This window comes from Cryptomeria japonica, chromosome 2 (assembly GCF_030272615.1).
Source record: "Cryptomeria japonica chromosome 2, Sugi_1.0, whole genome shotgun sequence".
Taxonomy (NCBI): Eukaryota; Viridiplantae; Streptophyta; class Pinopsida; order Cupressales; family Cupressaceae; genus Cryptomeria; species Cryptomeria japonica.
In genome coordinates this window covers 570,351,175-570,423,263 of record NC_081406.1, presented here as the reverse complement: position 1 = coordinate 570,423,263, position 72,089 = coordinate 570,351,175, and the positions used below count along the sequence as shown (strand labels likewise).

The 72,089-nt window shown below is 36.5% G+C and overlaps 2 protein-coding genes across 2 annotated transcripts; both read left to right on the top strand.

Annotated features, from left to right (window-relative positions):
* The first annotated feature begins 13,415 nt into the window (after nucleotides 1-13,415).
* LOC131043530 (uncharacterized) lies at nucleotides 13,416-57,580 on the top strand. The gene is made up of 4 exons (XM_057976739.2): nucleotides 13,416-13,676; nucleotides 14,679-14,799; nucleotides 15,058-15,130; nucleotides 57,080-57,580. Exons 1-4 carry the CDS (start codon nucleotides 13,637-13,639, stop codon nucleotides 57,347-57,349), a joined length of 504 nt encoding a protein of 167 aa, XP_057832722.1. The 5' UTR covers nucleotides 13,416-13,636; the 3' UTR covers nucleotides 57,350-57,580.
* On the top strand, nucleotides 18,213-21,313 carry LOC131043529 (uncharacterized). The gene is made up of 3 exons (XM_057976738.2): nucleotides 18,213-18,720; nucleotides 18,844-19,965; nucleotides 20,110-21,313. Exons 2-3 carry the CDS (start codon nucleotides 19,171-19,173, stop codon nucleotides 20,452-20,454), a joined length of 1,140 nt encoding a protein of 379 aa, XP_057832721.2. The 5' UTR covers nucleotides 18,213-18,720; nucleotides 18,844-19,170; the 3' UTR covers nucleotides 20,455-21,313.
* Nucleotides 57,581-72,089: the final 14,509 nt, after the last annotated feature.

Sequence of the window (72,089 nt, the reverse complement as noted above, 5' to 3'; positions counted from 1 at the left end):
GAAGAAGATGAGGTTATTGCTAAAATGCTAAGATCTTTTCCTCCTACTTACAAGCCTAAAGTAGTTGGTATTGATGAGATTCGAAGTGTGACTACCATGACAAGGGACATGCTGGTTGGTAAGCTTGATGCTTTTGAGTTGAGAGAGTTTGGAGAATCACATGGTAAATTTGATACTGAATTTAAAGCCTATGTATTCAAGAAGTAGAAGTATGATCTGAGAGAGAGTTCATTTTGGGTTTCCAGATATGAAAGAGAAAAGAGAGAGATGGAAGAGAAAGAAAGAGAGTTGGATGAGCTTGAAGCCCTTATTGCTAGAAGATTGCCTAAGGGAGCCGGTAAGTATGATGGAAAGTTGCCTTTGAAATGTTTCTCTTGTAATAAGATAGAACATTTTGCCTCTAGGTGTCCTGAAAGAATGTCTAAGTATGATAAGCATGACAAATTTGAAAATCATGATAGATATGAGAAGCATGATAAGTATGATAAGCTCTATAAGCCTAACCGAAAGTTCAGATATCATAAGATTTTTATTATGCTTCTAATGAAGGTGTGACATATGAAGAATTCGAGAATGGGAATTCAGAAGATGAATTTGTATTTATTGCTATCAAGGAAGATGATCTGGTACCAATTAATTCTACAAGCTGCATTGTTGAGGAGAAAGATTTGGCTGCTAAGATTGAAGAGAAAGATGAATGGGTAACTAACAATGGTTGTTCACATTATATGATAGGTGATAAAAGCAGGTTTGTGAAAATGGAGAGGTATGATGGTTGTATAGTGATATTTGGAGATGACAAAGCTTGTGTGATTCGTGGTAGAGGTTCAATTTATTTTGATGATAAGCATAATACTGATGATGTTATATATGTTGAAAGTTTGAAGCATAATCTTTCGAGTGTTGGACAGATGGTTGACAAAGGATATGATTTGCAATTCAAGAATGGTAAATGCAAGATTCTAAATGCCTCTGGTATAGAGATTGCATCAGGGACTAAGACTAAAGGTAATATCTTCCATTTGAATGTTGATGAGAAAAGTTGTTTGATTTCTCAGATAGATGAAAGTTGGTTGTGGCATAGAAGGATGTGTCATGTTAATTTTGACTACATGATAAGGATAAGCTCTACTCAAGTTGTTAGAGATTTGCCTAAGATTGTGAAGCCATCTAATCTAGTATGTAAAGTGTCAGTTGGGAAATCTTGTTGGCATTCTACACTCACATGAGAATGGTTGATGTTGTCATTGATGGAAACCAACTGGTAACAGGATTCTATAGGTTCATTGGCAACACAGACATCATCTACTGGCACCGGCAAGCACAACAAGTTCATTCATCGGCATCTAGTTTACACCGGAAATAAAGCATACAGGCACTCAGGCCGACATGAGATAAAGTTTTGTTTATATGAATTGTATTGTAACGTAATTAATTATCTGTAAGCCGACATGATGTATTGTAAAGACACATATATGTATGAGATCTTATAGGTCATTTTGATATGAGAAAATATACATAATAAAAGAGAGGCGATTATCTAATAGATCATAGAAGATAGGTTATGTGAGTGAATATCATTCGCCGACAAGGTTTTTGGTTAAGGTTTCTGACTGAGCTTAAACCGGTACTGAATCAAGCATTGCAGATGCTATTTTGAGCAGTACATTGTCTTAGATTTAATTATCCATTTTGTAGTCAGTGAGACTCTTTCATTGAGCAGTGAGCTCTAGGTTGTTGGCCTTCCTGCATGTGTGGGACCCTATTGTAAGTAATATTTATTCATATTGGCCAGTGAGTAAATATTGTGGGTCACAAATCCCACCGAGGTTTTTCCCTTACCGGGTTTCCTCGCCAAATATCTTGTGTTATGGTGTGCATTTATGTTGTCTCTGTTATTTCTCTTTGCTGCATTATTACTTGTTTACCGATACATTAATTTGGGTTGCAAAGTTATAAATAAGTTCAAATATTCCATTAACCGGTTAGACACTGATTCACCCCCCCTCTCAGTGTCTTTGGGATTGTCATTACATCTAACAAAGCTAACAAGAACTACATTCAAGAGTAAGTTGTATTCATCTAATGGATTGTTAGATCTTGTGTATACTGACTTGTGTGGTCCTACAAGAGTGAGAAGCATGTAGGGTGACAAATATTTCATGTTGTTGATTGATGATTATTCTAGGATGATGTGGGTTACCTTTCTAACGGAGAAATCAGAAGCACTGGAGAAATTCAAGATATTCAAAGCTAAGGTGGAGACAGAGGTATGATTGAAGTTGAAGTGCCTGAGATTTGACAGAGGAAAAGAATTCACATCTTGTAAGTTTGACTCATTTTGTGAGAGGAATGGAATTAGAAGATAGTTATCTGCTCCTAGAACCCCTCAAAAGAATGGAGTTGTTGAAAGGAAGCACATAACCATTTTGGATGCTGCTAGGAGTATGTTGATTAAAGGAAATGTTGCACAAAGCTTTTGGAGAGAACTTGTTAGCACTACTGTTTACACATTTAACCGAGTGCATATAAAAGGTGATTCCGGTAAGATTCCTTATGAGCTATGGTTTGGTCATATTCCTACGGTTAGATATTTCAGAATCTTTGAAAGTAAATGTTATATCAAGAGAGATGAGGATATATGAAAGTTTGATGCAAGATGTGATGAGGGAATCTTCTTGGTTTATTCTATTAAGAGCAAGGCCTGCTTTTGTTAAAATAAGAGATTGAAGAAGATAGTGGAAAGTGCAAATGTGAAGGTTGATGAATATCATGGAAAGAAAAATAGAGTGTGTGGGTATGAGTTTGATGATCAAGATGTAATTTCAAAGCCAGTGCAGATTGAGATTTTAAAGTAGAATGCTCTGGTAGAGATAGTTAATCCAGATATTGTTGCTATCGGTGAAGAAGTTCAAGAGACAAACAAGAATGAGAACAATCAGAAGACTCTAAGGTATGTAAGATTGAATCATTTAGAAAATCAAATTATTGGTGATAAAAATAAAGGTGTAATGACTAGAAGAAGGATTGTTACTGAAGAGATATGTTTGATTTCTAAAGTTGAACCTAAAGATGTTGTCGAAGCATGTAAAGATGAGAATTGGATAAAATCTATGGAAGAAGAGCCGAATCAGATTCAGAAGAATAACACTTGGGAGCTTGTTTCAAGACCTAAAGACCAGAATGTGATTGGCACTAAATGGGTGTTGCGGATCAAACTGAATGAAGTCGATGAAGTGGTTAGAAACAAAGCAAGATTAGTATGTAAGGGATGTTCTCAGATGGAAGGAATTGATTATGAGGAGACTTTTTCTTCGATAGCTAGAATTGAAGTTATTAGATTACTGCTTGCATATGTTGCTTACAAGAATTTCAAGGTATATCAGATGGATGTTAAGTCGACCTTTTTGAATGATGATTTGGAAGAGGAAGTCTACATTGAGCAACCAGATGGGTTTTCATTATCAGAGAAAGGAGACATGGTATGAAAATTGAAGAAAGCACTCTATGGACTTAAGCAAGCCCCTAGAGCCTTGTATGCTAGATTGTATAGGTATTTGATGAAGTTGGGATTTTGTAAAGGGACTGTTGATAGTAATTTATACTTCAAGGTTGATAATGATAACATTTTGATTGTTGAAGTTTTTGTTGATGACATTATTTTTGGAGGAGATGATGATTTGAGTATGAAGTTTGTTGATGATATGTAAAAAGAGTTTGAGATGTCTATGATAGGTGAGATGAATTTTTTCTTAGGATTACAGATTATACAAATTGACAAAGGCATTTTCATTTATCAATCTAAGTATGTGAAGGAACTGTTGAAATTTTTTGGGTTAGACGACTCCAAACCTGTTAGAACCCCTATGGTGTCTAGATGCAAGTTGTCTAAGGATGATGAATCTTATAAAGTTAATCAAACTTTGTATAGATCTATGGTTGGTGGACTGTTGTACCTGACTTAGACTAGGCCAGATATTATGCATGTTGTTTGTCTTTGTGCTAGATTTCAAGTTGATCTGAAAGAGAGTTATGTTATTGTCGTGAAGAGGATTTTCAAATACTTGAAGGGGATCGTTGACTATGGCTTATGGTATCCAAAGAATGATGATTTCATGTTATCTTCTTATACTGATGTTGATTGGGCAGGTGATGTTGAGGACTAGAAGAGCACTACCAGTGGAGATTTCTTTCTAGGAAAGAAGTTGGTTTTCTGGTCCAGTAAGAAACAAGATGTTATATCTCTATCTACTGCAGAAGCTTAATACATTGTCGATGCTAGCAACTGTACTCAAGTAGTTTGGATGAAGCAGATGTTGAAGGATATTAGAGTTATGTATGTTGACCCTACTGTTATATATTGTGATAATTCAAGTGCTATCAATATTTCCAAGAATCTGGTACTGTATTCTAAAATAAAGCATATATCAATTAAGTATCATTTCTTGAGGGAAAAAGTTAGTGATGAAGAAGTCAGATTGGAGTATGTATCTACAAAGGATCAGATTGCAGATATCTTTCACCAAGCCTTTTCCTATAGATACATTTGTGTATTTGAGAGACGAGTTAGGGGTATATGCCCCTCCTGCTGAGAACTAGATGCATTGAGATGCATCGATCCGGTGGACTTCAGAGTCTTATCTTCTTATCCAGATTGATGATTTGGTGTTGCTACTCTGCCAGAATAGTCAGTGTATGGTTCAGATTTGTGAGTTTATCCTAAGAGGGAGAGATTATCTGGTAAGGGGGAGAGAATAATGATTTGTATTTTATCTTTGGCATTGTTGTCAAAGGGGGAGAGAAGCATGTGAAAAATTGCCTTATCTTTGAAGTTTTGTGTGCATGATCTTAGGGTGAGCTTGTTGGAGATTGTTGGTGTTGACTTATTCCTTTGCATTGATTGTGTTTTCACATTCATATGTTGTCATCAATGTTAAAGGGAGAGATTGTAGGATATTGTTGCTGCTAGGATATGTTGTTGTCATTGATGTCAACATATTCCTGTGTTTTGGTGCTCATGTGATTACAATGAGTTGATCTAGTTGGTTTATCGATTTGGGATGTTGCATCAACTAGAGATACTTCATTCTTTATTGGTTTTAGTGATCCAGAAGTTTACTTGATCATATCATTTGATTTGGATTGAGGTTTGGCTTTTTCTGTTCAGTGGTTGGCAGAGTCTAGTATTTGATCTGTTGTGCTCTGGTATGATCTGATCTTGTGTTGTAGATTTGGGAAAGTGTTTGGGATGCTCGTGTGTATTTTTCATTTCAGATGGTTCGTGATTTGGTGCTCCACAAGTTATCTTTCTAGTCCGAATTGTTGATGTTAGGTGTTCTTGAGTGTTAGTGTGTTGATCGATGAAGATTTGAATAAGTGGTGTTGGTGCAGCTATTGTGGACAGTTCTAACATTCTTGTTGGTGTTTCTTGATTGTGTCCTAATTTTCTTGGTGGTCTACATTAATCATTGTGTGCGGTATTGAAGATCATTTGGGTCCAGTGATATTCTTCGTGTTATGTGGTATTTTCGGTGGTGTAGCGTGTTGCAGTTGATCTTGACGAGATTTTTGGTGGTGTTGCGTGTTCGAGGATTTGATTTGCATCCATGCTATGTCATCTATGGAATTGTATTGGTCTGGTGGTTTATTTATGTATCGTGTGATGTAACTTTGTAATTAGGTGTTGAGGGTTTTGGTCGGCCTTGTAGTCAAGGTTGATGATTTGTATAAATAGGTGTTATATTCATGTAATTTGGGTATGGGTGTCGTGTCTGCATTATTAGAGAGTGGTGTATGTGCGAATAAGCGAATTCATATTTCGGCGTGGTGTATTAAGCAGAGATTGTTGCAGAATAGATAAATGAGCTAAACCGGAACTGTCATCAGGCATTAGGAGATGCTAATCTTTTAGTTCATCATAACCAGATTGTGGTCTGAATGTTATTGTATAGTGAACCTTCTCTGAGGGTTGTAGCCTTCTGGGTTATCATATTTTGAGCAATGAGCTCTAGGCAGTGTGCCTGAATGCATGTGCATTCCCCATTGTAATATTTACACATACTACTCCATAGTATTATCTCATTGTGAGTAGCTTAAATTGTTTAATCCAGTGAAAACGGATTCACCCCTCCAAACCTCACCCTCTCAGTTTTCCTTCATTGTTGTTGCCAACAAGATGAAGGTTTTCGCCACTATTATCAATCATTATTTGGTGGGTTCCTAATTATTTGTTAGGTTATTAATGTGGGGAGGAAATATAGTCATGGTATATAATAAACTCAATCCTAGGGATGTAAATAATGTTCAAGTCACTCTATTGTTATCAATTATGCATTCCACTTCATGATCCATGACATAATTTGCTAGGAAATCAACTTTAATATATATTTCTTAATAAGCATGGAGAGAGAGAGAGAGAGAGAGAGAGAGAGAGAGAGAGAGAGAGAGAGAGAGAGAGAGAGAGTCCAATATAGACCAAATATTGTGAAGAATTCTTATCACTTTCTAACTTAGATTATGGAAAAGGTGATCTAAATCAAAGATTTGTGTCTAATAAAATGCTTACACGTGGTTTGGAGACAAAATAGTATTGGATATAATGTTTATGTGATACATATAGATCAAAAATATCACGTATACATTGAACTTAATCCATTTTGCCTTATATCCCAAGAATAAGACATATAGTTTCACATAAATTATTAAATCAACATGTGACCCACAAATCATGCACTTTATAATACTAAAAAATCTCCACTAACAATAAAGATAAAAACACCTCCAAACTTCTAATTTAAAATAGAACCCCAAATACTAAATGATAACCTACAAAATCTCCTATAACTTTACATTTGCAAATCTTAAAATTGCCTTGAGTTTTTCCAAGAAGGCTTACACCTTACCTCATCATTAAATTTCAAGCCAAGAAAAAAGGAGATGACATTTATAAAATGTTCCTCGTCCCTCATAAGAAATTGTATAAGTCAAAATTCTACTTCATAAAACCTTTCTAAAATTTCATTTCAAATGATTAGATAACCCTCATTTTTTTTTTTATGAATAGGCCTTCTCTATTATATAAAAATATTAAAGTACATATTCACAAAAAAAGGTCGAGGAATACAACATCACCCCGCGAGAGTCACACAACAAGAAGCTGGAATCAAAAAACAAAGGTATTCATCAAAAAACTTCTTCAAGCAGCCAAAGCAGAGGCAGCCGAGGGGGGAGGATTTGGATCATCTTTCTTGCCCCATACATCAACGGGGCCAGGAGTCGGGTTTGACATAGACAAACCATCTTCAGGGTCTTTTTCTTCTTCTCCTTCCTCCCGCCCAGGAGACGAAATAGCTAGAGCCAGGAGAGGAAACTTGGAGGAGGTGGCAGTAGGCCACCTAGATCCATCACCAGCGGTAGGAGCCAAAGTAACAGGAACAACAGAAGGCCACCCGAGGCAAAGCCACGACGCAGAGGAGAAGCCGAGCAACGCCTCCACGCGTCATCTCTCCCACCAGAGGAGCGGCAAGGAGCCTGGGACTATGGGGTCTAAGAGCGTCGGGTAGAGGAACTTCGGCCATGGTGGTGGCCACGGGGCGGAGTGCAGTCGACAAAAACAGAACTTGTCGACACTCTGGCAACCACACAAGGGGCATTGCCCCAATGCTGAAGGAGCTCTTGTAAGTAGCCCACCTCCAGAGCCACTTTATTTGCTTGTACCTGAATCTGCATTAATATATTATTACAAATGCAAGCTTTAGCATAAAGTGAGACATTAATATCCAAAGAGTTGTGAGTAAAAAGAACTACATTTTTATCTTTCCAAAGAGTGAATAGGATCTCCATTCTGAAAGCATGCCATGTATGGGAAAACTTGAAGGGGATTCTAGGCCAATCTCCCAGAAGAGCCATATGCCAAGAAAAGGGCTCAGGTCAAAAGAAATCATGGATCCAGCTCCAATACTGTTGAGCTCTTCTACATAACCAAAAAATGTGCATAATAGTTTATGGGTGACCACAAAAAGGGCACCAGGGATCAAGAAACCCCAAATGCATGAGTATGGAACCCAAAGGTAACCCTTGAAAAAGCACGTGCCAAACAAAGTGTGCAATCTTGGGTTTAGTGGTGGCGGACCAGACAACAAGAAACCTGAGTCTCCAGGATTTATGAGAAGACTGCAAGTGCCACCACTGGTTAAGAATATGGACCATAGGCAAATGAGGAACCAACGAGAGATAAACCATTTTGGATTTGTAGTTGGTGAAAGGAGTCCAAGGATACCACTTCCAATCCTTCCACCAAGGTCTGACAGACTGAATGACAAGCTTATGTAAGAAATGTGAGGGTAAGGTCGAAACTAAGAGGTCATAAGTCATTCGATTAGGTTGAGACATACAAAACTAGACCTAGAGATCATCCCATGATTGAAAACTCATAGAAACTCTAGAAAACATATCCTTAGGTGTTCAAATGTCGCGTTTGTGAAAACGCAGAGCACTAACACCCTGGATTTTGGCCAATGGTAACCCTTGCACCTGAAAAAGAGGTGACCACCAGAGGTTGTGTTGATTCATGGAGATCCCATCATGAAAACCATCACCTGCCCACTAAATCCAAGGCTTAATAGCTTACCAAGCACGCTAGATGTTTTTAACAACAAAAGTACCCTGGATTTGAACATAGTCTTTCATAATGAGCAGGGTTTGAAAACCAATCCCCTTCCAAGTTGGCCTATTGGCAGGAAATCTCAAAGAAATGCAATGTCGAAGAAGGATTTTCTAAGCCTCGTCGCCAGATAAGGCTCTAATGATCCATTTAGTACATAAGGAAAGCCCTTGTTTCCGGGTAGAAATAAGGTCGAGCCCTCTGGACTCCTTGGGAAGGCAACAATACTCCCAAGCGACTCTGTGAAACCTTGATGGTCGGAACCAAAGGCCCAAAGAAAAGCCCACAGAAGTCTTTCCAACTTCATGTAAGAGGCCTTAGAAGGAGCCCAACATGAAGAGTAATAGACATGAGTGGCAACCAAAACCTTCGAACAAATTTGAAATTTACCATCCAGAGAGAGAGGCTTGGTTATCTAATAGGCCATCTTTTTCTCAATCCTGGCTAAAACAACATTCCAAAGATCCACATGCGAAGCTTGAAAGGCAAAAGGAATGCCTAGAAAGTGAAAAATTTCGCCATGATGCAGCCATTTCTAGCCATATTGAAGAATCCAAGGCGGGGGGGGAAGAAAAGACTGCCTATAACATTGTGTCTTGTGCCATTGAATGGCCAAGCTAGAAGCCAGGCAAAAGGTGTCTAGACATTGAAGAGCAACCTGAACATTATCTTCTTCCTCAATGAGAGTGAGAAAGGAGTCATCCACAAAATGACCATTGACAAGCTGAGAAGGTGACTCAGGCAGGGAGATACCACGGACACGCCCAGCAGAGATAGCGCTAGCAAGTAAGTACCCGAAACCCTTAGCCACAAGAACATATAAAGTAGGAGCCAGATGACAACCCTAGCGAATGGATTTGAAAAGACCAAAAGCCTCAAAGTAACGACCATTGATTATGATGCAGACCGAGGCATCTCCGAAAAACATCTGGACAGACTAAATGAATCTGGGGCTGAAGCCAAGAGCTTTGAGCATAACCAAAATAAATGGCCACTCAATGTGATCATATGCTTTAGCGAAGTCAATCTTAAGGAAGATTGCCCACTGTTTGGAGCGTCGGACCCAATCCATCCCTTCCCAAACAACAATGATATTATCTAGAATAAACCTGGACTTGATAAATCTAGTTTGCTCTAGGCGAACAATCAAGGGCAGGAGATGACGAATCTTGAGAGCCAAGGCTTTGGCAATGATCTTATACGAGACATTGAGCAAGGTAATAGGCCTCCAATTGCAAATATCCTCTGGATCCCTAGCCTTAGGGATAAATTTGATGTTACCCCGGTTAAGCATCTTTCCCAGGGACTAGGAGTGAAAAGCTTCAAGGTAGACCTTATGTAGGTCAGGACCAAAACAAGGCCAAAGGGCTTTGTAGAACTCGCAAGGGAAACCATTACACCCAGGGGCTTTATCATCCGCCATAGAAAAAATGACTTCCTTGAGATCATCAATGGTTAGTAAGAGATCACAAAAGGTCTGCTGAGACTCCGAAATCCTTTTGGGAACAACAGCTAAGCAATCTTGCAAAGCTTGGGCTCTAGTCAGAGAGTTTCCTTGCAATGTGAACACCTTCTCATAACGACGAACAAAGGCTTGCAGAATATCAGGTAGCTCGGTGAGAACAACATGCCCTTCTTTGATTTTCTTAATCCCTACAGAGGTATGACGGGCACACAAAGCCAAGAAAAAATCTTTGGAGGCCCTACCACCCACCTTGAGCCAATGTAATCTGACTTTGATTTGAGCTCCTTTGGCAGAGTAGTTATCTGCAACTCGTTTCTAATGACGGAGCTGGGCTAATCAAAGTTGCAGGTTAGAATCAAAAGGATTCAAGGCCAGAGCTTCTATGGTAGCACAGAGATCTTTGGTGGTTGCATCATATGAGCGCCTACAGTACATGGCAAGTTGTCTACCATAAATGCGCATAAACCTTGCAGAGTGGGAAATGACGTCATTCCACCATGCAATCCAACTAGTGTGGTGATGAGGCATGGGTTCCAAATTCCAAACCCTTTGAATGTGGGCCATCATGGCTTGATGATGCAAGAGAGACGTGTTGAGGTAAAACTGCGTCTTGGAAGGACGTGGCCTAGTTGGTTGCCATTCAATGCTAAACTTTATGGGGAAGTGATCAGACAACGTCACATCAACGAGAGGAGTGACGAGGAGATCTTGATCTTCAGAAAAAGAAAAAAAAGATTGTGTAGTTATAATAGCATGATCAAGCATTTTAAATATTTTGTCTGAGCCAACTTTGAAATAAGACCAAGTGTGCCAGACCCCACCTAGGTGGCGACGGTTGGTGTTGGGGTCGAAAAGACCCAACTTATTACGCATATAGTACCAGGATTCCCTCTCGCCAGTTGTCCATCGAAAAGGCAAAATTTTGTCCTTATCGGTCTCCACCTCAACCATATTGACGTCACCACACATGACCCAAGTTGCAGGTGGCAGATTGTCAACAACCCAGTGCCATAGGTGTGATCTATCAACCACATCATTGGGAGCATAAACATTAACAATCCCAACCGAATGATTATCAATTGACAACAAAATCCATACAATGTGCTTCATGGGATCAAAACCATGAGAAATAACCACAAAAAGCCAACGAGGTGAAATGAGAGTAGCAACTCCACCTTGACCAACTTCATGTTGGGAAGCAAAAACAAGGCTATCCGACCAAATAACACGACATGCCGCAATAAGCATGAAACCAACAATTTTAACTTCCTGGAGGCAGAGAACATCCAGGCCTAAAACATGTTGACGAACATCTCTAACAAAATACTTTCTAGTGAGTTCTGTGAGACCTCAAACATTCCATGAGATGTAATTCATGAAAAATCTTGCATGTCATCCTCGTCCCCAAGAGAGGAGAAGCTATTGCGCAAAAAAATTGAACTGAGATCGGGAAGAGAGTCTCCACCAGAAACAACTCATCTTTTTTTTTGAACCACCATTTGCAATCTCAACACGCCCAGAAGGGCTGCGAGAGCGACACAGAGAGTGTGGAGCAGAAATCACAGATGTAGCCTGAGGAGTGCGAATCCAAGGGGGTCGAGTGGCACCCTCAGAAGAATCTTTCCCCTGCTGGCCAGGGTTTGAAACCGAAGTGGACGACGTAGAGACCGCTTGGGCAGACAGTGTCTACGTAGGAGACTCCATCATTGGTCGAGAACTTGATCCGATGGGTGGCTTTTGGGCTGAAGCAACCGAGTTTTTGCCTTTACGAACTACAGTGGTCCATTCATACTTCTTAGCTCCCTCCACAGGTCGAGAGCCAGTCTCCTTAATAGGGGGTTTTATTTTCGGAATAGCCAAGAGACAATCCCTGATTTTGTGTTCCACCAACTGGCACCAATAGCAAGTGTTGGGAAGGTTCAAATAAAGCACCTTCTGGGTGAAGGTATTGTCTCCCACTTAAATATCAACAGTTTCTTTCAGGTCGCGAGAAAGGTCGACCTCAACGCAGACCCTCTTTTGAGGGCGAGCATTAAAAAAACAGTTTGGTTCAAGACAAATAACTTTGCCAATAGATTGCATGAAAGGCCAACAAGGCAAAGGAAGACCAAGGAACTCAACCTAGACCTAGACTCGCAACTTTTTGTCATCTGAGACAGAAAAGTCTCGAGACCAACGCTGGAAAACCAAAAGGGAAGACCGAACGGTCCATGGCCCATTAGAGATGATAGCCTCAACATGGGAAGGGTTCGAAAAACAAAACAAAAAGAAGCCCTTGGTGAGGCTTTGGATGCCATCAAGTCGGACTCCATGAGGAGACCAGGCTTTGGTGACCTAGTCACGAAGCATGCTTTTAGGAGGGATCCTACCCACAAAATAACCTACCAAAGTGCATTTTTCAAGCCACTCGCATGCATTATCAAAATCTTGAATAGGAAGCACAACATCAGGCAAGGACATACCTCGTGAAACACTTTTGGAGCAAATTTTCGAGGGCGCTTGTTCTGAAGCGCCATGAGGGTCCGTCGTAGCAACTCCAACACCAACATCAATTGCTGGGCTAAAGTTGGTCGGAGCCATAATAAACTCAAAAGTCCCGCAGTAAATGCGGTCTAAAGCAATACGCAACCTCAAACCCTAGCAGAGCAATCATACGCTTCTTTTTGGAATCACCTATGTAGATTTGAGATCTATAAAAAAAATTCAGAATATAACCCTCATTTTTAATCATCATAAGGATATAATTTTAATAAATATCAAATAATAGCTATAATTAATTAATCATCGTAAGGATATAATTTTAATAAATATCAAATAATAGCTATAATTAATTATTAATTATTAATAGTTTGTGGCCATTACTAAATTTCATATTGCTGACTCTTCCACCTTTGAAAGTCTGTTGGCCATAGCCGATTCTTTCACCTTCTTAAATTTCAGTGGTCCTTTGCATCAACCGAATACAATTTTATTCTGGATTTCACGCCTGCATTCATGAAAGACTCATGGCCCATGGGTATACCGCGAATGCTGGAGAGATTGTTGCCCTATTGTGTGGCTAAATATGAACGCACTTCCCTCACCACAAATGTAGAGGAGCCTTTAACAAAGAGCCAAGGGATTCCTTAAACACCCAGAAAGGTACACCGTAGATGTAGAAATATCCTACCCACTGAAATACTTAACAATGCTCGTCGAAGTCATTGTGGCTTAATTAGACAATTTACTCTATTTTTGGAGTGGGGTGATCGGTGACATTCCTAGAAAAGTAATTTAAAATATCCTGCAATCTCCATCATACATCTCGACGGCCCAAATCTACTTCAATCAAATAATTTTTTAATGATCTTCCTCCAATCAAAACTGAGCAAGTTGCAGATAAAGATTAGAAATCTGGCAATTAGAGCTTGACTTTTGTTGCATTGGTTTTGTTTATTGAAGAGCTATTTCTGTTCTGTCAGAGCTTGATCAGTAGTGGGGGGCGAGAAGCATATGCTTCTATTTTGATCATGGGCCAAGTTTGGGGGGCTATAGGAGACAAATTCCAAAGTAGGTACCACCTTTTTTGCATTTGGGTTTCCTTTTTATCGTCTTTTATGTATGTATTTTACTCTAAAAGAAATACATGCACTTGTGGGTCTGAAGTTTATAAACCAAATCAAGGTCTAGCCATGGAAGATCTTGGGATTTGCCAGGTTTGGGTTCCTTTGGGATGTCTTTATTAGAGCTTGTTATGAAATGGGTGTTTATCCTTAAGTGGAAATTGACTCAATACAAAATTTCTGTGTCTGGGATTCCACTTCTCCAATGGTCAAACCTTTTTGCTGGTTCCTATATCACAAATCAGAATGAATCAGCTCCAGATGTCCTTTAGCATACCACGCCTTTCTTTCCATGAGCTTCTCCTGGTAATATTTCCTTATAACACACTCTTCAAACACACCCTTGGGGGGAAGAAATAAATAGGAAGGCTTGAACGATACTCAATTAGCCGATAACCTGCATGCTTCTGAAATTCAAGTGCCCTTGATTTGCAGGGTTAGAGGGGTTCCTGGGATTAGATGCAATTCCCTCACTCACATTGCTTGACCTTCTGCCAACAGTATGAGTCTTAAGCTGTGGAGGATTTTTTCAAATAGGTAGCATGACTGATGCTTTAACATGATCTAACGGTTGGAAATTTTAAGCTAGCTATCTTAGCACATTCACAGATGTTGTGGGTAAACAGTTTCTACTTTCTTCTTTTTTCTATTGTAGCGAGCTCTTCAGGACTGGATTGAGCTCTTCTTTACTTTATGCTGAGCTAGCTGTAATTTTGCATTTTTATTGATATAATTTGGTTATTTGCGGACATCAATATTGTTTTACTCCTTTCTTTCTTCTTAACTAATCTTTGAACTCGGGTATCCTAATAAATGCTGGTTAGCATTTGAATCCTGAGCCTTAGTTGCTAAAATAAATGGAGTTAGCTCCTATTCTGAAATAGTGGATAATAGAGACTGTATGCCTTTTTTTTTCGTATCTTGTCAAATCTAAATCCATAAATTGCAGGGAAGGAGTTTCGGAGGCGACAACTCAGGAAGATCACGGATCGTGTTTTTGACCGTTTTGCTGCAGAAAATGACCATATAAATGCAGACCAACTTTATATTACCGTTCTTTTGGTTTTCAAGTAGGACCCCTTTATCCTATCTGAAAAGCTAGTTAAATGCTCTTCTCGGTGAATTGAGGGATATGTGCTATGTTGACCGAAAACTTTCTCTTGGGATAGTATAACTAATGCAAAGTGAAAAAAAGCAGATCTGTATAATTCCATTATATCTGTTTGTCACTCTTTGCAGTACTTCCCAAGTCAAAAGCTGTTTCTTGTTTAAATGTAACAATTGTTGTTGATGGGCTTGTGATTGCTTTTTGGTACTAATTCAAACAGTGACATCAACAAACATTTTCCTGGCCCTCACAATGATCCACCATCGAAGGAAGAAGTGGAAGAGATGATGCAGGTCAGTTCATCTTACTGTATTTTCTTTTAATTCCTTGAAAATATTATATACCGAACACTCTTGTCAAATCAAAATTATGAGGAACAGGATCCTCTCAGGCCAAGAAGATTGATGTTTTCCACAGTTTTGGTTGTGATTTTTTTTCTGCAGCGTCTGATATTTATGTTGAAATCTCAAACTTTTCTGTTATCTAACTAATTAATTAAATAGTCCCCCATTAATAATTCTGCCTTGACTATTGCAGTTCTTTTTCGGAAATGGTAACAAACAACATCCACATAAAAAACAACTACTACGATTGAATTCTTAAGGCAGAAAAGAGGACACTTTAAAATCAAGTCAACAACATTCAAGATATCCATTTGTTGATACGATTCAGTTAATGATAATTAAACCTACCTTGAATTGCTTCAAAGTGTGTAATTGTTTATCTTAGATACGAGATTAAATGTCCTCTTGCTGATGGTTAATATTATTGCCTAACATGTCTCTTATCTGCTGGCAAGACAGCTAATAGAAACTATGAAAGGACTATACCATTTCACGTGGTATGCAAATATATTATCTGAAATTTTTTTGAGCTGACTGTTGGTGCTCCAAACTGTATCTTTCAATTCTAGAGGACACAACTTTAAGACTACTCCCGAAGAACAAGGTTGGGTTGGACAATCAGGTGGGACTCATAATCAAATTGCAGCTAGTTTGGGCCAATCGACAACTCCTCTATACTTCAAGTTCTGCCAGGTTTGGGAGGGTGTTCCCTTCTGATCTTAGAGGACAATTAAAGAGAAATAACAGAAATATGATACAAATAAAGACTAAACTTTAATGGCATAGAACCATTTTAATTATTTGTCACTGACTACCTTCTATGCCAATCTTTGTGATTTTGCAACTAGATATCTTTCAAGCAGATTATAATTTACAACTTATAGGTGTGCTTAATAGTAAAATATTTCAAATAATGTCTTTAATACTGATTCTTTACACCTTTAGGCAACAGTTGTAGGATTGAATTACAATAAAATAAAATATTCTTGAAATAGCACTTTGATCAGTCTTTCTTCAAGACTGGTGTGCCCATCCATGGGTGATAGATCCAATATCAGAATCAATAATCAATAAAGTGTAAGTCTTTTTATCTCAGTGGCAAATATGTAGCAGAATTTCCTAAGAGCTTGCAATCTCAAAATGTGATAGCTAATGTGTTGCAAAAAGATTCTTAATTATCCATTAGTGATCCATAGCATCCCTTATATTGTTTCAAAAGTATTTTTTATTCAGCTTTAAACTGAAGACAAATTAATCAAACTACAAAACAACAAGTGTGAAGTCAGAGATATGTAAGTCTCTTGAAACATTTATGCTACTAATGGAGAATTCTTTGTGGAACAAGCTTTTTTCATATATTAATTTTTCAAAGATTTCTACAACTCTATTGAAAACAGGCTCCAGAATCAAATATACCAAGTTGACACCCTTAAACATGCTCTTGGACAGAAACAACATGTAAACCCTTAAGGACAACAAAAGGGTCATTCTACATGGAAAATAACCACATTATATAAGAAGGAGGCAATTCTCATTTGAACAGGATGATTCAATCTTGTCCATCTTGCCTTATATGTCAAGTATGTCTATTATTTTCTTGTTTACAGAGTTTGTTACAAAATTCTGCTTCAAGAACAGTTACAATAACCCAAGAGATCCCAATGCTCCTCAAAAGTAATGTTCAAGTGATGTGTCAATCGTCTCAATATGATCCTCGATGTTGAAAGATGTAGTCTCCTTGGCCGTATTCTGCTCCACGAACACTCCCTATTGTCTGGGTCCTCGTATGATTTTCAGATGAACAGTGCTTTCCATAACTATTAGTCTCTATTATTTTCATTTCTTCCAACATTCTCCTAAGAGCCATAGAATCAACTCCTCAAACTTTCCTTTAAAGAATCTACGTTATTTCTAATTTCCTTGAGGGGAGACTCCAAACTTACATAAGAACTTGAATTTCTAGATAAGAGGTCATTTTGCTTAGAATTTTTTTTGGTAAGAGCAAAGAGACGTATAAATATACAAGATTCCTCTAGCACAACTCTTGATTGCCTATTGCTGGATGATTCATTCCTGAAAGCCCATCTAATTTATTACATGGACGTGTGGCTCATTAGCCTTGATCAAGTGCCATATGTTTTGATTTGATATCCTTTTGGCAACCTCAAAATGCTCTAATGTTCTTTTGGAACACTACCATTGCCTTGCTACATACTCAACTAGTATTGCTTATTCAATATGAATGTAATCTAAATTGACAAAACTTGAAAAGGTACTTATTCTTGAAAGAATAAATGAATGAAAGAAATGGTGTCACATCATCATCATATAATCTTATTTTGGTAATCTCACTCTAATGTCATATTGTGTTTAATTAGCCTAGCTTAATTATTGGATTATTGTACTTATTGTTTAAATGAAAACAATTAGGTAGACAATTTGATTATGTTAAGTATTATTGAAGAATGATTATGTCAACACCTAATTGTGCAATTGTGATAGGAAACTTTAACATTCTCTTAGGTTGGAGAGAGAGCATCATTGGGAAAAAGTTCTAGCTAGAGAGGTAGCTTATTATGATGGAATCAGCACACACACTCAACTAGTCTCATGTAGGTAGGTTGCATGTGTGCAAATAAGATTAGGTATTTTGGGTCCCAATATTTGAATACTTATATCATTTGATGAATGGCGCTAAACATATATGTATAAGAATAAAATATTTTTGTATAAATCTTGATTAATTAAATTATGAGAGAGCTCATATTAACATGAGTCATGAATCTACAAGGTGCTACTTGGTTGATTTATAATTGCATTCAATATTTTGTCAAATGGACCCCCAAATAGATGGGAATTGACAAAAGAATGTAAATAACATTCTCTTCTATTATTATCATAAGGAAACAAATTTAATATAAAATAGATAACATTAAATTATAATATCAATTCTAGTATAGTAAAGGGATAGAATATTAATTATTACTATTTAAAAAAAATTGATATGTAAATATTCTTATTTTATTTTAGAAATAAAATCAGAAAAAGAAAAAGAAAAAATAAAATCAAATAGCCTCCACTTGTGCCTTGTTATAGCTTACCGGGTTGACCTCCACACCCCCCTGGTTCGGGTCCAGTACGGTCCGGGTCCGGTCTGTGCTTGGTTCGACCAAGGTTTGAATTTCCCAGAGGGGGTTCGACCTGGTTCGAACCCTGGTGGACCAAGATCGAACCAGGTCGAACCCGGACGGCTGGGCGGTCCAAAACAGGTTTTTTTGTGCAAAATTTAATTTTTTTAAAAAATCCGCCATGTTAAAAGTCAATTTTATACCCTAAAAGTGACTTCTAAAACATAATCTTGGCTCATTTCTCCTCATTTGTGTTGCAAACAAAAGTTTTTTGACAGCAGGTTGAAGAAAGGGTGAACAAAGTTTGGCTTCCAAGATCAAATAGGAGGAGTTGAAGACTGATTTTTGAAGCTTCAACAAGTGTTGCAGCATCATTTCCATACATTTGCAAGCTCCCATTGGCTACAAGAGGTAGGTTTTTTAACATTTTTTTCCAACTATTTTTGTTTCACAAATTGTCAAACATGAAAAATGAATTGTTTTTCATTATTTTGTTTTTGTTTTTGAATATGTTTATGTTATTTCTTGCCATAGGAACTAGAATGGCATCTACCTCTTCCTTCGTTGGCAATGAACAAACAATTATAAAACAAAGAAATGATCTGAATTCTCCCTTATGGAAGTATGTTGACATTTTAAACCAACTTCCAAGAGGTGGGGGATTCCGTTGGAGATGCCAAGGATGTGGTATTGAATGTAATAGTTCATATTATCGGGTGGTAGGCCATTTGTATGGAATAAAAGGAAAAGGCATCAAAAAATGCCCTGGAAAAGATGGTGAAATATTTTTAGGAGCATGAGGAGGCAAAAGAGAGAGAAGCCCGTAGATTGAATCAAACCGCAGCAAAGAAAACAAGGGGAATGCAAGCCCCATCTAATCCCAATGTTGTAGTACAAAGCCACCCCTTCTTTTCTACAAATGAACTTGAAAATGAACCACCCTTGACACGCAAAAGAACAAAGGGGCCTTTAGAAACCGCATTTCAAAATGAGAGTAGAGACATTGTTGACCAAGATATAGAAAGGTGCATTTGTGCAAATGGGTTGGCTTTCAATGTTGTGCACTCCCCATATTGGAAGCAAATGATAAAAAGTGTTAATGAAGCTCCAAGAGGGTATAAGGGCCCAGGTTATGAGAAGGTACATGGAACATTATTGGACAAAGAGGTGAACAGGGTTGAAGATGCATTGAAACCCATAAGGGATTCATGGACTGAGACAGGTGTAACAATTGTTTCAGATGGGTGGAAAGATGCTAAAAATCGTCCATTGATCAATGTCATAGCGGTGTCCCCTAAAGGGGCAATTTTTTTGAAAGTTGTGGATTGTGAAGGCCAAGTAAAAGATGGCCAATTTATTGCAGAAATTCTCATCTCCGCCATTGAGTCAGTGGGACCCCGCAATGTTGTCCAAGTCATAACAGACAATGCAAGAAATTGTAGAGCTGCTGGTTTGTTGGTCGAGGAACGCTATGATCACATCTTTTGGACACCTTGTGTAGTCCATTCACTCAATCTTATGCTACAAAGGATTGAGACTAAAATAAAATGGATCAGAGATGTGTATGCAGAGGCTGAGGACATCCAGATGTTCATCACAAACCACCACATGTCTCAAGGGATTTTTAGATCCTTTTCGAATTTGGAGATATTGAAGGTAAGTGAAATAGTAATTTAATTTTACATTTTTTGATTTTTTTAATTTCAATGTTCATAATATCATTGTGTAAGCTATATTGTGTATTCTTCTTTAAAGTTTGGCTTTATTTTTTAATCATTTTGGCATTAATTTGTGTTATAGGTTGTTGAGACCTGTTTTGCATCAAACACAATCGTCTTAAGACGACTTGTGAAAGTTAGAGTGGCACTATGCAATATGGTGATCAGCAACAATTGGATTGTATGGAAGCAGAGTAGCAGTGAGAAGGCAGAAAAAATTAGGGAGAGAATATTGAATGAGAAATTGTGGGATCTTGTTACATATCTCCTAAGTATCATTGAGCCCATTATGAGTATGATTCGCTATACCGACATGGATAGGCCTTTCATTGGTGAGATTTATGATGGCATTGACTCAATGCTTGAAAAAATAAAGTTCACTATAAATGCAAAAGAGAATGACCCCGAGGAGAAATTCTTCAAATAAGTGAAAGCAATTATTGTAGAAAGGTGGAATAAGATGACCACTCCTTTGCATCTTCTTGCCTATGCCTTGACACCAAAGTACTATAGCAATTAGTTTCTTGATAATACAGGAAGGATTCCACCATGGAGAGATCTAGAAGTATCTGATGGGTACAAGGCAACATTTCTTAGACTATATCCTGATGATGGTTTGCGAGATAATGTTACAAATGAGTTCATAGAATTCGCAAATGGGAATGGTCTAACTGTTGAGGCACCGTGTCATAGATCCAAGAAGGATGCTCATAGCTGGTGGTACTTCCATGGTGCATGCTTCCAACACCTACAACCCCTCGCTGTAAAAGTTTTATCACAAGTAAGTTTAATTAATTAAAATTTATCACAAGTTTATTTATAGTTTACTTTGTCTTCATAGGTTGCTAGTTCATCTGCTTCAGAAAGAAATTGGAGCACATACTCTTTCATCCACTCAGTAAAGCGCAATAGGTTGCTATCAAAAAGAGCGGAGAATTTAGTATATGTGCATTCCAACCTACGTCTTCTTTCACACAAACAATGTGACTACACACAAGGGGAAATGAAGATGTGGGATATAGAGCCAGAGCACACTGATTTGGATGCTCCCACTTCTCAGCTTCTTGCATTGACACTTGATGACTTGGAGGGCGAGCAAACTTTTAGTGCAAGTGCAAGTGGCGTTGGCTCATCTAATGTCAGTGTCAATGATGATGATGATGAGGAGGAGGAGGATGAATTAGCTGATCCATTTGATGATTAAACTTTATATTGTTGAAAGTTGAAACAATGGTACTTGAATATTTTGTCATTTTGATATTAAATTTGATGTATATGATACTATTACGGTATGATCATGATGCCATGATTACAAGTTTATGTTTGTTTTGTTGTTTATATGATGCTATGTGACGTGCTAATCTTAATTCATGCTTACAGGCTGCACAAATATTAAAAAAAAAATATATATATATATATATATATATATATATATATATAAAATTTACATGTTTTTGTACTAACGAACCCAAACGATCCCAAACCCCTTTTCAAAATTTTGCCGTACCGGCGTACTGGTTCTTCAAACCTAAACCGGCAAGCTAGGCCTTGTTGATGCTTGAAAAATTTGCATGAAGGTATAAATGTGGATGATGTTGGTAGAAGCTGGGAAAAGAGGCATTCACTTGGCAGTTGCTTTTTTTTTAAATATCAAAGGACTTTTCTTTGAAAGGAGGGGAAGAGTTCGAGGGAGAGGGCGTTTTAGCAAATTTTGACAAGATAAGATTTCTACATGCACATTTCCTTGGATTGAGAAATGATCACACTAAAATTGAAATAGGTGCAGTCTTCAACATGCTAGGCATTATGATAATGACTTCAAGAGTCAAGGCTATTGAAAATCATCTCAAAATGAATGAGGCACCATGCAGTATGATGCATAGGTGGAATAAGAATGACTCATGATATATTGTTGCAAATAAGAATGATGCTTAGGTCTTGGACGTGGATATTTGTTTCAAGAAACCCCTTTTCTAGCCTAGAGCAGCGGAACTTGGCTTCTTGAGGTAATTTTATGGTAAGTACAGAACTTTTAGCTCTTCTTATGCTGCTGTAACATAACTTGATTCTGTATGATGTAATACTTATGTGTTTATTTATAGTATGGTTGTCAGGTTGGTTCTCATGAGGATCAAATCCTTCCACAGGCTGAATTATGAAAGGGTTTTGATAAATATGTTTTCTCACTCAAAGTTGCATGATTTGGCAGTAGGAAGAGTTTAAATAATAAAACTACCCACATGTAATATCTCAAACTCAAGCCATGAGGCTTAATGGTGCATTGGTTGTCCTTTCCTTGGATTACCCAAGAGGAAGAGGATGTAGAGCATTATTGGATAAGTGTTGGAGTCTTTGGCTTGTATTTAATTCTATTCTTAAGTTGTTGGCGTGCCTTTTTATGCAACTTAAGTGACATTTAGCCTGAAGACTTAATTTTTCATCTATTATCTATCATAATAATCAGCTATATAAGGATAATATCTATTTTGTATCAGGAAGTAAGCTAAAACATAAGATTCTTATTGCTGTCCATAACAATCAGCTTGTTGTTTATCTGGGTTATCTGAAGACATACAAGTACATCCATCAAATATTTTCTTGGAAAGGTATGAAAGATGATGTTATCAAGTATGTGAGGGAATGCATAGTGTCAAAGGAACAAAGTTGAAGTTTCTTTTCCAGTAGGGCTGCTACATCCACTTCCTATTCCCAATGAAAAGTGGGAACAAATATTTGTGGATTTCATTACCGGGCTGTCAAAGATCAATGGTAAGGATTGTATCTTTGTTGTGGTGGATAGACTTGCTAAATATGCTTACTTTATGTCAATGCTTTTCAAGTTTAAAGCATGCCAAGTTGCTGATCTTTTTTTTGAACAAGTGTTCAGACTTTATGGTGTGCCAAAAAGAATTGTAAGTGATAGAGATTGCATATTCATCAACACTTTTTGGCAAGAGTTGATGAAGCTGACTGGAACAAAACTTGATCATAGCACTAGCTATCTCCTCAAACAAATGGTCAAATAGAGATTTTAAACAAATGGCTTGAAGGCTACTTGAGAAATTATGTTTCTTGGCAGCAAAAGGCATGGGCAAAGAGAATCAAGATATCCTTAAGATACTTAAGGATAATATTTAGGTTGCATAGGAACAACCATAATAAATATGTTGATCGTCATCGAGTTGAGAGATATTTTGAGGTGGGAAACATGGCATATTGTCTTCAACCTTGTAGGCAATCCTCATTGAAAGTAAGTGGGGCATAAAAGCTTAAACCAAAGATTTATGGGCCTTTCGAGGTGATTAACAGAATTGGTGAAGTAGCATATGAATTGGAGCTGCCATCTACAAGTAAAATCCACAATGTGTTCCATGTGTCAAGCCTCAATAAGGCTCTGGGACAGCAAGTGATTGCTTCTACAAAATTGCCCCATATGGATAAAGAAGGTAAGGTGATACTCATTTCAAAAACAATTTTGCAAGTAAGAAAGAAAAAGTGGAGGAATAAAGTAATTTCTGAATATCTCATCAAGTGGGAAAACTTACCTTTGGAGGATTCAACATGGGAAGGAGAGGAGATTAAGCATCCTAATCTACAAATACTTGAGGACAAGCATTCTTTGGGTGAGGAGGACTGTGACGTCCTCAACTCAAGCCATGAGGCTTAATGGTGTATTGGTTGTCCTTTCCTTGAATTATTGAAAAGGAAGAGGACTTAGAGCATTATTGGGTAATTATTGGAGTCTTTGGCTTGTATTCTATTCTTAAGTTGTGGGCACACCTTTTTATGCAACTTAAGCAACTTTTAGTCTAAAGACTTAACTTTTCCCCTTTATTAAGTTTAATGACTTAAGAGACGTGTACTTAAGTGATTTTATTAAGCATGTGACGAAAAGGTCAAGAGGGTGTGGGATTTCAAGGAGCCTATTGGCTCATTTTTTAGGGATTTATTTGGCGCATTGGATTGAGTTGATAATGGGTCAATGGCTGAAGTTTAATCATCCTTTTGACAATCATTATATGCCATTTTAGGGTTCTTTTGGAGCTCATTATGTTATCAGTATTTTCTTTGTTGTTGTTGCAATCTTGGCTTGAGGTGTGAAACCCTCGAGTATCCTTGATTTTAGAGAGACATATGGGCTCCCCCTATGCAAAAGGGTGTGTTACAGTGGAAGGGCTTTGGTCTATGATGCCCTAGAACATCATTTTCAAGGCTGAAATTCTTTATGAAGTTTGGAGGCCATTTTGTTAGAAATATGTATTTTCGGTCGAATGAATCCAACCGATCTGATTAATACAAATGTCTAATTGGCCTTTTCAGCCTTAGACATTTGTATATTAAACTTGTTAATTTCTATCCTTCATTTATATTTAACTGCATAATCAGTATATTATAATCATTATTGAATGATCTTATAATCATTTGAATAAGCAATCTGTTATGTGTTTATATGTATATAATCGATAATGTATAGTATTGAGCATATCATATAATCACCGATTGCTATATTGATCATTCCGATTAATATTGATTATATTATGATTGTTATCAGTTATGGGTTACCGATTGGGTTTTGTATATACATGCGATTTGATTAAGGTTCGGTTAGTGTTTGTTATGGATATGCGTGGCTCCACATAGGAGTCACGACTCTATGTGGAACCGCGATTTGATTAAGGTCTGGTTAGTGTTTGTTATGGATATTCATGGCTCCACATAGGAGTCACGACTCTATGTGGAAGCATGTCGGTTCCACATAGAGTCGTGACTCTATGTGGATCAATATGCTTTCATATATTATCGACTATAGTATTCAGTCGATAAAACGATTTTACAACACAGCGAACACTTATCATATATGCAATCGACCCTTACTGCAAGCAAATTACTTTGGGTGCTGTCGACGTTGAACAGTTGATAATAATATATGCAGAAATAATATATAGAGCATTACAATAAGGTTATGAAACTGCTGCAGCAGATTGTTTATTGTTGTTGATTAATATACATCATTTGAACTGAGGATAGTTCGAATTAGTTTATATATTCTGCATATTGAATCATAAAAGAATTTGTAGTATAACTATCAAATAAGTGACAATAAAATTTAAAATATTCCATATATAAATCTGGTCAAACTTTAACACATTTTGGACGTGAGATTCAAAGCATCCGAATCAGATCTGGATAATCTACAGCAAGGTGTCTTCATGTTACTAAGCATCATTGAAGATAGCAACAAAAGGACAAGTGGAATAGACCTAGCACTAGTTTTTTGGGAGTTTTGGCAAAGGCAACTAGGGTTTGAAGACACTTCTGAGGTATTTGTTTCTAAAACTGCATATTGTTAATCGTCTTCATCTCAGAAAAATAAAAGAAAATCAATTTAAATAATGTTTGAAATTTTTGGGCCAATTTAGAGTGTTTTTCTAAAACTTTTCTGTACTCAGAAATTTATTTAAATTAGCAAAGAAATAAGATCAATAATCTAAGTCTAAATCTGACTTTGTTGAAGGATATCTCATTTACAAAAAAAAAAATCAGAATTTTTTGTGCCATATTTTTGGAGATATTGTTGTTTTTCTATTATCCATATTTGGGGATATTACACCACATGGAAGAATAGAACAAAACCTTGACAAATCTGAAAAAAAAACTATGCAACCAAATGACAAAATATAGACACAGTTTATTTATGTTAGATATTTCATTACCATATGACACGCCATGTTGGATTATGGTCATTTAAATAGGCGTGAACTTCATATTCTACCATTCATTGTAAGGTAGTTTATAAGCCTTGAAGGCTGAGGTCTGCAACTGAATATTAGATAGTTTCTAACATTCTAATGGTTATGCCAAATGGCAAAAATGGCAAACTGAAATTATATATCTTGAGTAGTGGAAGAAAGTCAAGTTTTAGGATTTGATTTCTATTGATGATGATAATGAATCTTCTTTGGTGACTAATAGAGATACCCCACTGCTTACTCTTCCATTGATGTCTCCCATATACTTGTCTAAACATCTAAGCCTATATAAAAACGATGTCCTTGTTTGGCTGGGAGCATTGTTTTCCTCCGTTGATTTTATTTCCTTATGTAAACCTTCCAATGATATTTGATAGCGGTGCCCAATTTTGTAGGATAATGTTGGTTCCTTTTTATGGTATTTCTCCACATGGTCAATCTGATCCTTGTTGATACAGATTCTATTGCTCTCCAAATTTATTAAAAAAAAGACAATTTGGCCATTTGTATGAGCTCTCATGGGTTAATTATATTTGAAGGTGAAATGGACCCCATTGAATTAATTTTGTGGAAGTTTTTTTACGAGCTCTCAGAATATTTTGGAAGTTGTGTTCAACATCTTCTTAGAATGATAGGCCATTGATGACATGTGAGATAGATCTTTCAACTATATAAACCCTTTTTTCTTATGTAATGTCCTCAACCCAAAAATTTAATATTACTTTCAGATCTGGAAAATAGATTCACAAATATTATACCAAATTTCACCGAAAACACCAAAACTAGTTAGCTTGTCTTGCATAAAAGGACATTTAATTAAATGAAACTTCATGGGACACCACTGAAATGCATTTTATGATATCCAAAAGCATATTATCAGGTCTAAAACTTGATTTACAACAGCAGCAAAGTAAATATTTTCAAACTCCAATTTATAAGCAAAACCCATAAAAACTATTACAACTGAATACCATCAATGGCACTGTAAACACCACAAACTGATATTGTTTGATTTCCAAATGGAAAATATATACATATGATCTGATACAAGACTAATAACAGCAACAAACCCCTCAAAAGATATCTGGAATCACTGCAAGAACATCAATAAAGCCTTGAACACAAAAAATGGAAAACTGCTGAAACTGTTGAATCCTTGAAGCTCCAATGCAACCTCTAGATGAAGTTGCTCTATGAGAACAATGGGGTTTTGTCCACTATCCACCTGAAACTCATGGGTTTCTGTCCACAAGCCTCCAATCTTCAATGGGTTTTTGTCCACTAAAGAATTTTGCAGAACATGAAGTTCATATAATGAAAAATTGAGAAGTAGAAATGGCATAAAGATCAATCCCCCAACGTATGCTTTGTATTTATCTTGTCCTTGGCCAATTTGGTGGGAAAATAATTAATTAGAAACATCACAAATTCCCACTTCACTCTTGCTTTCCGAATTGCTCTTGGTGGGAAAATAATCAATTAGAAATATTTCAATTTCCCAGTCTGCTCTTGCCAAATATTCTCTTGATGGGAAAGTCATTAATTAGAAATATTTCAATTTCTCACTCCATTTTTACTTGCCAAATTTTCTCTTGGTGGGAAATTCATTAATTAGAAATATTTCAATTCCCACTCCATTCTTGGAGGAAAAGTCATTAATTAGAAATATTTCAAACTTCCCATGATGGCATAAAATCCAACGCCAAGTGTTTTCAAATATTTTAATTTAATATTTAGATGTCATTTTGATATTAAAAATATTTGGACATTCATAAATATTAAATTCATTATTTTCTCTAAGCTTGTCTGATTAACCCATAGAAGAATAAAATGGGTTAATATTGACCAAAATCCAATTTAACAAAAGGGGACATAACATCTTATAGAATACCATCCAAGGATTTCTCAAATATTAGTCCACTATGTTGATAGCCAACCAATTGGTTGCTTAATGAATGATTTAACTAACAGAAATTTAGAATCGTCATGCTGTTAAACTGCCATTCTGAGTAAACTAGTGGACCGAGTTGTAGAGATAATTGCTCACATGTGTTTAAGTTTTTGGCAAAACATTTTCTGGGTTTTGTTCTTTGTTGTTTCTCCTTTCCATAACATAAAGAAGTTTTAAATTTGGACAAGAGGAATAAAAGTTATGACCATTTGAACACTGTCCTTATGCTGCAGTTGGCAATTTGGATACTATTACTGATTTAGATTGCAATCACATGAGTTTAAATGATAAGTTATTATTATTTATAAAAGTATGATTAGAAATGAAAGAAAATTATTAATGGTTGCCATCCTTTGCTGGTTATCTTTCATGTATACCAAGTGATAACCTACTACCAATTGTGTAATGAGGGGAAAGAAGACCCTATGTTCCCTATATCATCTAATAGTGAATGGATATAGGGAGTTATATCATGTGGTGGATTAACTTCCTTTGGAAAATAATCAGAAAACATTACCTTGGAAACATATTTGAGTTAAATTAAAGGGTTGAATGTCAGATATGGACTTGCCTTCTGAATATGGTTTTATCCATTATGTGTTGGATGTCAAAGATATCATAGTGAGATGTTTGAGACATTTTATGTTGTAAACATTTAATAACATTGACTACTTTCATAAGTGTGTTTCTTGAGTCGATTTAACTCACTTCCATATGTTATCGAAGGATGAGTTCCCTAGATATATGTTGCATGAGCATATAGATATGCTAGCTTGACAGTGTTTGACATAGTGAGTTAGATTCCATCATGCATGTTGGCCACATCTTTCTAGATCCTTTGTGATGGGTTAGGCTTCTCTAGTGGAGTAGTATGGGGAAGCTAATGCTTTGTGGTAGGGTAGATATCACCTCAATGATGCTCACTCTTTTCTTCTTTAGGTTATGGAAAAGGAGATGAAAGAAGTTATATAATATGAGGGTTTACATGTCTTGTGACCTTCTGATTAAAGGAAAAATGACCCTTACTTATTTGCTTATATTGTCATATAAAATTTTGGATTTGATGTGTATGAACATAAAATAATTTGTTTAGTTATGGCAAGATATTTACGCCAAAGGTGTATTATACTCACATATGGATGCAAAAACGTTCATCAATAAAAACTAGAAGCATTTTATTTGACATGTTTGTGACACTTAAATGCATGAAAAAAAAAAAATATATATTTTATTTATTCTCTTCTCATGCAACCAATTAAATAATTTTTAATTGTTTAAAGCTAATTATATCTTCACTTCCACCTCTCAACTACCATTCACTCTGAGTTTAAGTGATCAATCAATTCTGTCTATCTTCATCATACAATCAGTTAACTTCATAATCATCTCAATCAAATATTATTGATTATGGGGGATTGAAAGTATCCTTACATAAAATCCACTTTTTTGTTAACAGAAATATAATAATATAATAATAATAATAATTTGGTACTAAAAGCTTTTTTCTTTTGTAAAGAGTTTGACAGAAATAAAAAAAATAAGAATATATTAAAATATAATAATATAATCATATCTTAATAATAATTTAATGTTAATTACGATATAATAATAACATAATTTTTTAAAGTGGAATAATGAACAAATATGATATTTTTTGGTGTACTTTAGCTATATTCCCTTAAAGATAGGTATGCTAGTATAGATAGGCTTGCATTAATTGTGGTGATGAAGATTCATGTATATGTTTGAAAAAATTTAGACTAAGTGTCTAACTCTTTGATTAACGATTATGTTTAATTTATTTATTAATTCCTATATTTTATTAAGTGATTATGAGTGGATGTGACATCATCAATTGGGAGGTTTGCACTAATCATTACATTCACATTTGCCAAGGTGCTGTCCTACTTGGCATGCAACAACTTTTTGCTTTCCTTGATATTGTTGATGGGTCTTGGTAGAAATTTACTCCATCTCTCTTGAAAGCTGATAAAATCTCTTTGAGGTTTATATCACTTGATCTTGGCACACTTGCGTAACCCAAAGGCTGATTTTTTATTTATTTTTGTTTCAATCAAGGGGCCTATAATGAAAACTGAATTAAAAGAAGAATTAAGTGTTGCCTTCCTATTATGTTTTGATTCACAGATTGAATTTTACCACTTAAGGTCACTTGATTTAGCTTTCATTTCATTGCATTCATCCTTCATATGCAAACAAACAATGATAATGACTTGCAATTAAATGAATAAAGAACTTTAAGTACAGAGTACAAATCTTAATCAATTGAAAAGAAAAATAATCTGAAGAAACTAAGCTATTCTTATTCTACCAATTAAAAAGAAAATGCAAAAGATGAGAAAGGGAGAGAGGCAAGAATGAGCCCTTGTTATCCAGATGTAGTATCTGATTTGGTGATGAAGGCCAATCAAGGAGGAACCAATCTTGGCTAGATAAGCTGCTGCACAATCAGGGGCCAAAGATGGTGGAATCTTCAAGGGATAAATGAACCAGCAAACCAAGCATACACAATCACTATATTGCTTGCACAGATTGAGCACATAGTCCATCACAAATTTTAAACACTAAAGATGTCACAAAAGCTCTCAATATATTGATTAGTCTCACATTAAATGAATTTAAATTACAATACACTCTCTCAAGATATGATAACCCAGTTTAGTAAAGATACTAGAAGAAAATAACTATATTTAAACTACCAAAGACTTCTTATTACAATAAAACTCTAATGCTCTGGTCTTTTTCCAACCTTTAAAAATGGGGCTGGTTTTACAATATATAGAAAGAGCCTTGGAGGGCATGAATAACCCAAGGAAAATCAGATTTAATTCCTATTGACATTCTATTCTTCTTAGAGAATAACCCCAATTCAACAAAATCCTGATAGCAATCAGCAGATTGGTGTTTGCAATCTTTCAACAAATTCTTCGAAAGAACTTCTCAGAGCCCCCATTGACTCAGGACTTGACTATAAAGCTGAATCAAATTAGATTTGGATTAATATTACAGCAGTCAAATAGGCCCAATGAATTATCAATGACCAATATACAGCCCAAGTAACTGTTTGCTCCAAGTTTCAAATAACTCACCTATGCACAGCTCCAGGAGGGTTCCAAGTCAACATGAAGCAGCTTACAGTTGTCCTATTAAGCACCGATTGCCAAGAGCATTATACCAAGGTGATTTGATGACATTAAAAGTCCTGTGTACAGAAGAGCAAAATTAAATCTAGAGGAAACAGTTAAAAATTTAAAATCATTAAATTGGTCATGTTCATGTTAAAAAGAGACCATTTAAAGTAATATCATTGAAAATTTTGCTTATTGATTATTGCTTTGCTTCTGGATTTTACTGTGTATAATTTTGTTTGCATTGATGTTTTGGATCACACTCTATGATCCATCGTCAAGATGAGAGAGTTGTAGGAGAAAAATGAATCAATTGAAAACTTCTTATTGATTCAATTGAAAAGATCAAATCTTATTAAAAACAGTTTCCTGCAGCCAAGAGCTTCCCTTTGTTGTTTTCTTGTTGTAGTGTTGCACCTATATATCCATTAGGCAAGTCTGGGTTAACGCTTCTATGCTTCAGAATTAATGTTTGGGCTCACATTTCATTGGAGCAGAGAGAAAATCTTCATTGTATTAGAGCAGAGTGTTTTTTACTTTGGGAAGGGCAATCAAAGCTAAACAGGCACTAATTTTACATAGCAGCTCTACAAAACTACAATGCAGTGCACAATAGGATGGGTGGTGGGCACAAGATTGCTTATTTGCTAAATGTGTGTAGGGGACGGGGCAACAAATCTTTAGATTTGATATCAACAGTGCTGGCAAAATGGTGGAAGCAAAAGTACATGCCATTCATTTTGCTGTGGGCTTAATAATTATCTTGTTAAATTATGCACTAATTTGACACAGTGTGGGATGAACAAGCAAGATCCAATGGTCAAGGGTCAAATGTCAGGTCAAGTTGCTCGGTATTTGATAAAGCCATTTGAGCCCTTAGCTGACATGTGACTCTCAATAAAGCCTTTCCTAGTCAATTACCAATGTGTTTGTGAACAGAACAAAAGGCTGTCCGAGTCAACATTTCAAATGCCCTGTAAAATCCTTTCACTGGTTCTTTATTATTCATATCCACATTAGAGGTGCACTTCTAGCCCCCTTGACCAACAAGATCAAAACATGTCAAGTTCACCGTTGTTCTTAACAAGACTATTGTGGGCACATGAATGAAATAATATTAAGGGCCTGAGCACAGATGGACTACCAAATAGTAATATGATCTAACAAATCAGGATAGACCGACTAAATCCAATGGTAAAAAATCAAACACATGAGATGAGATGCTTAGTTTTAATAAGGCCATTTGAGCCCTTGTTTGACATGTGGCTCCAAATATGAACTTTGTAAGTTAATATTCATTGTGCTTATGAACAAAATTAGAATCCATCTGAGTCAACTTTTCAAGGTACACATGGAATCCTTTCATTGGCCGCTTGTTACACTTTTCCAAGTCATAGTCATACTCTTACCTCTTCCAACCAATAGGATTAAAGTATATTAGGTATATACCTTTATTTTCATCAAGACTTGGGAGCATGAATAATATAAAATTAACAGCCAAATTTGTTTAGACTACTAAATAATAACTTGATACTTGTTGATGTGTATTTTGTACACGACCAAACACAGAATAAAATACCTAAAGGTACCTTATCCTCTCTTGAATAAAGCTCCCGAATGCTGAAGATATCACAGAAGGATCAATCGGAGAAGCTTCAAGGTTCATGTTATGTAGGATCTCTACTCGTGGATAAGCTCTTTGTGGTATGATGTGATTTTGCTGGAATCACAAGGGGACTTACACTTGACGACCTAAACGTCTGATTTGCTGGAATCACAGGATTTCACTAGCCTAGATTTTGAAAAAAAAGAAAAAAAAGATGAGGGCGAGGGAAGGATCGAATTCTGACACTAAGAATGTAGGAGCAATGATTGATCTTTGATGAAATTCTAACTAAGTCTTGTTTTGACATCCCAGGACCATCTCCACAAGATTAGTGCGATCTTCGGAGGAAAGCTTTATGATGTTCAGATCATTGCTATAGGCATAGACACCATCAGGCTGATGCATATCAATGAAGAAGCGACAATTGAAGTTAAGCTCAAGCTGAATGATTCCAGTTGACTACACAAGGCAAGTCTGCAATCAACAAACTGCTAGTAGTATGGATATACAAATTTCACCATCAATCAAACACATTTCTTCCACTCATCTAATAACATGAAATCAAATCTGAGAAGTATAAAGACCATGCAAATTGTTGAATCGACCCATAGATTTCACCATTTCTTCAATGAAGTTTTACAAGTCTTTTACAACAACATCTTGGCAACAATCTTTGCCTTATCTTTCTATTCTACTCTAATTTCTATTCTATCAACTGACTATTCACTATTAGCTAACTATTCACCTTCTAACTACTGACTAACTACCAGCCTTTACAAATGAGGAGCCAGGGCTTATATAGCGCCCTCAAGACAATTCAATGGCTCAGATCAATTTGAGATCAATGGCCGAGATTTTACAATGAAAACCCTAATTAGGGTTAGTTACAACAAACTTAATTATGACCAATGAAATAATTGCATTATTTGGACACATGTCTTCTCTGGAATATTCGACCAATGGATAGCCGGGGTAGGTACATCGAAGTTAGTGCCATCTTTGATGAGTCAGGTACATTGAATCTGGACATGCTGAAGTGGAACAACCCGACTGGAGGAGTGATGATTGGGATGCCACCTTGTCTTTCCTTCAAATGTTGGACTGGAAGAGGTCGTCCTTGATGAGGCTAGGCTGGAGAAGGTCGTCCTTGTTGATGCTGGGCTGGAGAAGGTCGTCCTTGTCCTGGCCTGGTCTTCTTTCATCTGCCAAAACAAACCAAAAGATGATTAAGGACACATGATAAATTCATTTCAACATAGCATTTTCAACTTAAATCATCAACAAAAAGATATTAACATGAAACTTGCCCAAGATTTTCTCCAGGAACAGACCCTATAAGAATTTCGCCCTGGACCCTTTGGAAGGGTTAGGATCGAAATTCCAACTTTAGCTCAAAATTCACATTTTTGAAGGTCAAACATCTTTCCAAGGCATTCCAAATAGCTTTTCTCACCCTAGTCCAGGCCTGACTTCGCACAAAATTTGGAGAAAAGGATGGTTTTAGTGTTTTTCGCTCTGGACCCTTTGGAAGGGTCAGGAGCGAATTTCTTGTCTGTAGCTCATTTTTTTCATCATTTCAACTTCAATCCACCTCACAAGGCAAGGAAACACTTTTCTTCTCTCATCCAACCCAAGTTTATGTTGATTTTGCAAGGCAAAATAGGTGATTGAAGGATTTTTGCCCTGGACCCTTTGGAAGGGTCAGGAGCGAATTTCCTCTTCTGGCCTAAAATCATCACTTCTGGAGACAACCATCGACTTAAGGGCAATCACAAGGGCATCTTTTACCTTGGTCTAGGCATAGCTTAGCATAAATTTGAAAGGAATAGGTAGATTTTAGGATTTTCGCTCTGGACCCTTTGGAAGGGTCAAGAGCGAAATTCTCGTTTGGCTTCAAAACTTGCATTCTTGGCGACCAAAATTCACTCTAAGGCAATCCAAATGACTTCTCTCACCCTTGTCCAGGTTTGAATTTACTCAAATTTTGGAAGAAAAGATGGTTTTTAGGATTTTCGCTTTGGACCCTTTGGAAGGGTCAGGAGCGAAAATCATTTCTAGGCTCAATTCCTTCATCTTTCATGGTTTCTAGCAACTCAAAGTCACTCTTAGGGGCAACTTCCTCTTGATTTTACCTTATCCCACACTTGACCTAGCAAAAACTTGACTGCAAAAAGAGGTCTTGAGAAAATTCGCTCTGGACCCTTTGGAAGGGTCAGGAGCAAAAATCTCATTCCTGACCCAAAATCATTATTCTTTCAACTTGAAACTTCTTTGCAAGGTAGAATCCTTCATTGCTCTAGGAACAAGGTTTCATGTCCAAGAAAGGTTAAAAAGTAGGCTTATAAGGAATTTCGCTCTGGACCCTTTGGAAGGGTCAGGAGCGAAATTTCCTTTCCTGGCTAAAATCCTTCATTTTCACAACTTCCAAACACTCTCAAAGGCAAGATCATGTCCATTTCCCCTTTCAACAAGCTTTGGACATCACAATTTGGTCAAATAGGGAAGGAAATGAGGTCTAGGAGGATTTTCGCTTTGGACCCTTTGGAAGGGTCAGGAGCGAAAATCATGATTTGGGCTTGATTCTTCCTTTTTCCAACTCAAAATCACCTCAAGAAGTAACTAAACATCATCCTTCACCCAAGGGATAAGGTCTTAAGCCAAAACAAGGTCAAAAGAATAGGCTTGCAAGGAATTTCGCTCTGGACCCTTTGGAAGGGTCATGAGCGAAATTCACCTTCTTGGCTAGAATCCTTCATTTTTTCAAAGCTTTCAAACATTTCCAACATCCAAACATGTCTACTCTTCCCTTCAAAATGCCTTGCAAATCAAAATTTGGTCAAATAAGGCCAGAAATGAGTCTTAGGTTGATTTTCACTCTGGACCCTTTGGAAGGGTCAGGAGCGAAAATCTTGATTTAGGCTTTAATTGCTCATTTTTCAAACTTCAATCTTCTCCTGGAGGCAAATATAGATTGTTTTCCACTTGAGGAACCAGGTTTTAAGCCCATTGAAGGTAGCAAATGAGGATTATAGTGAATTTCGCTCTGGACCCTTTGGAAGGGTCAGGAGCGAAATTCCTATTTTTGGACAAGATCCTCACTTTTCAAAACACTTCTCAAGGCAAGAACACATCAAGACTCACACACAAAGCCTAATAAACCAACGCCCATCCAAAACAAGGAAGGAAAATGAGAGTTATAAGAATTTTCGCTCTGGACCCTTTGGAAGGGTCAGGAGCGAAATTCCTCTCCCAAGCTAGAATCCATCATCCCAAGGTCTAAAATCTCCTCTCCAAGGCAAAGTTGCATCAAACCTTCTCAATTATGCCTCAAAAGTCTACAAACTTGGTCAAGCTAAGGAGAAAAATAGAGGAAATAAGAATTTCGCTCTGGACCCTTTTGAAGGGCCAGGAGCGAAATTCACCTTAGGCCATGATCTTGACTTCATTTTTTTGCATTTCTTCATTCAAACAAGTGCTTTTGCCTTCATTCAAGCCTGGGAATGCATTAGTTCTAGGTTTTGGTCAAAGTAGAATGTCTTATGGAGAATTTCGCTCTGGACCCTTTGGAAGGGTCAGGAGTGAATTCGCTTTGGACCCTTTGGAAGGGTCAGGAGCGAAATTTGACATTTTGGACTCTCCGTCAGGATCATTTTATGTTATATAACATTTAAGTATAAGAAACTTATACTTTAAGTTATATTCCATATATACTTTCAGGATGTTTGAGAGTGGTTTCGAACCTCCAGGAGTTATATTGCAAAATCTAGTTTTTGGAGGATTCTTCAGTTTTCCAGACTTAGTCAAATTTCAGGATCAGGACATTCCAGACTTAGCCAAATTTCAAGATCAGGACATTCCAGACTTAGCCAAATTTTAGGGCATTTGAAGATCAGGATGACATTTCAGACTTCATCACTCGCCAACTCGACCTAACTCAGACCTTCAAGAATGATACCCATTCACAAATCAAGACACAATTAGCAACGAGAGCAAAACCAGGCCCTAAGGAAGACTCTCAAAGAAACCCTAATTCTGGGGCCCCGTGGACTCACCCTGGCTCAAGCAAAGCCTGCCATCCTATTGATCCCCTGGCGACACTCATAATGCAAAGGCTAACAGACAAACCCTAAACACCTAGAAAGCAAAAAAAGTAGGGGTCCCCATTTGCAATGGGGCGATGTGTGAATATGTCACAACAATACTGCAGCCTCAGTTAAGTAGGCCAAATTGGATGGTCAAATATCAAACACACTAGATAATCTACACGGGGTTTGATAAGACTGTTTAAGCCTTGGAGTGACATGTAGCAGACTCACATAATACTATGAGTGACAAGGCTATCGGGGCATCAATGAGGATAAGGGAACCAACTATTCTAGTGTTTGTGGCTTTGAGGAACAATTGGAAATTACACGTACATTGTAGTAACTAACTTGAGTGCTACAAAGATGTTTAATCATAAGTGAATAAAAAAAAAGTGCAAGGGTTTTTATGAGGATAAAGGTGGACACCAAGCATATTACAGGATTGTTTTGAATGATGATCTTAGCCCCATGGAAAGTCATAGGTGACTAATTGATTTGGCTGTCTGTGGTCTCAAGGACCAGCAAGTGGTCATCCTTGTGTTATAAAGTGATCACTTAAGAGTTTAGAGATCGTTTGTTGTAAGTCAATGACAAAATAGAATAAAAGTGCTTTCTTATAAATTCAAGCCCACTTAAGTGTAACCTAATCCAATGGTGGCGGAAAAGCATTTGTAGGTCTATGGACATGGACTAAATTCACATGATAAGCTGTGCACTACATTGGTTAGTCTTTTCTCCTCAATGATGACACGTGTACGCCAGCCAAATTTTGGAAATGCATAGGGACTAAACTAAAGTGCTTGACATTGAAAGAAAACTTAAGTGCATAGGACTTCAAACATGAAATAAATTAAAGCCAAGAGACTTGAACAAAAAGTAGATTCAAGAAATTTGAAGAGAACATCTCACTATACCACAAGGAACCTTCCATGAATAGAGCAAGGTGGCCAAAAACAAGATTTATGAATAGGAAGTTTGAAACCAAGTCCAAGCATTTATTAACAAATAGCCGAAACCAAACCAAACATATGAGTATTCATAGGCATAATCAAAGTTAAACAAATACATTGTCAACACAGATAATGAAAATCATGAACTACACTTAAAATGCAAAGAGGCCACAAACAAAAGAACAAAATCAAAGGACAGATCATGTGAATTCAAAAAAAGTGGGCCCATGGCTTGACAGAACTAAGGCGTGTTTTGCAAGAAACTACAAATATGTGTATTAATACATGCCTCCAATGCTAGGATATCCGTAAGGGCCTTATGAAATTTTATTGAATTCAATTGATCATCATGAAATAAGCATTCAAAAAGGAAAAAAAACGATATGGCTATGCCATAAACTCACCCTTTCAGATTCCGAACTCCTTGAGATTTCCTTTTGCATCTCTAGGTTCAGGTACTTTAGATTCTATCAACTGTGTAAGATTGCCAACCTTTTTTCTCAAATCAGCTCCTATATGCTGAATATATGCTACAGTATATACAACAGGATTGCATATATTATTCATTAATTATTAAACTATAATTTTAGGGAATCCTGCTGGTTTAGCATACTTTTTTTTAGGAATATATTCTTCATTTGAGGGATTCAAGAAATAAAATTGTCTCTTATAATAAATACCTCCTATTCTACATCAGCATGTGTATTTAATATTTATTCCTTTTTTAATACTTGCAAGAGACATCCATAAATTTGCACATGATTTAGAAATTATTTGGGTTCTATGGTAAAAATTTCCTTGAATCAAATTTATTAAATTGGATTTGTAATTTCAACCTCTGATCTTGCTTTGTTTTCCTCCTTCCTGGTTCTATGCAGAAAATCTTTTAATTCCTTTATCTTCTGATCCATTTCCTCTCTCCTTCTAGTAGATGTAGATGGTAACAGGAAGCTAGGGACAGGTGGCAAAGCGTTTTGCATGGGACTTTTAATTTTATCCTTCATTTTAAGCTGCCCTCAAGACAATCAATTCATTTCTTAACCTCATATTCTCTTCTTCTAGTTTTATTGCAGTCCTCTCCTAGCTTCAGGGTAGCGACTTGATTGAATTGGGCAGTCTGGATTGCCAATTTCGCTGCATCCACTGCTGATACATCTCCAACTCTTTTGATCATAAGTTGTTTGGCTAGCTATTGAGGGATGTAGTCAACTCAAGGCTTGCCATGCAAAGGGGCCAATGCCCAAACACATAAGTTTGTAAATCAGGGTTTCAGGTTTAAATGCTGACCTTGAGAAAAACTGAGAGCAGTTTCCCCCTGGTATTTGGAAATGCCATCAACACCTTCTCGTCTCATCATGGTGTCAAAGTTTCAAACACCATGGCTTCTGCGATATTCGAGCCAAGTAGTAATAAACATCCATTGGCCTTAACTATCCCTTTTCCTCCCTCTGGAGTAATATTTCTACATCAAAATCAAAGCTGGGAGGAGGTCCATTGCTCTGTGCAGTATCTTATTTTTTGGCTGGATGTCCTTGTCTTTTTGTGCAAGCCGGGGTTACTTCTCCCTGCATTTGATCATCCAAGCAAACCTTTTGAATTCAGGGACCCTGACAAACTAGTCATCTCCCAAGGATTCCTTTCGAGTCTTCATTTAGACATCTTCAATGTCTTCAAAATTTACATGTCTTTCCAATGATGCTTCAGTGTTTGGGATGATAAGTTCATGCCCTCCTGGATGTTGGGGAGACTTTCTGGAGTCAAATTTATATGCTTGTGGGGGCATAAACTCTCCATTCGCCTCAGTCATACTGTAGTCCACAAAAGAGTAAGGATCAACTTGTATTGTTACTTTGTCACTCCTTTGGGGTGGTTCCTCAGCTAGTGATGCTGCAGGAGATGGAATTCTGTCGGGCCTTGCCTCTCCTAATATTTGCACAGATCCATCCTCAGCAAACTCATCAACTTCTTGTGCTTCATCATGTGTTGGCTTTGTTCCAGGCTTAGGTTCATTTGGCATGACTACATAAATATGAATACGTTTTAGGAGTATCTATTCTTTCAATTTTGTTGGAAATGAATAAGAAAGCTCTTGGATACTTAGAATTAATCATCTGCATTTTTTTCTCTGCTAAATTAATCCTTAGCCAAGCATCCCTTTTCAAGTCCGCTACATCATTTATGCAACTCCTGATTAAATCTTCAGCTATATTGTGTTTACACTATAGTCTTATCTGTTTTGGGATCATTTCAATCCATCGGTGAACTTCTCAGAATTATGAATTCTCTATGAATAAGTCTCATTCCCAATTTGTCAATATATGCAGCGGCTGTATTAAATGCATTTTCCCCAAAATTTTGAAATCCCCAATCTCCATAGCAAGAGGAGGAAGGAAGAAAACCACCCTTATTGTGATCTTTAAAGTGGGACTTGTCAACAGAATGTGTTTGTCTTATTGCTTTTAAGAAAACAATTCCAGGGAACACAGTATGAGCCAATATGTAAGGCTTGGCTATGGCTCCAAAAAATCTGATCAAAGTATATTCTTTGAAAAAGAACCAATCTCCCCAATTATTCTTCAATACGCTAGTGACTTCCCTCTAGCATTGAGTTCTTTGATAGTAAATTCACTAAATAATATTATAATTCACAAAAATGCAATATGATGAATGGCTACAATGCGTGTTCATATGAATGGACCATAATTGCACTGGTTTGATCTGGCCTCTGAGGATTGTCGAAGATATCAATTTTAAACCCAACTCGTCATCCCATTCATCCACTGAGATGTGCAAGAAAATGTAATAGAGAACTGAATATCTTCTGATTCTTTTGGGATGATTCATTCATTTGAATTCAACAATTTAATTGTGAATCTCTCTTGCAAGCTAATCCCCAAAAATCATACAATGTGTTCTGATGTTGCGTTCTGATTATTGGAGAGAGACACTAATGATGACGTAGTTATCTTCTTTCCAGCATCCTGTTCTATAACCTGGTTGAAGACTTGGAAAGCATCTTGAAAACAAGGCATGAATTGTCTGTCTCATGGTTCAACTTCCTTAGCAGGGATGATTGTCTCAGCTAGCACCTCACCTCCAATAGGTTTCATATGATGGAGCAACCTCAATCCCCTATATGTGTTTCTATCCTTTTTGGTGGTGAGTGCCAAATTTTCAACTTCCATTCAACTCTAGCATTTGGTGTCATACCAACCACCTTTTGAATAACCTATTTATTTAATGCAAATATGAGTTTTCCATTTGCATCTTACATCTCCCTACATTTCTCATTGTGACATTTGCATTCACATTCTACAACCTCTGCTGGAGGGAAACAGTTTGTAATGGAATCAGCTCAACCCCCTTTTCATATAACCCCCAAAACAATATTCTTCCACGCATCTCACTTATGGGTCTCTGATGTCAATCTTTGTATCCTCACAAAGGTTTATAGATTATTCCTCTTTCCATTGGACTTCTTATAACTTTTGGCCATTGATATAATCCAAAGATACAAAAGAGTTTCTAGGGTTTTACATAGAAGAGCTTAATCTCCAAGTGCAAGCAATTCACACAGATAACCACATAAGCAAAATTCAGAACTTCAAAAATGGTGAATTACCCTGATTTTTCCTTTTCCAAATCCTAACAGCCACCTAGGGTAACAAAGCACTCAATTCTTTTAGAATAAATGATAAAAAAAAGCACTTGAATGCACTTGGAATGTAATCTTGAAATTCATTAGTTGCAAGCATGAAAATTTGATTGCAATAACTCTTGGTTTGACAGGGCACATTCTTTCTTTAGATAATGGTTCAAAGAATGGTCACATCGGCATAACAAGTTTGAAATTCAAGTAAGATGAACAGCTCACATTCACCCCTTTTTGGAACCAATGGTTGTGGAAGATCTCAAGATTAGAAAGTGCTTGCCTTTTCAGTCCGCCAATACATAGAAGTTTACCAAATAAAGCCACATGGTGCAATTTGCCTTGAAAGAAAGATCCATGGCTGAGGTAGATCGACAAACCTTATAAAGGGCTTGAGCAACCTGTTGTGACATTTTTCGCACATTGCCCTATTGCAAATGGGGACCCCCACTTTTTTCTACTTTCTAGGTTAGTTGTAGTGTATTTAGCTATTAACCTTTCACACTTAGTATCTTAGTTGGCCAAGAGGGAATCAAGTCAAGTCTCTCTGAGTTGGAGTGAGGTCAATTAGCTCTCAAGGTTTAGGAAATGAACAACATATGATGATAATTTCATTTGATCATCATCATCTGAGATAGAGTCAATGAATGCAAGCATGAGGATCATCGTGAGATTGAGATGATCCCCCAAAACCCTCGCCTGGCCTTAGCTGTCAGTCAATGATCGCCAAAAAGTCCGAACTTTCTCAGTCAATGACCTCTCTCTCCAAAGTCCTATCTATGATAAGAATCCCATTTGCTAAACAAGATAAACATTTCCAAGGGTCAATGCTTGATGTTTGATGAAATTGAAGTGATTGAGCAGGCATAGCTAACATCCTTGCTAACAGTCAATGACCCCCTGAAACCCCATCGTGCCTTAGTTGATAGTCAGTGCTCTATCAAATCCACAACCTCCCAAAGGTGATTGTCAATGCATGCTAAGAACTCCGCCTAAGGCAATGATTATGTCAAAGATGAAGGAAAATGAGTTTAATATGTTAAGTGAGACGAATTCAATGAAAAAGGGAGATCAAGATGGTTTACTAAAGAAGTTTGAAGGCATGAACATAATGGAAGCTAGAAGCTTTATCAAGGGCTGAACTACTTCTGGTCAATGACCTATCAAAAGCCCTACCACTTCCAGTGAGTGCTCATCCAAACCTTCGACCAACACATGCTGATTGCCAGTGGGTGCTCAAAACCCAATCACCCTCCAATTCTCCCTCACTTTCATCCTTCTCCTTCCTTTCATCCTTGCTTCCTTCCTTCCACTCCCACTTCCATCTCCCCTCACTTCCATCTCCTACCATTTCCATCTCCTTCCACTTCCTTCCTTACATCCCTTATGCCTTCACCACATTCTTCATCTATCCATCCTTCACCTTTACCTTTCTTCTTCACCTTCTTCCATCCTTCATCACCTCCTAATCGTGGCCTTCATCCCTTATACCTCATAACTTCCCTTCCCTACATCCTCCATCCTCCATCCTTTACCTTCTCTTCCACCCTTCCATCCTTCACCTTTACCTTCAACTTCTTTACCACTTTCCAAACCCCAATACTTCCCTTGCATCTTCTTCCCCACAACATAGTCTTCCTTAAATCCCTTCTCCTAGTGGCATGTCCTAATCCATACCCCCTTATACCTCCCTTCCACCACGACATCCCTCACTTCCTATGCCTTCCTAAAACCACGAACTTCCTTATTGCATTGTCAATGCCCCTTAAAAAACCCGACCATTTTCGGTCAATGGGGTCCCAAAAGCCCAATCTCTTCCTTGCCATAGTTGATGACCTTGTAAAACCCCAATCATTTCTGGTCATTGCCCATTCTAAAGTCCGATCTCCCTTATGCTATAGTTGTTGCCCTTGCGAAAATCCGAACTTCTTGTGCTTGCCAAAATCTATGTTGGAGAAGTCATGTTTAAGCGCTTAGAATTAAGAGTGGGTAGGAAAGTAGAAGTTATTCAAAATTTAAAAGCAAAACAAGTTGGCTGAAAGAAAGATATAAGGGTGCGATGATTGATTGCAAGCCATATAAGATGGAGAGGATAGAGCATTTCACATCAAATTAAATCCAAACCTCCAAGTTCGTATCTGCTAAAACAGAATCATTGTAAAATTTGCATTAAGTCCAAAGAAGAAAGACTCAGCAAATCACAGCATAAAGAATTGTTTCAGAATCATAGCAAGGAAGAATTGAACAAATTCTCATACAAAGGGAAGAAGATAGACCACCATCGGCATAAAAGAAAAAAATTCGGCTTTGACAAGGGCAAATTTTAGGAATGAAATCGTTACAAGCAAAGAGTCAAGTGGGCTGGTCCCTGACCAAAGCCCTTACCGCTTTCGAGCTCTGATTTCTGAATTGTAATCAGACCTCATTCACCCTTGATTCAAAGGCCAAAAAATCAAAGAATTCAATCAATCATTCTTAAAAAATTTTGATATGGAAGGCAATTTCCAGTTTTTTGGTGGATTAATATTTCTGAGTTTGAATCATAATCAGACATAAGTGAAACATATAAAGGATTATTTCACACTTGGAGATGTGATTAATGTTTATGATGTTTTAGTTCAAATTATGTCTCTTTGCAGGTATGATTGCAATCAAATGAGTGGAGCACAAGGATGTGAGATAAGAGTATCAAGATCACCAGCTTAAAGATGTCTAAGTTCGTTACATAACCTGAAATGCATGCGAGGGGATGCAAGATAAATCAAAGGATTCAAGCATCATAACGAGGCAGGTCTAAAGATCAAGTATTCAAGGAAGAAATTTTGCACAATCTTGAATTTCCTCTGAAGATCCAAGAATCAATGCCTGTACATCAAAAGATTTTCCAATGCGTGAAGAAGAAGAGGATGCAAAGATGATCAAGACAAGAGATAGTTCCAAAAGAGTTAATCAAAGTTAGAAGATGATGCAATTTGGAAATATCTACTACGTTTATCTCATTCATGAATGAGCTTGGAAATGTTGAGTATCAAGAGATATGTCTCATTCATTTACAACTTGTGATGAGTTACAATGAGCTAGCTAAGGTGGCATCCAGTCATCACTTAGCCAATCATATTATTCCAAGATAAGGCATCTAGGTTCAATGCACTTGACGCATCCAACAAGGAGGATAACTACCACGTGTGGGCACAAAGTCCGATGCACCTACCCTCATCTTTCATTGGTCAAATATTCAAGGAAGGACATGTCCCACTTAATGTAATTTTGCCATTGGTCAAGCATTAAATGCTTTGTAATGGGTGTAACAGACCCTAATTAGGGTTTCTATCTTCAAATGTTGACCATTGATGACAATTTGATCTTGGCCAATCATTGTAATGAGAGCACTATATAAAGCTCCACTCTTTCATTTGTAAAGGTTAATAGTGAATAGTTTAGTAGTAGACAATAGTTGATACATGTTAGATAGCTAGAGTAGAGTAGGAGGACAAGGCAAAGATTGTTGTAAGCAACATGTTTATTTCATTGAAGATCTGGTGAACTTTATGTGTTGATTTGGCAATTTGCATGGTCGCTACTTCTCATTTCATTTTTTATGTTGTTTGGATGAATGGAAGAACTTTGTGCATGATCAATGGTGAAATTCGTACATCCATATTACTAAGACCTTGCTGATTGTAAAGTGTCTTCTGTAGTCAATTGGATCCATCTTAGCCAAAGCTTAACTTCAATTGCTACTTCTTCATTGATATGCATCGTCTTGAAGGTGTCTATGCTTGTGGTAGTGATTTGAGCATCATACGCTTACCTTAGGAGATTGCACTAAACTTTGTGGAGTTGTTGCTTTGCATGGCAAAGCAAAGTCTAGTTGAGTTTTACCAAAGATTGTCCATCGCTCTTGCATTCTTAGGTTTAGATTAACTTTCTCAACCCTTTTTTTTTTTACTTTTTTCAAGTTAAGTGAAATTCCGCATTCTAGTGGCATTCAAGCATTCAAGTTCAACATAAGTCCACCTTGTGATTCCAACAATATCACATCAAATACACTAAGTCTATCTAAGAGCACATCAAGACTTAACATCGGGAACTTTGGAGTCACCTCCTATGATCACGAAGCTTAGCATAAGAGGAGATTTTGTTCAAGAGAGGATAGAATACTTAGTATTTTATTCTGTGTTGCATAGTGCATAAAAAACACATCAACACAACCATCTTCCAATCCGCAGAAGTTAATAAGATTGGGATGTGTTGCACAATCTTCAAAGGAATTGATTGTTTGGATTCTCTTTTGACAAGTCACTACAATGGGTGCACCATTAATAACACCTTTGGATGGCATGTGGAATCTTTAAACATTGTCCATTGATCAAATCCTGCCCAAATGTCGTACAAGACAATCTGTCAATTCCCTAGGAACCAATCATAATGTGCGGGGTGTTCTCCTTTCTCTATACTTCACATTTTACTTTAATTTTATAAGCACCAACTACATTCAACGGTTTTGGAAGATCTATGGATTATCAAAGTGCACACCACTTGATTCGCCAATCTACATATATTGAATATATCATGCCTTGTGTCTTCATAGAAACTCCTTGATCACAATGCTCAACACATTCCATTTTTATCCTCAATCAACAATTGAGATTTGTTTCCTTCCAAGATTGATGGATTTAGCATATCTAGAGATTCTAAAGTTCTCGGTAAGATTATCCACCAATATATAAAAGCCAGTAAAATGCTGCCACATGGCCTTTGGATCTGCCATTGAAAGGAGGGCCACTAGCCAAATATACCTCCTGTTTTGTTGATAGTTATACTATGACCCGACTGGAAAAGTACACATCATCGTGTCATCACAGAAAACTTCTACAATGGATATACTTACATATATGGCATGTACCATTTCAGTAGACTGGAAGCTGAACTTTTGACCAACCCAGTTGGTCTATGGATATATAGAAACTAGTAATCAGTTAATTGACAAAGGAAAAGAACACTTAAAGCAAAGTGTGCCACTTTTAGCAGGTAATCGACCATACATTACAAAAAAGATATGATACATAGCAAGTTTTCGACTTCCATTTTAGACTGATATAAACCAGGTCCCCGCGAAGGCAATAATAACAAAGGTACCTACAAGGCCAGAGCCAAATTTCACTAACCAAAGACATGGAGGTCAACAAAAATGAGACAACAAGAGCAATTTTATGCAGCTGAACTAGAGGAAAAATGCATCTCCTTTTAGTTCAACAATATCAAAAAGCTTTTCCTCCTTTAGTCAGAAAATTATCTGCATGTTAAAATAGGGCTTCTATCAGGACTTCATTTTATTGAATTCCGTATGGATAAGGAACAAGTCAAACCATATCTTCATGAGAACCTTTGACTCAACTGTCTTGCTCTGCTCTGCTCTGTAAACTATGAAGGATAGTCCATTCAATGGTACATCACTTGCAAATTTATCAAAGAAAAGAGTACTGTAAACTTGTCAGTTAGTAAACGAACTTAGAAGAATGTAAATGAGAGCAAACCCCATGCACAATTAAGAAGACAAAGGATTTACTCTGGAGAAACCTGTTTGAGGGACAAAATTCCAGCAAAATGTGAACTAAAACTCACTTAAAATCTATCACTTTAATGGCATTCACAGTCTGAAAGATACCACCTTAGGTTTGTAATAATATGCTTATGAAATAACAGATTTATTATAATATACTTAGGAATATCCAATCAGAGGCAATAACTCAGATAAAGAAAAATCAACAATTAGGACAGAGAATACTCAACAATTCTGATAATATATTTCTGCAAATTCATTGTATTATTCTTTCAATACATTTGTCCAAAACGACTTACAGAATTATCTGAGTTCACTTGTCTGATTTCTACTAGCTGCCAATTCAATTCTGCCTGTCTCAGCCTAACCAAGTCACTCTTAAGTTTAAGAGCGCGATCTGGAACTTGTACCTGACAAGTATTATCGATGGTGCTTGCGTTGATAGGCGCAAGCATGAGCAATCACTCTAGACCACAGGCTGCTTGTAATTCTGCAGAGACTCCACTTCATTCCACAGCTCATGGTTGAAGCAAATACCCAAGGAGGAATATAACCAGAACTCTTATACGTAGGAATACATTGGTCCCACCATCAAATAATCATTTTGCCCACGATTTAAATTAACATATGCAATGTTGATCAAGCCGCCACATGTGGTATCCATGTGTCAATATTTATATAGTTTCGGCCCAGATAGAAAAGCACCGTCCAAGAGCACTTGACGATTTCAACGTCTGCTTCTACAATAATATTAATTGTAGTATCCACTAAATCCCTCGATTATTTCTTTATTAATTTGGAAATGGAATACGAGTCCTCTTTATGTGGAATCAACTATCTCCTCAAAATAATTTTCCCATGCCTTTGCCAACCCACAAGATATTACAACAGACTTCAAACCGGCGATTAAATAAATACTCAGGATCTTATCAAATATGAAATTAGCTCTAATATCTTTATTACTGCAAATTTCTCTCCAAAGGAGACTTCACAAATTTGGCATAGATGTAGACTCCGTCATGAATCCACCCCTCTGAAGAAACTAGGTTTTCGTCCAGCTCTTCCTTAATCTCCTGAAGGTTTATGTCTATAGAAATCCTCAAACATTTGTCAAATATAAAAGCCCCCTCAACAACTCCAAACAAGCCTCCTTATAAAGACTTTTTGTGAACTTTCTAGAAGATAAGGCCGACTTGAAAATTGGGAAACTTTATTTAATAAAGTGACATTATAATATTTTGTTTTTTGATTAAATTAATTAATATTAAGTCATCATGTGAATATTTTATTTATATTTGGATAACTTAATAAGAATCAATTCAATTATATGTCACCTTAAAAATTGGGGACATTACAGTCCTCCCGGCCCAAACATTGCTTGTCCTCAAGCAATTCTCTGTTATACCACCAAGATCCCAAACTAGCCAAATGAAAAACACTGTATCATTCCGCTGCTCCACTCTGATGCAACCTACAGTATTGAACCCTGCAACTCTGTTTTTCCGAAACCTTCCCACTATCAAGCTGATTAATAGATCTTGAATCATCACGCTATCCCATTCTTAAAAAATGAGGAGATAGAGGTATCTCGAGAAGCTATCAACAACAAACAACTCTCCAACTCCACACGGTCTTCCATGGATATGCAAAATACTCATCCAGGGTACATGAAAACACATATCAACCCATCCTAGGCTGCTGATGGAAACTCGAACAACACCCATGAATCTGAAAATCAGACTTCTGATGATGTAAAAGGTGCCTCTAGTGACCAATGATGATAGAGCCTTATTGTTATGCCAACCTCCAATTATAAAGAGATGATCCATCTCTCTCCAAAACACCCAAACAACTGCTGTCCTCAGAAGACAACCCAAAATCTTTGTGGTTTCACCATGCCATGTACCAAGGCTCAGCAGAAACTTATCCACTCCAAATAAATGCCATTCAATATAAAGAACATTGATCTTCCACACTTGATATCCTGAAAACTGAACAGCTCTATACTCCACTAATGACTCATGAAGTAGAAGTGTAATAGTAGCTTGTCTAAGAGTGTCCATATACTTGAACCAAGCTGAATCATTTTGGGACACATGTTCACTACTTGACCTAAGTTTCCGATAAGAGACATTGCTGTCGTCAACAACTTTATTTATCTCAAGATAAAGATAACTTAAAATTTCTTGCTGCAAGAATCTATCCACCGCATTGACAATATCTTGAATTAGGAATACCCAGCCTCTTTCACCTTTGCCTGAGAAAATAAAATCAAGTAGATCTGCTGTCGTTGCAGCAATAGTATTGTTCTGTATAAGAAGCTCCCTCTATATTTTTCTTGTGTCAAGATCAAGAACTGCAAGCAGTCCATCTACTATATAAGGATATGCACTTACAACTTTGAAGTCAGGATCAAGTGACCCTGCTGTCCCTTCCAAAGATCCCAAAGCTCTTGCCACCAAAGCATAGTCAGGAGGTAAAGAATAATTGTACTCAAATGTCACCTCAGCTAACTGGTTCATAATACCCCAGAAGTCCAACTGAGACTTTGTTGCTTCATCACCATACGATGCTTGCATAGCAACAAAAATAATTTGCATATCAATTTCAATGTAAGTGAGTGATCCACTACTGATAGCCACAAGATTTCCAACATGGAAATAGCCCTCTTATAGTACTTGTCTCAATGAGCAATAGACATTCAGCTCAACAAGTTGTTTGGCATCCAAATGAGCTTCTTCAATTTCTTCCTTGTCTATCAGTTTAACACCATCTATCCACTCCATTGAGAGAAAAGACTTGCAAGAGAAGTCCCAGTAAATCTTTGGCACCTTCAACCAGCTTTTACCTTTACCCTGAGAATCATAATTAGGTGTACTTTTTCCTCTTTTATCACTGCTTCCTCCAACTCCCTGGTTTTTAAGTGAGCTTTTGTAGTCTGCATCAAAGTCATAGAGGGAAGCAAAATGTTCAGCACTATGTGCTTCATGGATATAATCAATCTCTTCAAACTTATATCTAACCATTTCATTTATTGCAGCTAACAAGTCTCCTCGTGCCTTGTTGTAGTGCTTCAGTTGGCCCCCAATAATGTGTATGTGCATCAAGAGCCAACATCAATGGCATCCTAGGCCTCTGTACTTTTACAACAACAAGCTTTCCAGTATGCAGACAAACCTGTCCCAATGATGCAGCAACAACAGGCCCTGGACTGAAATTAGCAAAAGGCTTTGATATTGGTGGCTCATGCTGGAATGCAATAGGTGGTGGTCTTTGATCCTGTAAGTCTGCAAGAGATATTATTCCATCAAGGCCCTTGTGTCTCCCTTGTGCCTTCCAACAATAATTTGTTATAATTTTGTGCGTGTCATCAAAGTGGGTTAGGGCTGCAATAATCATATCCTCATATTTCCTCACTTGACCTTTCAAATTGTGCAACTCAAAGGTCCTATTATCCTAATACATTTTTTCTGATTTGTCTTCATAATAATGCCTCTTCAGATCAGCTTCCTTCATAACATCTTTTCCACAATATCCATGTTTGGAAGCTTGGACACTTTCATGCTCAGTCAAAGGATCACCGTCATAATAGTAGGTAGAGTCATTTACTTCATGTGCTTGTTCAATGGTTGATGCAAAATAAGACAGTGAGCCATCTGAATTATCACCTTTAACTCCATACTTTTCTGTAATGTCCCGTACCTAATTAATATAATTAATCTATTTCAATATACTAAAATTGATTGAGAGACTAATCATGAAGCCAGTCATTGATATTCTTCAATTTATTAGTTATTAACAAGTGCTTATTTATTTTCCTCATTAGATGATTAATTTCATCATTCCTTGTTCTTAGTATAGATATCAGACCCTACTACTACTTCAGTTTTAAGGGAGAAGGGTCTATGTATCTTACCAAAGCGCTTAGAGACCAAATACAATAGGTTCCCTCAAAGTTTACAGATCCAAGCCCTTACCTATCTTGGGTCCATACCCTCAAGGCTTATGGGTCGCTGATCCCCACCCTATCTTGGGACTTAACTTATTGCTTGGATTTAGACTGCCCCTCTTTGGTACATCCCATCCCCATCTTCTTAAATACTGATGATAGCAGCAAGAATGAAATTATATTTACATATTCCTCTTAATATTTATTATCTTAAGAGTTCTTTCTGATGTACAATCTAATATTGTTATTTTTTCTGATAGAGACATTATATATATATATATATATATATATATATATATTCTTTCACTTATATTTCGTATATTATTATAAATCTTATTGATATTATCTCAGTCTATATATACAGATATACATCTGTAGGAATAGCTTATTAGTGCATGCCATGTTTTGGTCTATTACTCCTAATAGTATTCATTGTGCAATATCATAAATAAACATTAATTCCAGGGGTAGGATACAGCATATCAATCTGCTGCTACCAATAATGTTGATATAAAGTAAGGACTGCCAATAAATCAATCCAGCTGTTCTTATTATGATCGATCTATACTGCAGTTGATATCATTACCAAACCGCTGTCTTCTCCTTGATCGATGCCTTTACTTTTCCCGTCCTAACCTATTTTATAGTCTTCAGATTGATAGAAAAGTTGTGTCTCTTCTAACCACACAACCCCCTAAAAGGTGACGTCTCTTGATAATTACAATTTTATTTGTGAATCGCTGCCATAGGGATACCTTTTCGTGACCGTTGCTAATTTGTGATTAGTATAACAATCGCCGCCCCTTCATATAATTGTCTTTGTTAAATATAACCATCGTAGCAATTGGTCTTCATTATTAATACTATCTAGATTGCTGCCTTGTAATAAGACCGCTGCTCTCTTTTAATGCATGCATTAATAATTAATGGTTGCAAAGGCAGACAGATCTGACGATCTGACACTAACTATGTGTTTGCTAATGGCTTAATCAATAGGATGTAGCCAATAGGAATTACCTTCAGGTATGATAAGTATTCATTGTTATGCCAATAAGGTTTTGCCTACGAGACCTTCATGAGTACTTGTGTGACATCAGTATTATGGTCACCGATTCAGTATGTTCTCCAGTTTTTATTCCTTGCTCATGGGAATGGGTGGATATCAATTCCTTGTCTTCACCACTTTATCTTAGTCTCTATGTTTCACTTGTAGGCTTGATATGAAGATTGTGAAGTCTTGTGGAATAAGACGATTTTCCACGATACCTTTATGTTACGTTTGTTATAAATATACAGTTAAATATTAGTGCTATATACAATTGTTAATCCGATTATCGGGTTAAGGATGGGGACATGACATTTTCAATCCATTCTTGAGTGTCCTGAATGCAAGGAATGCTAATCAAACTCAGAAAAATCAGAATCATGTTCCTGCATCTTCAAAGTGTCTTTGTTGTTCTTTATTGCATCTTCTTCCATGGTTAGTTGTTTCCTCATAACGGCTGGTCTATGAGGTGTGTCTAGCTGAAAGTCACATGTTCTTGTAGCTGCTTTAGCTGTCATTAAACTGATCCATACCTGCACTTGCTTGGCTATGATGTTTGTTGCCCCCAACCAACTCCATGGTGAAAAATCCATGACAAACCAAATATTATCAAACTGCAGGACCTTCTTGTTAGGCAATCTCCTTGTTTCCACAACCAATTCTCTAAGACAACATACCTCATATGATCTTGTCACGTATTTCTCCCAGGTAATCAAGGGTATGAAACAAAAAAAGTCCAGCTCACTACATGATCAAATTTTTATATTGCTTTCATATGTATGAACTTCATCACAATTTGATTCTTTATCAATATGATGTAAAGTCGATTCATGTAATGGAACATTAGTAGGATTCATACCTCCACATAGCTGATCAGTCAAAGCTGGTTTGACCAACTCTGAGAAAGCATTTTTTCCAACCTTGTAGTTGCCATGAAGACTTATGTATTCTCCATTCTTAGGTGCAATAATTGATTCTTGCTTGATCATATCCTCACTGTAATGTCCCCTACTAGGATTTGGTCTAATTTAACCATAATTAATCTATTTTCAAGTGCTTATGACTTAAACTAACTTGATCAAGCATCAAGTCTATCTTACATTAACCAAATCTGTGATCTTCTATCTTTCTTTAGTCTATCAAGTACTTGCTAACTTACCATATTAAATAATTAATCTTGTTCTGATTCATTTATAAATCATTTACGTATTTACTAATTACTAGTTATATAAATTATCAAGTATTACCCCAAAGCAATTTCTAAATGTATTATATTAATCATAATTATATTGTATTAATATCTATTATTATCAATATCTATATTTACAGTCCTTATATTATTCCTTATTATAATTTAAGTCTATATATATATATAAATATGTGTATGAATTAAATAGGATTGCTAATTATTATGTATTTGCCAATATCCTATTATATAATCTACTAATACTACCACTTCTAAAACAATACTAGTTAGTAATATGTTTAGTGGCTGGTAATGGCAGACCTGACGCATGTCAGATCGGGTCTACCACTGTCCTGTATTATTTTAATTTATATTTCAGTCTATGCTACGGTCATTATTAAAATTCTGCATAAAGACATAATCAGAATTCGTTATCAGACTTCATTAAAATTCGTCTACTTATTATTATTATCAATAGGCATATTCTTGTTCGATGATCCTCCTTTTGTTTTTCTTTTTTTTCCCCTGATGGAGTGCGATCAATGATCTTCTTATATAATTTGAATGGTTTGCACCTCTTCATGAACGATGAGTCGCATCTCTTTCCCAACACCGATTAGTCTTCCAATCATAATCGCTGTATAACTATCTCTAATCATTGTCATCTTAAGGCCTAACAATTGATCTCGAAATCGCTACCACCTTGTACACATAATCGCTGTTTTTGTACTTAACAACTCCTTTCTTTATCAATCCATTGGATGACTAACCATCCGATCCGTTGTCTTCTCCTTAAATCGATATTACTTAATAATACAAATCGCTGTCTTCAATTAATTGATATTTGATCTGCATATTATATCGTACTTGATATCTTCAAAGAATAATCGACATATATTAGTCTCTAACCCAAAATATATCTAGCTTCTTCGATCATGATGTCTTATCTTTATTTATGATCGGTCTGATCAAAGCAATCCGTTGCTTGGTGTCCTTGTGTTGATTCTCATGATTACTTAATTGTCCAGTGCTGGATGATCTTTACTTGAACCATTGGTTGGTCTTAACGTGTGATCGTCCTTGGATATGCGGTGTTACTCGATCAAGAGGTCAGATGTTTGTATTAGTGAAAACTAGCTTTCATAGGTGGACAATATGTTCAATGTGTGCTGGCTACCAATTCTGATTAGTTTGCTGTGTAATATTGTATTAATATTACTGTCTAAATGATTATTATCAGTGATGTTCAATGTTAGTAGCAATTGACATAGGAGTAAGATTTGTGATATTTCATTCACTTTTCTTGGTTAGTATTCATTTATTTTTTAAATGTAATATTTATTTATAATATATTTTTAAATATAATATAATTTATTTTATTTAAATATTTCAAGAATATTATTTAATAAATAAATATATAATGACCAAGGAGGGGTCATGACACTCACATGGCTGATTGTTGTCTTTCCCATGACCACTTGTAGGCTGCAGATCATAGACAATTTTCTCCTCTTTCTTTTCTGTCCTTTCTTCAAAGGTAGCTTCTAGGTTTTCTTCTGACTTCTGCTTTTTACTATTCTCATTCATATTAGTCTCACTATCCAATTTGTCTTTAAGACAATACCTCTTCCTCTTATGCCTTCCTTTTGTTTTTAGCCCGAAGTATTCAGTGAAGGTCATGTTATCACGGACTGTTGCACTCAAAGCATTATATTCAGCATGAAGTCGGTCCATCTCATTAGCTTGGTTTAGTTGTCTTTTTCCCTTGTCATATGCAGGCATATTAATATTATGTTTCTGATTGAGACCTCTCAACAATTGGGCCATTTCCTTCAATGTTTCAGACATGGTAATTTGCAGCTCTTTCGATCTCTTGAAGAAGGATTTAGCAGCATCTTCCTTACCATCCCCCATGCTGATAATTTTCTTCTCTCTCTGAAGATAGCTTTGTAAATTTCACTCATCAATTGTCCCCACAGGCTGGCAGGACTTAAGGCTCTGATACCACTGAAAGATACCACCTTAGGTTTGTAATAATATGCTTATGAAATATCAGATTTATCATAATATACTTAGGAATATCCAATCAGAGGCAATAACTCAGATAAAGAAAAATCAACAATTAGGCCAGAGAATACTCAACAATTCTGATAATATATTTCTGCAAATTCATTGTATTATTCTTTCAATACATTTGTCCAAAACGACATTATCTGAGTTCACTTGTCTCATTTCTACTTAGCTGCCAATTCAATTCTGCCTCTCTCAGCCTAACCAAGTCACTCTTCAGTTTAAGAGTACGATCTGGAACTTGTACGTGACAAGTATTGTCGATGATGCTTGCATTGAGAGGTGCAAGCATGAGCAATCGCTCTAGACCACGGGCTGCGTGTAATTCTGCAGAGACTCCACTTCATTCCACAGCTCACGGTTGAAGCAAATACCCAAGGAGGAATATAACCAGAACTCTTATACGTAAGAATACATTGGTCCCACCGTCAAATAATCCTTTTGCCCATGATTTAAATTAACATATGCAATGTTGATCAAGCCGCCACATGTGGTATCCATTTGTCAATATTTATATAGTTTCGGCCCAGATAGAGAAGCACCGTCCAAGAACACCTGACGATTTCAACGTCCGCTTCTACAATAATATTAATCGCAGTATGCCCTAAACCCCACGATTATTTCTTTATTAATTTGGAAATGGAATACGAGTCCTTTTGTGGAATCAACTATCTCCTCCTTAAAATAATTTTCCCATGCCTTTGCCAGCCCACAAGATATTACAACAGACTTCAAACCGGCGATTAAATAAATACTCGGGATCTTATCAAATATGAAATTAACTCTAATATCCTTATTACTGCAAATTTGTCTACAAAGGAGACTTCACAAATTTGGCATAGATGTAGACTACGTCATGAATTCACCCCTCTGAAAAAACTAGGTTTTCGTCCTGCTCTTCCTTAATCTTCTGAAGGTTTTCGTCTCCAGAAATCCTCAAACGTTTATCAAATGTAAAAGTCCCTTCAACAACTCCCAGCGAACTTCCTTATAAACTTGATAATTGGGAAACTTTATTTAATAAAGTGACATTATAATATTTTGTTATTTAATTAAATTAATTAATATTAAGTCATCATGTGAATATTTATTTATATTTGAATAACTTAATAAGAATCAATTCAATTAAATGTCACCTTAAAAATTGGGGACATTAGGAATTCAAACCCTAAGACATTTAACACAGCTCTCTCACAAGTCTATCCAACTTTATATGACCAATTGTTAATCAAGAATTTTGAACCATCCCTTGTCATTAGGGGGCAATCATGAAACTTCCATTTTTCTGATGAAACTACCAGTTTTCCGACAGAACTGCTGCTGACAAAACTGTCCCTCTATCCTGTATCAAATGAGTAGAAGTTGAAGTTTTGATGGTGGAGTAGTTGAGTCAAATGTTTATTGGAGTTGATATAAATACTTTTTAACTGGGAAAAACATCAGTCATACAAATTTGTTCAAGAATTTACTTTATTAAATTGAAATATTAGCTCAAGTAGATATATATGTAGACAGTTTTGGGGTCATGTCATCTCATTGTTTTTTATATCTTTATATTTTGTCCTAAAAACTTGAGCACAATTTCAAGCTAGCCATCCCTCGAGGAATGTATTTATCAGTAATAATGGTTTATGATTCTTTACCAAATCATGTTTCCCGATGATGAATGGGATAGTTCACTTGAACCATAGAACATAACATTACGAAGGTTATCGAAAATATCTTTGGTGAATTTCAGCATTTGCTTATGTGAATCTCTTTGGAGAGTTATTTTCTTGTTAAGCAAATAATATGTCTATGTTAATGCCCCTATCAGAATCCTAAATGAGGAAATATAATTATGTTTGTACATTGCACTTTTTAGTAAAGATAAAAAGTGGGTACATGATGAGTTTTTTGGTATTCTGGTCAAGAACCCATATTCACAAGTAGAAGTTTTGAGTGCCATTCTGGTTTGACTTTGACATTCTCTTCACAGTTGGTCAAGTGAGCTATACAAATATTCTCATCTAAATACAATCCTGTCAAATTTTTACCATAATTAATGTGCACCATTTTGGCACATGATGTTAAATGTCGAAGTTGGTGTTGAATTGCAGACTACTGATCTAAATCTGGATGGTCAACTGGATCGAGAGGAATTTGCTGAGTTTGTTAAAAAGTTAACATCTCATGTAGCAGCTAAGATCAGTACAAATCTGATAATTGCTGTTATGGCAGCTCCTGTGGTGGCACTGATGACAAAGAGAGCAACAGAACAAGTACCAAGAGTGGGGAAGGTGGTAGAGAAGATTCCGAATGCAGTTTATGCATCTGTGATCACAGCTACCGTTGTACTCATCCAAAAGTTGAATGAGAGCAAAGAATAAGCGCATTATGTTTGGTCCTTGGTCATAATTTTTTTTTTGCTCAAATTTCAGTGACATGGATAGTGCAATCCAAACTGATTTCATATACCATAATGCATTGTAAATTTGACTCCCTATGTTCCATTCAGATTCTTCAGTGGTTCAAAGTTTCAAGTGGTCATCTGCACTGATAATTTCTTTTCAATGCTACCATACAATAATTTTCTAAATTAAAGTATAATTTGAAAGTTATTTTATTGTTGTCTGTCGATCAAAATGGAAGATTTGTAAGAAAATGTTGATGAATGTAGTTGCATGAAATTCAGGATGTGATGTCAGCTAGAGGAAAAACATGAATACTGCTTAGGCTAAATGTGCTCATCTATTTGTTATTATGATTCATTGAATTGATTATGATCAGACATTTTATTTAAATCCATATTCTGTATGTTATTTTTAGCGAGATAACATTTGAGATAAAAAAAATGAACATTGTGACCAAAAGAAAATATGCAAAGATGTCCAAAATATTCTCGTGAATTGGGGTGCTTTAGTGTTCCTCCTGTTAACGTCTGAGATCTAGAAATGCACATCATGACAAGAAAGAAGCAATAATATGCAAGCATACCCAAGTTTATTTCTACGTTAGGATACTTTTGTTCCCCAGCACTGCATTTCTCTTGACTGTTTTACGAGTTGCTTGACCAGTTTTGTCACTCCCTAGGCATTGGGATAATTCATCAGGCATACAAATATTATTGCAGGCACTCATATAAATTCAAATTGAATCTTCTATTTACTCCATTAAGAGAATCCTTAAGCACATTAAGTATGCAAGGTTAAAAGGGTAACATCCTTGAGAGTTGATTGTTTTGTTCTGCATTTACAATTTCTTTTCGTTATGTTTATCAGTTTTTAAGTCGTGTGGAATCTTATGAAGGATGCCATCTTGTTGCAACCTTTTTCTGTTTGGATTATTTCAAGCAAGTTTCAGAATCATTGTCTATGTATACAGTGTTGAAGCTTATAACTTCGGGGTGAAATATATGTACCTAAAAGATTGTGCTTAGTCACTCATCTCAAATATGATGAATGGACAAATATTGTTTAGAAGCTCAATTTATAGTTGCAAGAAAGAATTTAATGGGAATTGACATGGATATATATTTAAATATTATTTAATAAATAATTATTAAATTAACGTGTAAATAACTAACAAATTTATATTAAGAATTTTTCTAAAATATGTTTACATCATTACAATCTATTCCTTTTGTCCATTATAATGAGACCTCTCTAACCTAATTATTATAAATTAAAAAAAATACATTAATAATTTTCACATAATAACTATGTATATTTTTAATTCAACATAACATCTCTACTTATATTTTGATTAGTGATTGAACTTATTTTTCTGGAATAGATCATTTAATAGATGTTCATACATTTTCTTAATTAAACTCTTTCTTTAAATTTATATTAACTCTTATTTTTTAAATTTTAGTTTTATGTAACAAGAGATGAATGGTGTTGTGTTCATGTTAATAAGTAATTGATTTAAATACCGATCAAAAATAAATAAATAAATTGATTTAAATTGTATTAGGAGTTAAGATTATATTATTTGTTAAATGAAATAATCTTTATTTGAAAACATAATATTTAATTTTTTTGGCATGTTGATAAAATGTTAAAAGCAAATGATAAGATGTTTTTGTAACATTTTTTATTTCCAATCTTTAAGATTATATGATATTTCAATTCTATGATGAAATCATAAGAGTATTTTATTCGCTATATTAGATATAAGTTGTCAATCTTATTTGTGTATAATGTGAGATTTTATTATCATGAGTGATTGATTAAAGATGATTATATAATTAAATATTTTGTAACTAACAAATGTTATTAAAGTTTTGTGTGGAAAGATGTGTTTGTTGTAAAACAAGGTAAAAAAAGCTTGCAATATGAACTTAAACTCAAAGTTACTGCAAAACTGAAACTAAAGATTAACCATTAACATGGTAATTGTAGAATCAAAACAAGAACAAGAAAACCATTGTACATGAAACACCAGATTTATGTGGAGAAACCCTTTCCAGAAAAAACTCCACCACAAAAAGATAGGCAAGTATATTACTAATCTAATGGAGAATACAACAACAATATACTTCTATGTAGACTTTCAAACTAAATAAGATTGAATGGAGAACACTAATTCAAGGCACCAATTTATAGGAGTTTGTGAGGATGAATACCACTATGGTATCACCAAACAATAGGCAACAAAACCACCTGGAAAAACTCACACCCACCTCCCAAAATAGCCTCTTACAACTATCTTAGGGTATCTCTCATGCATGTGCACATGTAAGGATTTTGTCATAAATATTGTCATAGCAATAATAATTGTTATAGCCATCATATATTCTCTTACAACTCATGACAAGTGTCCAAGCACCTCAAAAAAGAATATTCCAAAAGAGGTCACCTAGCTATTTTGTCCTTTTCTTGGAGGACAACTAGTAAAAGTAACTTTGCCTTTACTTGGTTTCTTTCACCATTGTTGGTTTAAAGGTTTAACTTCTTATGAGTAAATTACAAATGACATCAGGAAAATAATAAATTAAAGGATTTACAAGGTTGATGGCACCTAAATCCTAGCATTCTCCCACTTGACATCATACATCGTAAATTACCCCATAGAGATACATAATACAAATCAAGTAGAGTGGTCAAGGCCCATGGCCTTCCTATACCAAGTGAACTTATCTGTGGTTAATGGCTTCATAAGAGAATTTGCAACATAATCCAAAGTGTCAACTTTTTCAATCAAGACCTGTCCACTCTCAACCATCTCTTACACAAAGTGATACTGAACATCAACATGTTTATTATGAATACGATACATAGGATTGCTGACCAAACATATGGCACTCTAATTGTCACTACCATTCTTCATTGTCCTACAATCAAAACCAATACTATTACCAAGTCTTTGTAACCAAAACACCTCCTTGGAGGCATGTGTATCAGCCATATATTATGCTTTAGTGATGGACAATGCAATTGTAGGCTGTCTTTTACTCATCCAACTCACTACACCTCCAAACAAAGTAAACACGGCCACTACGGGACCTTTGATTGGCCAAGTCACCTACCCAATCTGCATTAACAAAACCTTATATGTCCAATGACCTATCCACGTCGTCAATACCATGATACACCAAATAGTAATCAGAAGCACCTCACAAGTATCTCAATACCATTTTAAGAGAAGTCTAAAGCTTTTTGTTTGGGTTAGACATAAACTTGCTTAGAACTCCCACTGCTTGGCCTATATCTAGTCTAGTACAAACCATTGCGCACATTAAACTACCAACGACACTAGCATAAGGAACATTAGACATTTTTTTAATATCATCATCAAAATTAGGACACATTTTAACTCAACTTAGTACCAACCAGAAAAGGAATACTTGCTGGCTTACAATCTTGTATTTTATATCTCTACAAAATGGTATCAACATATTTACTTTGACTTAACCAAATCTTTCCATGAACCCGATCCCTACTACTTTCCATCCCAAGAATATATCTTGCAGCCCCCAAATCCTTCATATCAAATGTGCCAAAAAGTTGAGTTTTGAGCTCTTTAATCATCACCTTGTTGCTACCAATAAACAACATGTCATCAATTCATACAAGACAATAATTAATAACTGATCATCAATAACCTTAATATAAACACGGTGATCCTCCTCGCTTCTAACATAAACTTGGTGTTTTGTTTTATAACTATGTTTCTTGGCATTTCGGTAATGAAGAACTTTGTATCAATTTGGTTTTTCTAGCTTGTCTTGGCTTAATAACGTGAAAGATATTTGCATATTGATGCTCGAGGAGTGTCTCTATTAGGTACATGTGATGTTGGTTGATCTCTTTGATTTTACATTATGTATGGAGTTGGTTTTCAAGGTAATTTGTTGCTATTTGGTCAACATGGCTTGCTCTTTTGATTGCATTGTATCATTGGGGTTTGCGCTAGCATTGGAGATTGTGTTGAGTTTTTTTGGAGTCCTAATATGTTGTGTGGGGATCCAAATTGAGTAATTTCCTTAAGAAGATGTACTTTGGGTTGATTGGTTATGTGCTACACTATTTTCATCTACACATTACCTTGTTGCTAACTTGGGTGGATGTGTTCCAATGTGTGTGATGTTTGGGACTACATTAGAAGATGTAGTAAGATGTTTTTAGGCCCTCTCTATCTCCTAGATTGGACTGCTTTCACTATAATTATGTTTTGTGGCTGACTTTGTGGGATCATTCTTTTTCTCCTATTCAAACTAACCTAATTTGTTCCTAAAAAAGTGTAGATGGAACCATGGAAGACTCAAGTTATGTACTAGCATTCAACAAAAAAATGTGTCACCTATACACTTGTTATTGTATAAAGGAGAACTAAATCAAAATCAAAGGTAAAATATAAGGCATGAAATTTTTACTATTCCAATGAAGCACCTCTCTTTATAGAAATGTCTATTACTATAAATCACACTTATTGTGTAATTGGTACATTTAAGAGGTCCTAAAGGTAACTTATTAGATCCTTAAGAAAATGACATGTTGCCTCAACATTGCTCCCATGGATATGTGTCATCTTTGGATTATTGACAAGAAATGATTGATTAACATTCAATCTCTTTTCTCTTTTCTACGATATTTATCTCTCTTACTATATTTCTTTGTCTATCATTCTCCCTCTCTGTCTATCTTTATCTCGCCCCCCCCCCCCCCCTCTCTCTCTCTCTCTCTCTCTCTCTCTCTCTCTCTCTCTCTCTCTCTCTCTCTCTCTCTCTCTCTCTCTCTCTCTCTCTCTCTCTCTCTCTCTCTCTCTCTCTCTCTCTCTATATATATATATATATATATATATACACCTCTCTCTATTCGCATCTCTATCTTCCCCCCTCCTATTCTCTATTTCTCTTTACCTCTCTATATCTTTGTCTCAATCTCTCTCCCTCTCTTCACATCCTTTTGTCTATATCTCTTTCCCTCTCTCCTCTCTCTTCCCCTCTCTCTTTCTCCTTTTTTTTCTCTACCCCATTTTCTCTATCGCCCTCTCCTTTCACTTTATCTCTCTTTATAGATCTCTCTCCTTCTCTTTCTTTCTTTCTATATTCTACTCTATTATTATTCCTCTCTCTCTATATCCATCTCTCCAACCCCCCCCCCCCCCACTCTCTCTCTCTACACACACACATATACTTCCCACTCTCTAATATATATTCATCTATCTTCCTCTTTTTATCTTTCCCTTCTTTGTCCCTCTATATTACTTTGTCTCTTTATACCTTTGTCTACTTATCTATCCTTCTCCCCCCTTCTTTTTTCCTCTCCATTTTTTAGTCTTTAGTCTCTTTCTCTTTTTTTTCTCTCTATCTCTCCCCCTCTTTATTTAACTTTGTCTCTCCTTCTCCTTCTCTTTATATCTCTTTTTTTATCTTCCTTTTTTTTCTTTGAACATATCCCTTATTCTTCATATTCCTCTTTCTCTTTTTTTATCCTTTACATCTTTCTCTACCTCTTTATCACCCGTCTCTATCTCTTTCTTTTTATGTGTACCAAATTTTATCTATTACCTCCATCTCTCTCTTTTGCTCCCCCTCTCTCTATTTCCTTATTCCTATCTCCTTATCAATCCCCCTCCCCCTCTTTATCTCTCTCCTTCCCTACTCTCTCTCTCTCTCTCTCTCTCTCTCTCTCTCTCTCTCTCTCTCTCTCTCTCTCTCTCTCTCTCTCTCTCTCTCTCTCTCTCTCTCTCTCTCTCTCTCCATCTCGCATTCTCTCTTCCTATATCTCTCTATCTTTATATTTTATCTCTCTTTATATTTATTTATTTCTATCTACCTCTCTGGACCTCTTTGTCTAAAGCTCCCTCCCTCCCTCTCTATCTAACACTAAGAGGCGGGGGGGGGAGGTGTGGGGGGGTTAATCATTGTTCTACCGAAATGGGGAAATTTAACCTTATTAATACAACAACTCAGAAACAGTTAAACATAAAAGCATATAACAATAAACAATAATGCAACCACAAAGATAAACACCATAACACCATAGATTTATACATGGAAAACCTCAAAGAGGAAAAACCACGGTGTGATTGGAGACCCACAATATCTATCCACTGATCAGATGAATAAATATTACAATAAGGGGACTGCACATTCAGGAAGGCCAATAGCCTAGAGCACACTGCTCATCACAAAAGGAGTCTCACTGACTACATAAAACATCGGACAACGATCCGAAATGAAGATTAAACTATAAGGATAGCATCTCCTATGCCAGAGTATAGTTTCAATTAAGCTCAATACCGAAGGCCTAAAACCTCTTTCACAAACCCAATTCGATCACCTATGATCGACCAAATCCTCTGCATGAATGATAACAACATTATTCGCTTGCATACATTATCTCCTATGACCTCATATGATCTACAAAGAGATCTTACATCATATTTATACCAACTCGAGACCTAAACAATTAGGTCGGCTACCTAAAAGATAATACGATAAATTCATAACTTAAACCCGCAATCTAATGATCAACCAAGTTGGCTTAGGCCGAAAACAATGTAATCCAATCAATGAATGCAACTAGTAACGCATTAGGAACATCCTCCAACACATTACAGAAACCAGTCCATAACCTAGATAGTACCAGACCCAAAATAGGTCGCCATAAGCTAAATGAAACACTACGAACAACTGGAACACGAACATGATAACCATCAGCATCCTAAATCCTTACTAGAAGTTGCACCAACACCACTTATGCATAACATCAAAAGATCTTCAACAAAGCTTTGTTGGTGAAACCCTCACCGGTAACCAAAAGGCTTACTAGAACAAGTGATAGCTTCCAGATCATCAAATCTTGCACCAACTGAATGTGATACACACCAGGAACACATGAGTAACCAATCCAAACCAATTCTACAAACCAAAGCATACCGGATCAACATGATCATACCAACCATAAACCAATCATCCTACCGGGACCAACCAGATACCGGTAAACAACCAAAGCAGCTAGTGTTGACATCAATGACAAACATCAATGCAACACACAATCAATTCCTTCAAATTGCCAACATATCATTCTTTATTCCACCCCCCCCCCTCTCTCTCCACCTTTTCATCTCTCTTTCCCCCTCCCTATTATTGTTACACCCCACTTTTGACTTTCAATTACTTAAAATTTTTATGTAAATGTGTGTAATTTTGCATGTAAGGATGATTATGCATAAGACTAATGTTTATATATAAACCTTTAATGCAATTTGAATGTGTTTTATGGAGATTGGAGAATTGTGATGTTTTAATATTATTGGTTAACGATGATGATTTCATGACAAATGGTGGATTAAATATCATCATGGTTGTCCAAGTTGAATGCAGGAACCGCTTCTCCCTTTCAGATGGAGAGGGAGAGAATCATCAGAGAGAGGATTATAGACATTGTGAAAGACAAGTTAATGTCATCCTAAGTTCATCTCGCACACATACGCATAGGTTTTATGTGAAATTGGGTAAGTGGTTAAGTTCACTATGTCACCGTAGTAGAAACTTAGTGTCTCAACTTCCATGGTTTTGCCACGAGTCTATGTCAAAACCAAAGTCAATCTTTGACCTAGACGCTAGTTTTGTTTTAAGATGATTTCCCTTATCATGGTCATCACTTTTGTATAATATATATGTGAATTATCAAAAAAGATAATAGTATTATTATTTTTTGCTTATACATGTATGTAAGCGAGTGTGTGTGTGTGTTGTATAATTAAACAAAAACATATTATTATATTATGACATTGATGCCAAACTTTAAATGCTTTAAAGTAATCAAATTTCACATTGTAAGAAGATTATCAGAAACAATTGTTTTGAAATAATAATTTTTTATTCAAATTACTTATCTATGTGTCATAGTTTCATGCCTTCATGTATATAGTAGTTGCTAAATTCTTGGACCATTCTTGACCAAACTGTTTTCAGTTGCAAAAGTATAAATAGTTCTCAATAAGCTTCCATGATGGATATGGAATGCCATATTGTAGTTGTGTAGGTAAAAAGGGAGTGGTGCTATAAGATAGGGAGTTTTTTATTTTATTCTTTTTGGCCATTTACCATGCCACTATAGTAGTGTGGAGAAGGGAATGTTTATCCAATCCTTAAAATGCATCAAATATCTATTATAATATACTTATAATGTATAAAACATAATGATGATGGTTTATTCTAAGAACTGAATAGTTATTCCTTGTGAGAAAAGGAAACTTTGATTATGGATTTTAACTTTTAAACTGTTGGATGATGGGGAATCCATTCTTTTGTGCTACAACAAAAGTGAGGAGATTTCAGTTTTACTTGGATAATTATTATTAGTACTTGTCGTTAGGCTAGTATTATTGCAATCGGTTGCACCCAATTTTCATTAAATCATTATTATTCAATTGCTTTTCCATCAATTATATCTATGAATTTTTTCTTTCCATGTTTTTAAAAAAAAAAAATAGTTAAGATGCATGATTTTTAAGTTTTCAAATTACAAAAAATGTTTTTCTTTAATCTAATTGGCTCAAATAATTTGCATCTTATGACCAAATTTCATGGGTCCACTTTCTACATGAAATTTTTTAGGCAAATTTTTAAATCATTAAAATAATATTTAGTATATTTAAGTTTTCTTTTCAAATTATTTTAAATCTGTATTTACATCTTAAAATCTTTTAAAACTTTTTTTAGTTATCCTCATGCAATTTGATAATATAAAAAATATATTTTTGAAATATATTAATATATATTTTTTATATAGTATATAATTAAATTATAAATTAGATAAAAGTTGAATAAATAATTTTAATATTATAAATATTTTTAATATATTGAAGTATACAATAATATAATTAAAATTATTATATATATATATATATATATATTTTTTTTTTGTCGGTAATATTGATTTTTTATTGATTAAAATATGAAAGTATTCGATTACAATTCAAGAGGGGCCTATCATATGCCCAGAGTATACCATGTAACCTATAAATTTATCTGCCTATCCCTAAATATTACAACAACACTACAAACAGGGCTGAAAAATAAACCCCTATGAAGGCTTGGGTCATACAAAATAAACCTTGGATCCCCATCCACCGGTTCAAAATCTGGCCAAAACCTATTCATTTCATCAAAACCCGGAAACAACAAAAAAACTAGTTCCCTTCATATCGAGTTCAAACTAGCTAATAACCAGTTCCCTTCATCAAAAAACTGGAAACTACAATAACTGGTTCACTTTGTAGACACAAAAGTGTAGGTGGGTTAAAACCAGTTTCCTTCATCGAAAACTGGAAACTGCATAAAACCAGTTCAGTTTGTATACACAAAAAACTTGCAGGTGGAATAAAACCGGTTCACTGGGGTGGCCGACGTATTGCACTTCATCATTTCCTCGGGATGACACTTAAAAACCATGGCCTCCGCCTCTCCTGCTCATTTTGATAAGTTCTGATTGCTTCCATTAGAGAGTTCCACTTTGCCCTTATGTGACTTAGATAAAGTCTTTGGTTCACCATATTCAGCCATCGGACAAACGACAAGAACCCCAACGCTTCCATTGTTGTTTGACTCTCGAAGCACTCACTAAAATTAAAGTCATATCCCAAGTGCACCCATTCAAAAATAGAATCCATCCCAGTTAATAGTTCCTTTTCAAAAAGAGAGTTCATGACCCAGCAGAGATCCTCCTCAGCAATCCCCAATTCCAGGCCCCATGCCAAAATCATGGCAGCTATATTCACATTGCATTTCCACCGGTGTGTGGCTTGCTGGAAGAAAAAGCCTAGCGTCCCCTGCACCGCTCTTATAACTTCCTCTGAAGGGCATTTGAGCAGCACTCTTAGTCTTTGATATTCCACCGGTCCGTAAAGAGATTTATGTTGTTTCTTTGTTTGGAAGGTGAATGTAGCCTCCATCCCGTCGCCAAACAAACCTGCACAAGAAAAAACACATACACCAGCTAGTAGAAGAAAGATAAAATGCATTACATTTGGCTTCTTTAAAAAGGAAGTTGGCTCGTGCGAGTAGTTAATCACATTGTTGCCATGGCCTTTGATCATTATTACTTGACATTGTGTGTATCACATCATCACCCATCCATATAGATGCAAATATTATAGATTGAAGCTTGTTTGTAAGGAGGCACATGTAACGGTTCACATCACTGCCTTCATTGCTATCATTCATGTGCACAAAATAAAAGAGCCGAAGAGAAACACGCTTGAGCTACTAATCATTACAAAGAAAGAGTTAATGACCACCCAAGTTGTGATTCACACACAACATATATGTACTTTGGTAGATAGAAATCATCATATGTTATCTGAGTGCATGATATGACCCTATCATGTCATCATTTAGAGTTCGAGTTTTAGCCCATCTTATACTGAGTCCAACTTGCCATCAAAGACTTCAAAAACGGAATCCTCAATCTGATTAAAGGACAGTGCCCATTTAGACAATTTATCTGCAACTGTGTTGCCCTCCCGTTTGATGTGAGTAATAATGACTTCTTCAAAAAGTTTCAAATCCTCCAAAATTAGTGAGATGAAGTTTTTTAGGTGCCATGCTTTGATTTGGCCACTTTTTATGGCCTAGATTATGATTAATGAGTCCCCTTCTAGATGTAGTTTTTTAATCCCCATTGTCCTAGCACATCTTATTGCCAGCCACACTGCATAATGTTGCCACTGCGATTTCAAAAAACCACTCCCACCCCTGATAGACCCCCTCCTCGCTGAGCTGCCCCATCAAAATTGGCTTTGATCCACCCCTGCTGGGATGGAGTCCATATTGTGGGTGAGTTACATTTTTTACTCCTCTGCCTAGAAAGCCAGACCCCATGCCTTATTTTGATGTTGGCCCATGCTTTTTGTATTTTCATGTCCTCTATGGTAAAAGGGTTTTTTGTTGAATCCATCTGGGAAGCTACAACCCCTAAAGTTTCCTCCACTGCCTAATCAATTCTGCTACAAAGCCTTCTGCCATCCTCAGCCTTGTCTTGGAAAATCCTACAATTTCTTTCCTTCCATATTTCCCATATTACAAGTGATGGGCATATGTTCCATATGCTTGAGAAAGTTGATTTCTTATTTTACCTTGGCCAACTATCAAACACATCTTTGAGCGTATTTGGCAATGGGCTTTGCCATTGCAATTTACCTTTCACCAAGTCCCAACATTTTTGCGCTATCTTGCATTGTAGCAGGAGGTGGTCAATATCCTCTTCAGCTTTCCCACACATAAAGCACTTGGTCGGTCCTGCCAATCCAAGCCTTTTCCTCCTCTCGCCAGTTAGAATTCTCCCTTTCAAGGCCAGCCATGCAAATGCCCCTGCTTTGGGTAGACAATGCTTATACCATATTAAGTCATTAGTTGTCTTGCATTCCCCTACCATTCCAAGACTTGTTTTAACAACCTTTGTTGTTGATCTGATAGCCCTACGTCTTATAGGTTTTTCCAACACCAAACCTCTCCTAGGTGGCTTTGTTTGCATACCAAATAGTCAATGACCTTGTCACCCCAAATTCTGCATAAAAGAGATTTTGCTTCAGAAAAATCGGCCATGTGTTTTATGACTAGGTACGCCACCCAAGAATCATCCCAAAATTTAGCTAACTTTCCATTACAAATATGCCATGAAAGATGTTCAATGAGTACTTTCCTGCTGCTCACTATGAAGTTCCAAATTGCAGATCCCCTAGGTGGGTTTTTGATTGTGAAGATTTTGTGATTCTCCATTGTGTCCAGGTATTTATCCCTCATTACCTTTACCCATAATTGATTTGGTTTATTATAAATGCTCCAAGAGAGTTTAGCTCCCAGAGCTTCATTCATAAGTTGCCAGTTCCTAAGTCCAGCACCACCCTTCACTTTCAAACTGCAAACTTTTTCCCAAGCCAATAGAGGGATTTTATCTTGTTCATTCGCTCCATTCCAAAAGAATTTTCTCATTTTCTATTTGATCACAATGATGATTTTGTTGGGAATTTTTAGGCATGTCATTGAGAAGATGAGGATGGCTAAGACAACTATTTTTTACATCATAATTTTGTCTGCCAAAGTTAGCCATTTACTTTTCCATCCCTCCAATCTGTTCAAGCAACTTTCAACCAATTTTTTCCAAATTGCTGACTTACTAGCGCCTCCAAATAAGGGAACGTCTAAAAACTTACTTGGTAGAGTTCCCAGCTTCATGCCAAGAATGTTGCTAGTATCCCTCTATTTAGGAGGTGGAGTGTAGAAGATAAAAATCTCAGATTTGAGCCAGTTCACTTTTTGTCTTGACACTTGTTCATAATTATCAATCACCTATTTTATAGTTCAAGCTTCCCTTGTTGAGGCCTCTCCAACCAGGAAAGTATCATCAACAAATTGCAGGTGAGTCGGAGGATCCACCCTTGCAACAATCCTTATACCTTTCCATTGGCCAGCTCTACATTCTTTCGAAATCAAACGCCCCAACACTTTTGCCACAATAATGAAGAGAAAAGGGGACATTGGGTCCCCTTGTCTTAAGCCCTTGTTGGAAGAGAAGAAACCCTGAGGTCTCCTATTGATAAGGATTGAGAACCTAGGGGATTTAATACAACTTTCTATCTAGGCTATCCAGACCGAGTCAAAACCAAATTTTGCAAGAACTTTTAGTAGAAAATCTCTATTAACCTCATCATAGGCTTTCCTGATATCCACTTTTATCATCATATTCTCCTTTTTAGAAAAATGGATAGAATGAATTGCCTCATGTGCCAGGATAAAACCTTCATAAATTGATCTACCAAGGGAAAAACCACTCTATTCCGAGGAAATAACATCTTCTAGAATACATTTTAGCCTGTTGGCTATCACTTTAGAGATCACTTTGTAGATTGTGTTGCACAAAGAAATGGGTCTGAAGTCATGGAAGGTAGATATGTTTTCCTTTTTTTGGATCAACGCTACGAAAGTATTGTTAAAGTCCTTAAGAATGAAACCACCTGTTCCAGACTCCTCCACAACTACCCATAAATCATTTGTAAGAATGTCCCATAAATGTTGAAAGAAAAGAGTTGGGAACCCATCCGGTCCTGGAGCTTTGTCAGCTCCCATGTAAAAAACTGCAGTCTTTACTTCCTCCATCGACACAGCCCTAGGTAACATCTTGTTGTGCTGCTCCTTCACATGGGAGGGTAAGATATCCATAATAGATCACACTTCTTGGTCTGCCCTTGCCTCCCCATTGAAAGCACTCGAGAAGAAGTTCACCGCCTCACTATTGATGGAATCTTGATTGGTTAATAGCTCCCCTGCCATATTATGTATAGAGAGAATTTTGTTATAGTTCCTCCTGACCTTTGTAGAGGTGTGGAAGAATTTAGTATTTATGTCACCTTCCTTCAGCCATGTCTCACGAGATTTCTGTCTCCAAAAGGTCTCTTCTCTTGCTAGGACTTCTGAATACACCTTATTAAGTTGTTTCTCTCTCAAGAATGCCGATTCATCCATCCATGCCTTGAAGAATGATGTGTTCGTGTAGAGTTTTTAATTCTTCCTCTAGACTCAGTTTCTCATTAAAGATGTTTTTGAAAGACTCTCTATTCTACTTTTTGAGTTGTTCTTTTACAAATTGAAGTTTTTTGAAGAACATAAAAGCCTTATTACCTGGTTTTTCAGGGGGTAGATTCCACCATGTCTCCACCAAAGATCTTAAATTGTTATCCCTTAGCCACATAGCTTCAAATTTGAAAGGGCGTCTATCAGGGGCTCTTTCTTCCTGTATTCGGATACCAATGGGGTAATGGTCTGACCCCGTGAATGGTAAAATATTAGCACTACACGTCCACTGATGAGATGACTAGTCACTAGCTACAAAGAATCTGACCAGTTTTTCTGCTATGTTTAAAAAACCACTTCTTCTATTTGTCCAAGTGAATTCCCCAGTTTTGAAGGGGATTTCAATTAATCCTGACTCTGTGATGAAAGAGCCAAAATCTAAGTTACTTTGCCTCATCCAATCATTACCACCCATTTTGTCTGATGGTCGAATCAAATCATTGAAGTCACCCCCTATTAGAAAAGGAGTAACAGTGTCCTATCTTAGACATCCTGAGATATCATTCCACAGTTGTTTTTTTAAGGAGGGGTTGTTTGGGCCATAGACATTAATTAAGAACAATTGCAACTGAAGTTGCTTCGAGTGAATTCACACCCATTGCCACTAGTGTCTCAGGTTAATAATGCTGACATCCACAAGGGACTCATTCCATAAGATGGCTAAGCCACCCAAGGCTCCTTGAGCCTCAACTAAGGCACATTTCCATTTTTTAAATCTACTATAAAAGGTTTCAAAATCTGCGGACTTAATTTTGGTTTCCTGTAGGCAAACAAGATTTGGGCGAAACTGATCAAGGCATCTCTTAATCAGTCTAACCTTGTCAGGGGCATTGCAGCCCCTGATATTCCACGAAAGGAACCTCATTGCTTCTGAGAAGAGACCACGTCCCTTCTCGATCTAAGTCTGAGTTTTCTTTGGCCAACAACATTACCTGCAATGTCCAATCTAACTCTATTGGATTTAGGTCCTCTTTTCTTACTCTCGCATGTCTTTACCTTAGCATTTTGAGCCAAAGTCATTTCCAGGGTTCTCTTATCCG

Coding starts and splice junctions, on each gene's coding strand:
- LOC131043529 (XM_057976738.2), top strand. CDS start 19,171: ATGCAAGCCCCATCTAATCCCAATGTTGTAGTACAAAGCCACCCCTTC. Junction 19,966..20,109: donor CGAATTTGGAGATATTGAAG/GTAAGTGAAATA, acceptor TTTGTGTTATAG/GTTGTTGAGACCTGTTTTGC.
- LOC131043530 (XM_057976739.2), top strand. CDS start 13,637: ATGGGCCAAGTTTGGGGGGCTATAGGAGACAAATTCCAAA. Junction 13,677..14,678: donor TATAGGAGACAAATTCCAAA/GTAGGTACCACC, acceptor CATAAATTGCAG/GGAAGGAGTTTCGGAGGCGA. Junction 15,131..57,079: donor AAGTGGAAGAGATGATGCAG/GTCAGTTCATCT, acceptor GTTGAATTGCAG/ACTACTGATCTAAATCTGGA.